General features: G+C 31.5%; 6 protein-coding genes and 1 long non-coding RNA gene across 9 annotated transcripts; 2 read left to right on the forward strand and 5 right to left on the reverse strand.

Annotated features, from left to right (window-relative positions):
* The first annotated feature begins 6,879 nt into the window (after positions 1–6,879).
* On the forward strand, positions 6,880–9,213 carry LOC133702873 (uncharacterized). Its single transcript, XR_009843797.1, has 2 exons — positions 6,880–7,327; positions 8,904–9,213. It is a non-coding gene; the product is annotated as an uncharacterized LOC133702873 (long non-coding RNA).
* A 3,515-nt stretch (positions 9,214–12,728) lies between these two features.
* LOC133702708 (dynamin-related protein 5A) lies at positions 12,729–23,720 on the reverse strand. Its single transcript, XM_062127037.1, has 8 exons — positions 23,252–23,720; positions 22,484–22,675; positions 22,189–22,395; positions 21,391–21,819; positions 20,808–21,035; positions 20,525–20,720; positions 19,357–20,053; positions 12,729–13,108 (listed from the first exon to the last, which is right to left on the reverse strand). Exons 1-8 carry the CDS (start codon positions 23,579–23,581, stop codon positions 12,922–12,924), a joined length of 2,466 nt encoding a protein of 821 aa, XP_061983021.1. The 5' UTR covers positions 23,582–23,720; the 3' UTR covers positions 12,729–12,921.
* A 14,182-nt stretch (positions 23,721–37,902) lies between these two features.
* Positions 37,903–45,430, reverse strand: LOC133703486 (probable ubiquitin-conjugating enzyme E2 25). Its single transcript, XM_062128042.1, has 8 exons — positions 45,135–45,430; positions 44,930–45,032; positions 42,950–43,084; positions 41,930–42,856; positions 41,775–41,838; positions 39,300–39,439; positions 38,906–39,217; positions 37,903–38,396 (listed from the first exon to the last, which is right to left on the reverse strand). The coding sequence occupies exons 1-8, from the start codon at positions 45,167–45,169 to the stop codon at positions 38,127–38,129; spliced, it is 1,986 nt and encodes a 661-aa protein (XP_061984026.1). The 5' UTR covers positions 45,170–45,430; the 3' UTR covers positions 37,903–38,126.
* A 10,474-nt stretch (positions 45,431–55,904) lies between these two features.
* LOC133703121 (metallothionein-like protein type 3) lies at positions 55,905–56,867 on the forward strand. The gene is made up of 3 exons (XM_062127550.1): positions 55,905–56,064; positions 56,339–56,386; positions 56,560–56,867. The coding sequence occupies exons 1-3, from the start codon at positions 56,015–56,017 to the stop codon at positions 56,660–56,662; spliced, it is 201 nt and encodes a 66-aa protein (XP_061983534.1). The 5' UTR covers positions 55,905–56,014; the 3' UTR covers positions 56,663–56,867.
* A 2,474-nt stretch (positions 56,868–59,341) lies between these two features.
* Positions 59,342–61,524, reverse strand: LOC133703023 (cytochrome c oxidase copper chaperone 1-like). The gene is made up of 3 exons (XM_062127409.1): positions 61,419–61,524; positions 60,370–60,459; positions 59,342–59,865 (listed from the first exon to the last, which is right to left on the reverse strand). Exons 2-3 carry the CDS (start codon positions 60,456–60,458, stop codon positions 59,631–59,633), a joined length of 324 nt encoding a protein of 107 aa, XP_061983393.1. The 5' UTR covers position 60,459; positions 61,419–61,524; the 3' UTR covers positions 59,342–59,630.
* A 363-nt stretch (positions 61,525–61,887) lies between these two features.
* On the reverse strand, positions 61,888–62,796 carry LOC133703022 (uncharacterized). Its single transcript, XM_062127408.1, has one exon. It carries the CDS (start codon positions 62,657–62,659, stop codon positions 62,297–62,299), a length of 363 nt encoding a protein of 120 aa, XP_061983392.1. The 5' UTR covers positions 62,660–62,796; the 3' UTR covers positions 61,888–62,296.
* A 1,727-nt stretch (positions 62,797–64,523) lies between these two features.
* LOC133703866 (probable hexosyltransferase MUCI70) lies at positions 64,524–70,831 on the reverse strand. 3 transcript variants are annotated; one of them, XM_062128578.1, is made up of 10 exons: positions 69,864–70,831; positions 69,450–69,533; positions 68,941–69,117; positions 68,245–68,458; positions 67,959–68,068; positions 67,677–67,876; positions 67,147–67,250; positions 66,023–66,210; positions 65,729–65,928; positions 64,524–64,938 (listed from the first exon to the last, which is right to left on the reverse strand). In XM_062128578.1, exons 1-10 carry the CDS (start codon positions 70,096–70,098, stop codon positions 64,744–64,746), a joined length of 1,707 nt encoding a protein of 568 aa, XP_061984562.1. In that variant the 5' UTR covers positions 70,099–70,831; the 3' UTR covers positions 64,524–64,743. The 3 variants fall into 3 exon arrangements, with proteins under 3 accessions (XP_061984562.1, XP_061984563.1, XP_061984564.1); XM_062128579.1 differs by lacking the exon at positions 69,450–69,533 and having other exon boundaries at positions 69,864–70,830; XM_062128580.1 differs by lacking the exons at positions 68,941–69,117; positions 69,450–69,533 and having other exon boundaries at positions 69,864–70,830.
* Positions 70,832–72,089: the final 1,258 nt, after the last annotated feature.

Below are 72,089 nucleotides of genomic sequence, written 5' to 3' on the forward strand. Positions count from 1 at the left end.
AATAGATAGTACTAGGAGTGGGCCGCCGGGCTGGATTATCTTTTTTTATTTAAATGCGGCAAGCACGTTTTTTTTTTTAAAAAAAAATATATAACTCAAGTGTCAAGAGGAAAAAAAAATACTGTAGTTTAAATTTCATCTAATTAAATATTTAAGATAATATGATAGATATGTAATCTGAATAATATGAGAGAGTCAACATGTGTTAACTTATTAAATATTTAGTATAAGTCATGAGATCAAGATGATCAGATACAAAAAAAATAGAAAAAAACCACAAAGCTAATGTTTTTATTTTAAAAAAACTAATATCAAACAATAAAATTAAAAAGAAAATAAGTTAAAAAAATCAGCTTGTATTAACTTTTCAAACCTGTGACTCGAGTCATTAAATTAGAAGAATCATACATGGAAAAACAACGAAGTCCAGTCCTTCAACAAATCAAACATTGAAGGATGGAATTAGATAAAAAAAAATCAATTTTACAAAAGGATCCAAAACAAAAAAATAATAATTAATAATGAGGATAAAAATCAAAATAAAAAATAAATTAGAGAGCAACTATAAATTTTTTATTGAATGGTGAAATTGAAAAAAAACTTTAATAAAAAGATAAAAAAATCAAATGAGGACCAATCATAAAAAATAATATACTATGAATTTGGATTGAAGAAAAAAATTAAAAACCAATAAAAATGGTACAAAAGAGTCGAGAAAAGAAATTAAAAATATAAAAATAAGAACCAAATTAAAAAATATATATCATAAATTAAAATCAAAGAATAAAATTAAAAATAAATCAATTTTTTTATAAAAAAAAACTAACTAAAGAATTTGGTTGTCATTAGTTGGTCAACTATAATCAACGAACAAGAATGTAAGAACAAAGTACCCCATTAGGCCTATATACATGTGTCATCAAGCATCCCTTGAATTAACATTAAATTAATTTCCATGGTATGCTTTATACGTGTTTCATGTCCCCTAGTTCACCGTAGAGCATTGTCGAACTATTAATTTATTAGTTTTCCTCAATATATATATATATATATATATATATATATATAAGTTTATTATTAAATAAAAAAACTAAAAGGCCTTAGTTTTTACTATACATATACATAAATTATTATGGGTTGAAATAGTAAAATGATTATTTTATATTTTTCTAATAAAATTATTTAAATAGTTATTGAGAGCAAATTAATATTTTCAATAAAATTTATTTGTCTTTATTATAATGATCGGAGACATATAAGTTCTTTCAAATTTTAGATGCACATTGAAATAATTTAAACATCTTTTTTTAGAAAAAGTTTAACTTGGATCGAGGGACTTTTCAACCTTTTACTATTTTTATAATATAATGGTTAAACTGTCATTAAAAGAAAAAATAAATAAAATTTATGTTCACATATATTTTTATTTTTTTATCATGGTTTTTTAAGTTATCATTAATTTAAATTAGGGACAATTCAATTTCTTAACAAATATAAACATAACTAACAAATAAAAGTGATGCACGCGCCAATGAGTGGTAGGAACCCATGCTATTTTGGCAGCATATGTAGTGACTCCTAGTTATCAAACACAACCTTCCATGATAGAGTTTGAAGCATCGGGACATCCTCTTTCTAGTGGTCAACCTGGTGTAAACAACGAAGCAACCATTGGTTTCCAGTGGATTTTTTCCCTTTCATCTCTTTTTTTCTCTCTCTTTGCGTAGGATTTCACACTAGCCCTTTTAAAAATAAATCATACCCTCTTAGTTTGTATTTGTATCAGTTTTGGTCTTCGTTCTCTTTATTACTATTTGTTTTGTTTTTAATATTTTTTTTAATTTAATTTTATCCCACAATATTTTATTTCATTTAATTTTTGCATCCAATTTAGCCCTCATTTTTTTATTGCTATTGTTGTTATTATTATTATTTTCTTGATTTTTTTTAAATTTCATCCCTTAACATTTTATTTCATTTAACTTTTGTATCCAATTTGGTCTTTATTCTTTCTATTGTTATTTGTTTTTATCATCTTATTGATTTATTTATTTTTCAATTTAGTCTTTCATTATTTTCTTTCATTTAATTTTTGTACTAGATTTGATCATTATTATTTTTATTGTTATTTATTTTATTTTTTAATTTTGGATGATTAGAAATCTTGTTTCGTGATTTTTCCTTCTTTGTCTTCTATGAGGTAATTCTGTTCTCATGGCTCAGGTTACGAGTTTCGAAGATTAGCCCAATTTAACTTTGATTTTTTTTTCAAATTGTTTTTTTATTTTAATTTCATCTTTCGACATTAGGTTATTGGGCTTTGAACTTTGTGATTTTTTCTCCTTTTTTTATAAAGGGTTAACTCGATCTCATATTCTGGGTCACAAGTTAGTCAAGTTGACATGATTTTTTTTAAAATTAATTTTTTTCATTTTCCTCTTTTATCATTTAGTTTGCTTGAGAGTTGACCTTTATAGTTTTAATTCATATGATAATTGTGTAATTTAATATATTCAAATATTATTAAAAAAATATTGTTGATGCATCAGCACGTACAGGGTTGTCCAATGGTCAATCTTTGTCTACGCAATGATGTTTGAATCATCTTTGCATCACCTCTACGTGAGGCGACATGTGTAGCTAAAGGCTGTCCAATTTGACAATGACAACCTTTTTTATTTTTTTCTCTATCATCTTTGATTTTCACACTTGTGCCATCAAAATCTCATAGCAACCCTTCAATTTTTAATCCCATTGGACTTTCTTCCTGTTTTTTAATTATTATTTATTTTATTTAAAATTATTTATAAAATTAGAATTCCTTTTCAATTTCATCCCCTTTTAATTTTTTTTATATTTCAAATTTAGTCTTCATTTTTTTTTATTGCTAGTTGTTCTGTTTAAGATAATTTTTAAGTTTGAATTTTTTTTATAATTTCATCCTCATTAGTTTTTTTTCTATCAAATTCAATCCCTATTCTTTTTATCCCTATTTGTTTTTACTTTAGCAATTTTTTTTAGATTTTTTTTTGGTTTCTTACTTCAACATTAAATTGGTTTGGAATTAAACTTCTTGATTAAACCTGGGTCTAGGACTTTACAAGTTGAAAATTTTAAAGATTAACTCAAGTTTAGGAGGTTCACCCAAAAACAATTTAATTGATATTTTTTTAATTTCATCATTCAACTTTAAATTGATTTTAAATTATTATTTTCTTCAATTTTTGCATTCAACATTGAGTAGTTTTATAGTTCAACTTCATAATTTTATTCATTTCGCTTTTGTTAATATTGTTTTACCTTTTTATTGGCACAAATAATTATTTCACTAAATAAAACATTTACTCTAAGTAACAAAGTTATTAAACATAACTAAGTACATGGCCCGAGTTGTGAGGTCTAATATTTTAATTTTATTTATCTCTTGATCAAATATAGATTTAATTAATTAGATATGTCTATAAGCATTTCAGTTTATGATTGAGAATTTCTCTATATCCAATAACACGTTGGAAAGGCCTATATATTTATTTTTTATTAAAAAAGTTATTTGGCCTTCATTGAAGTGCGGGTTAAATAAATAATACAAGCTATCATGCATACTTTAACGAAGTCTTTTTGGTGATCATTTGATTTTTCATAGGTTTTTTGTTCAACAGTAATGACTATCTACTTATAAATAAATTAAAATTCAATATATATCTCAGATAATATTAAGAGTGTTGATGTATTAAAAAATTAATAAATTCTTCTATATGCTAAATCTAGAAAATTTATGATACTACAACAAAATTAACTTTAAATGATATTTTCTAAAACAAATACTACAATAAATGCTATAATAGATATAAATTATAATGATTTTTCATAACTATCATTATTATATATTCTTAGTTGCATTTTCTTAATTTTAATGATAATTGTAGTATATCTTTATCCACATTAAAAAAATTCGGACATATGATAAATTCATTGTACACCTAAACACATATTAGTATTCATTATAATAGCACAATTATCATTTTTTTCCTTTCAACAAAAAGTCAATGAATATATTATTGGGGTAAAATGGTCTTGTCCTAAGGATCTATTAGTTATTATGAGATTGATTAGAGATAGTTCAATAATTATATCTTTTAAATGCATAATGTGATAACAATATTACCCTAAAAAGCAAATTCTTTGAAAATATTGAATGGGGACAATGCGATCTTTTTACTATTTAAGAACACAATAAAAAAACTATATTTCCCTTAAAAAATTGTTAAACTTATATCTAAGTGCTTTTTTGTATTTCAAATTATTCTTTTTTTATAATAAACAAGTTGATGGAGGAGCAATTTAATCTTTTAATTAAGATAGATATTATTAGAAAAAAAAAGTTGTTGACATGTACGGTGAAGTCGTACCTCCAAGCATTACCTTTTGGGACTGCACATGTAGCTCAAAAGGTGTGAGTGTCTCTTATCTGTTGGGGCTTGCTTTATATTCGTCAGCTATTTTTTTTAAAAGGAATGGTATATATTTATTAAAATATCAAAATAACCCTCGATCAATATGATTGTAAAAAAAAAAACATAATAAAAAGACAAAAAATCTATTAATGTTAGTTTAGTTATTTTGTGATTTAAAGAGTAATTAAGTTATTTTGCTGTGTTTAGAATAATAAAAAAAAACTAAAAAGTCCATGAAGGCCAATTTTATATATATAGTTTTTAATGGTAAATAAGTTATTTTCTTGTGTATAATAAGCGGAAAGGCCAATTTGTTTCTAATTAATTTGATAATGATTATTAAACCATGATAAAAAAAAACCAAATTAACTCCAAGAAAAATTAATAGATTTTATTTGAAAAAGACAATCATCATTTCATTATTTCAATATCTTGAGCTATAATGTTTTACCTATCTTTTTTTATCCTAATATACCTTAGATATTAAAAAAAAAAACACACACACACGTGTTTTTGACTCAGGTGAGTTTTTTAAACAAAGTGACCGCCGCCGATTTTAGTAGTGCTTGGTCGGAATCGATTTGTGTCATCAGTTTGGGAGAAATATTCAATTCTGGGTAATTTAAGAGAGGGAGCGCGTACGGGGAGTATAATTTTTATTTATTTATTATTACTATTAATTAATTAATTTTTTTTTTATCAAGGACGCTTCTATCCAAAATTATTGTTTCCGCTGCCAACACTTTTACCAATCACTTTGTTACATAATTCAATTTGTTTTTTTTTTAATACATAATATTTACACAAATATCTAACATCTTGTTTATAAATATAGTAAAAAGTGAATAAGATATTAGATTTTCCAGTTACAAAAAAAAAAAATCAAACCTGACCAAATCAAACCAATTTTCAATTTGGTTGGAATTTTGGACCGAGCCCAAATCAGATCGGAAACACTCCGGCGATTGTTAATATCAAAAATAAATATAAACTAATTTGTAAAAATATTGTTCGGTTGCAATCAAATAAAATTCTATAATGTATTTGAAAATTTTGCAACAAGAAAATTCGGTTGGAATTCTCTCTACAAATAACAATCTTTATAGTAGTGTTTAAGGTTAAACAAATGTGGCAAAACATGCGCAATAAAGATGATTTCTTATAATGTCATTGCAGCATGTAATTGCATTGACATCTTACTCAAAATGCTAGCATAGTTATTGAGTAATTACAGAATTTTATTTCAGCGGTAAATATTATTTTTTAAAATATTTTTTATTAGAAAATATTTATATATAAAAAACTATATTACTTTCTTTGGAAAACTACAAAGATAATGACAGGGGGGTTGGGAATATTTTGTAATAGAAAAAACATAAAGAGAACAAAGCAGAAATTTCGAGGAGGGTGAGCCTTTTGGTTTGATCCAAATTGTAAAGCACGACATGATTGAAGAGCCTGTCTTTGTGTGCTCCGTTCATGCCTTCGATTTTTTGAAGGAAAACGAAAGAGAGTCTTAAGTCAATGCTGTAGGTCCTAACCTTCCTTTTGTTGCTCTCGACAACAGTGATAAAAATGATCCTTTAATTAACCACATAGTATAGTAATTGTCTGGAATTAAAAGTTTAGGATTAAAAGATTTGTTTTTTTTTAATTTTAAATTTGAGTTCTAAAATTACTAATATTAATAATCACTGTAGCTTTACCTGGTCGTTAATTTCAGAATATATAAAGATTAGTTGATATATACATAAATTAACTCAGACATCCCACATGAATAAAAAAAATACAGATCACTAGAAGAGCGAGGTAGTGTTTTTTATATCGTTGGTACAAAATGCTCATTAGTGCAAATTAAAGACGCACTCAATCCGTAATCGAGTCCAAAAAGAAAAATATTCCAATAGCATTACCTATATTAATTACAAGATATTGAAATAATTGAAGAAAATATCAAAATTCTAACACCATAAAATGCTCATAAATTAGTTTACTGCATGGAAGAGTGGGAATCTTTTGAATCTTCTAACAATAATTTCTTGGCAATATTTTTGTTGGAAAAGTGGGCCTATAATCCTTCAACTTTTGAATCGTGCTGTTCTTTTTTCTTTTTTTTCCACTACATCATTATATAATTTAACAAAGTTGATTTTTTCAAGCAACAATTTCTTTTAAGTTTTCTATATTGAGTTGACGTGGAGAAATCCAAGAAATCAACAACTTTTTATTTTAATAAGAAAATTAGCTTTTCATTTTATATTTTAATTATCAATTAGAAAAAAAAATTAACAAATTAGCTTTTTATATTTTAAATGTAAACAATATCTTTTTTTTTATCAATTAGAAACATTAAGGGCTAGTGTGTGTGTTTATCAAGGTTGTGAATTAAATTTTGTTCTAGCCAAAATAATCGGTATATCTCGTAACATATATATAAAAAATCATAATAAAGTGAAGAAAATTATGTCCCGCATTGAATCTCAGCTCTTTCTAGATTTCTTAGTTAATTTCTGACTGAAATGTTCCAGTTTCATTTAATCTATTTAGGGTTTAGAATCTTTGAAAGCATTCAACTTGAACTCCTAAATCAATCAAACAAAAAAAACCCAGGTATAAAAAGGCTTCTTTCTTCCCTGATCCCTAACTTCTCAACCCCACGTACAATCACCCTTTTCCTGACTAATTAATTCCACAACAAACAGCCAAAGTGGAACATATCGCTAAACTTGATGCTCACATGGCTGGCAAGATATCTCTCGCCTCTCCTGCCCACTTGTTCAGCTACAGCAGCAGCCCATTTGGTCTTCTGTTTCTCCGGGTCTGAAATCTAGGCCACCTAGGAATCGACAGAGTCTAGTGATTCCAACGATGATGTAAGTTTTCATGTTGTTGTTTATGGATGTTTCTATTTATGAATTTTAAGTGGGTTTTATGAAAACAGTGAAACTCATGACTGTTTTGTTACGTCGGGGGGTAATCACATCGACTTGTTTGATATATACGAATCATTGTATATCTTGTTTTGTCATGCTTTGTATTTTCTAGGGACGAATCTCTTCATATTCATTCCCACTTGTGCTTGTACTTCGCCAAACTTTGGTTGAAAATTGAATTGATTACCGTCTTCTTCGGTTTGGACTTTGTACGTGTTCCTCATGGAATAATAGTGGGTGATGATTTGGTTTAAGGATGTGGTTTTCAAAATTGCTGAAACATGGTTTTTTTTTTTTATTATTATTATGTTTTGGTTTTGTGTTTCTGTTTTATGTGTGGGAGTGAATGAGAATGGAACATGCGAGAGTTATGTGTTTTTTTTTAATTAAAATGGGTGTCCGGACCAGCTTGTGTGTACCTCAACTAATCTCGCTGGACCTGAAGTTAACGACCATATAAATCTCCAGTGGTTCTGAGATTTATGGAACTCAAATTAGTGACCTCCAGGGCCTGACTAGTTGAGTTACACCCCTCATAATTAGAGCCATGTTGTTTTTGATGGATATAAGAAGTGTTTGGAATCGCAGTTGCAACCATGTTTTTTAAAAATTTAATTTTTTTATTTAAATTTAATTTTTTTATGTTTTTGTATTGTTTTGATATACCGGTGTCAAAAATAAATTTTTTAAAATAAAAAATATTATTTTAATATATTTCAAAGAGAAAAACATACTTTAAACCGTAATCGCTAATACAATTTTAAATACCTTCTTAGCATGTATGTGGCATGTTATGAGAGAACTACAACAATTATTAAATTTTTAATGAATATTGAATAAGAAAGAAACTATATATATAAATATAAAAAAAAACACACAAGCACCCCGACTATCAAAGAAGTATTAATAATTGTTTGTGATACTTTTTACCACACCGCGGGGACACGACACTCCACTCTGCAAAAAACTACAACAATGCACTTGTGTGTGTTTATTGCTGCTATACATTATTCATCGGAGGAGACTAGCATTTCCCAAGAATCTGCATTGGTGATTGCTTAGAGTGATCCAGAGGAGATCTGGACACACCTTATAGGACAAAACTGCGAGTTAATGATTGCATTTGTTAATGTCAAGATGCCAATGAAGGCGAAAACTGCATTGTTGTGAAGAAAATGACGTCCATGTATTATATCTATAGCTGCTGACAAGTTACTGTATTATCTTATTGCTTTTTTATTTGGAACGACATGGAGCGCTGCCCATGCCCTCCGACTCGAAACAGCAAAAAGTTTCCTGCCCAGGAATCTGCTATTCACCATAGCCAAACCATGACTCGAGCTTTATACTTTGGAGCCCAAAACGGTGGGTTGATGTGGAAAGGAAGAACACTGCTATCTGCTAGCAGTGGTAAAGTAATGAAGAAAAGATATTTCTGCTATATAACCTTGGTGTAACAGTTGGCTATGATTAGGGTTGATGCTGTGATCTTACCTTGTTTTGTTGCTAATAATAGGGACAGTGGGAATGGAGATGGAGGAGGGTAGGGGGACCACCATCAACAAGCAAGGTTCATGAATATTTCCAGAGACAGTGCTGACACTGTGTAGCAGCTGTCGCTCTTTATTTAATGTTCCTTTGTGTTTGTTTTCATGTATATCATATCACCTCAGGAAACGCATCCATGGAACTCTCTTTGAATTCTTTTACAGAGGATAGTACTGTGTAATTCACCTGTGATACGCCATGGGTGGAATCAAATTCCTTGTTTTACAACACAAATATAGAATATGAAAGCATCGTTAACATGTTCCGTGAATTGAGAATTTGATGTTTATTTAATTAAAGAAAAGTAAAGAATCATGTGCGTCGTCGTGTATAAATGTTGAAAAGAGAGATTAATATAAATAAAATATTAAGTCATAAAGTTGGATAAATACAAGTTAGATAGATACACCGAGAGGGAGCCCTTCAAGAAAGTCTTACTTAATCACGTGACAGTAATTTGTTTTTATATGTTAAATTTGATTGAAATATTAAAATAATTCTCTATTATAACACTACGGTTCCATTTGAGGACGCGGCTGTGGCTGTGGCTGTGGCTGTGTTTTTTAAAAATTTAAAATTATTTGTTTTTGTTAAAATTTAATATGGTTTGTATGATTTGAATTGTTTTGATGTGCTGATGTCAAAAATAATTTTTTAAAAATAAAAAAACATCGTTAACATGCATTTTGGCACGAAAAATTATTTGAAAAACACCCACAACCATACTGCCAAACACGCTCTCATCATTAAACAATTTTACTGGTAAAATAATCCCGTCGATGTGAGGCATGATTACCCTTTTCTCATTACTTTTTCTCCACTAAAAAATATATTTTTTCTAAGTTGTTTATTTAATAGAAATTAAAAGCAATAAGAAAAATATAATATTTTTTTAACAAACATTTCTATAATTAAAACAATTTAATATTAGTAACGCGTTCTGTTTTTTTACTATAATATTCTTTTTTTGACACCTTAACATAATTAAACAGAACTATAAAAGGCTAAAAAATAAAATTTACTAATTTTAAAAAAAATGCTATGATTTTAATCTAAAACAAAGTAAAAATTAAATGGTATTTAATAAAAAAATACAAATAAATATTAATTAATTAATTTAAATAGATCTTATTAAAATAAAAAGAAAAAAAACAAAGTCAAAAAGATATTAGACACTTAGGCATAGGTGCATCCACATGACTGGCGTATTCTTTGAAAAAAAAAACTATAGGTGCATCTAGCCTTCCTTTTTATGGAGAAAAGGGTGGATGATCCTTTAAAAAACAAAAACAGACTACATGTAGTTTATTTTTCTAAATTTTGACTAACCGACAAGTGGTTGAAATATTATACAGAGGGTGTTTTAATTAAGAAAAAGAAGAAGCTATTTTTCTACTTATTCTCAATTAATAGATCAATTTTTCATCTTGAAAAACCCCAAATCAGTCAATAAAAACACTACTAAATCGAAAACAATTATTTCTCAACCCCGATCTATGTTTTTTTAGTAAGAAGAAAGGTAAAAAATATCACAATAGAACTTATCTCATCAAATAGAATCTATTAACATAAAAATCAATATTTTTAGTTAATAAAATATGACCAATCAACAACTTTCTTTCTGTCATTATTTTTCACCAACTTTTTCTTTCTCTCTTCTCAAATTTAGAAATGAAACATGAATAAAATAAATTTTTGAATTAAAACATAAAATACTCAACAAATAAGGATGAAAAAGGAAAAAAAAAGCATGGGGGACCAAAATACCTAAAAGCTCATCTCATGCTTAGTAAAAGAAAAGAAAATGAGGCTGAATTTTAATTTCATTGTGAAATTCTATCCCAAAGTTTCAATCAATCATTTTGAATTAATATAATTAAATTTTATTTTGTTAAATTAAGAACTAACTCAATGTTTATTTTTTTGACATCACGATAACCATATATCAAATTAATCAAAAAAATTATCAAGCCAAATTCTAAATTAATTTAATGTCAAATTAAAAAAAAAAGTTATGTGACTCAAAAAAAAATTAAAGTACCAAAAAAAGAAAAACATTAAGTGTTACCAATATTACACTGAATTGTCTCACAGTCCACAAGCTCCTTTAGTTTTTCTTTTTCTTTTTAATATAATCTACTATTTTTGAACTCTACTTCGCTATAACAAAATGGTGACATTTTGTTATTTTTTACAAATTTTACCAAACAAAATGCTATTATAGATTTGAGTGGCATAATTAAACATCATTAATTCTGTTAATTTCAACTTTTAGATAAAGCTCTTGGCAATCTTATTAGAATGAGTTATCAAATATTATAGGGATATGAATTCCATATTTAGAAAATACTAGAAAATTATAAACCTTGATTCTAGCCTAATTATCGTCAGTATCTAATTAATACCTAGTTATAACCTATAAATGTTATTCCTTAATTTGTATAAAAAAAATATGTCTTTACATGTAATAACAAAATATAGCTTCTATCATCCTGAGGGGTGTAGCTTAACTAGTGAGATCCTATATTTTCTTTCTAGAGATCATTAATTCGAGTTTCACAAATTTCAGGGCCACTAAAAACTTATATGGTCATTAACTTAAGAGCTTATGGTTATCTTTAACAACTAACCGATCCAAGAAATTAAATAAATTAAAACATCGCACATACTATCTTGATGAAATAATGTACCTATTATTGTTTCCTCCTTGGTATGTTCTTTAGGCTCCTCGGTAGCAAATTATCTAAGAACTACGTCAAATAATTTATCCCAAAAGTTTATGGATTAGATTGAAGCATGAAGTTACTGTTTTTTATTTTAATTATTTTTCTAGTTAATTTTGCATTTTAATTATTTATTTCTTGCTTAACCTTATTCTAGCTTGAATAGCTTAAATAGCAGTATATAATTAAGACCTAGACACTACTATATAACCTATAAATAATATTCCTTTGTATTAATAAAATGTCTTTACATATAAAATTAAGGATATATGTAAAATAAAATGTGTTTGGTAGTTGGGAGTGTGGTAGTTGTTTTTTAAAGTATTTTTGATTTAGAAATGCATTAAAATAATATATATTTTTATTTTTTAAAATAATTTATAATCTAGAAATATGAAAAAAAATCAATTTTTTATAAAATATTATTTATAACACAATTCCAAAAACTCTTCTTATTCTCAATTTTAACATTTTTATTTGCTCAGCACAACCACCACCTAATTGTGAAGATATTATTAGTTTAACTCTTGTTTATTAAAACTAAATTCTTATCTAATCATATTTCAAGAAAACCATTTACTTTCAAATTAATATATCCATGAACAATAATTTTAAAATTTCTTACGAGCTTCTCTAGAATTTAAACTAAGCTACTGTGTTAAAGGATGGAATCTGCAGCTTTACTAGTTTCATAAATTGACACGCTAATGAATTGGACCTCTGTTCTTTCTCTGTACATGTTAGCAATATATCACCACGAAAAAGAGAAGGGATTCAAAAACTAGTCCACAAGAGTCAAGGTTTGGAAACAAGGACAGAGTTGTAATGGGATTCAAAAACCAAGGACTAAAAAATAATTCAATCTTACCTATTTGACCAATCAAATTAAATTTAGCATCATTAAATCATAAGTAGTGTAACTCAACTGATCAAATTCTAAGTTTGCTCCATAAAAATCACTAGTTCAAGTATCACAAATCTCAGAGTCACTGAAAATTTATATAGTTGTTAATTTGAAGACCCGTAAAATTAATCGAGACACTTACAAGCTAGTCCAGATACCACATTAATTAAAAAAAAAATCAGCATCATTAACCGCCACAAGGATCCAACCTCCCAAGCTTTACAGGAATAAATGGTTTTCGGATAGCCAAAAGAAAATTCAAGAGCGAAGCTTAAGAAATAATCCATTATGTAATGAAAATTCATGTGGTTCACTAGATGTGAAACCTTAGGCAGTACCATCGAAGAACAAGGGCTGCATTAAAGTGACCTAGCAAGACTTTTGAACTCGTTCAAGCAAGATTGGAGTATCATCTGGCGTTTCTGAAGAGATTGGCGTTCATTCTGTAGCACATCAATAGCACCAGGAGCAACAAACATGTCCATGAATTTCTCGTCATTTACAGCAAACAAATCCAATCCAAGCGCCACAACAAGCCGATCCCGACTGTATCAAGTAGACACAAAATGAAGAAAAATAAAATATATTACTGTGGTCATCATCTAAGGCAAAGCCAATGACAGAACTGCAGAAAAATATATTACTGTGGTCATCATCTAAGGCAAAGCCAATGACAGAACTGCAGAGCACAAAAAAATCACCATGTCACTTAGTGGAAACAATAACATAGTTATTACAGCTTTTCTTCAGATTGCTAATCATCTGGGATCAATAAGAAATCACTGGTCAAATGAACAAAGTTTCCTAATTCTTAGCAGATGCTTTATCGCAAACCTGCCTAGCAAATCTCACTTGTAGGGTTTTTCATGTTTCTATCACTCTTTGCTTGCTTGAGTTATCGACAAGTGACTGTGGTAGCTTTTTTGAACTGCCAGTTATTGGCAAGCATTGAAAGAGGGACATTAAAAACCAAAATCCTGGGCTAGGGGTGGCTCAAAGCCTGATTGCTTGAGTGAAGTTTAGAACCAGTGGACATCAACAACTATACATCAACGAAGTTGAGAATCAGATACGGCAATGAAACCACAATAATTGAGCTTGGGAAAAACTAAAAGGAAAAGGATACAATTACACGCACTCATGACACGAAGTCATAAAACTCAAGTGTCAAATTATATTTTGGTCATTAAAGTTTATGGTTGTATGATTAAGTCCTAAACCAACAATTACTGAAAATAATCTTTATTTTCTATCGTTGTTTCCCCTGCTGATAGGACCTATTTTTTTTTTTCTTTCATTTTGAACAATTACTAACCTGCCTGCTGAAAATTAAAATTTAAACTATTTTCAAATAAAGTTATACATAAAAGGAATATTTTAAATAAAATAAAATAAACTTCAATATTCTAATGGAGAACGCGTTACAACTATACTTATGGACTAGACAGACAAGGCTAGGCCTAGAAAAAAGTCCACGAAGAAACCCATGTTGATATGAAGCCTCAAGTTGTTTTCCTATTATTATTTTTCTAATCAATTTTGGATTTAATTATTTGTTTCCTACTTAGCTCAACACTTTTAACTTAATTAGAATTAATTAGTTAAGAATTCTAAAGCTAGATGGATTCTAAAAATTATGTAAGTTTTAATCAGGTATTATTTTCTATAAAAGATTTCAGGTCTAGAACTAATTTAAACAAAGATGTCAATTTATTTTAAGACAATTGAGACTATTCAAACTTCTAATAAAATATCAGAGTTTTCTCCAAATTTTTCTACGGTTTAGGTCTCTAACCTTAAGGTTTGAGAATCATAACTTTTATTCATACTATACATCGTGTCAATTAGTATTAGAGCATGTTAGTCTCATTGATGGACGGAAACGGTAGCAACCCACTCCATGATATAGGAGTGGAGGCCCTCAAGGGCATTGTGAGGGCTAAGAGTAGAAACTAGATTGTTTTGTGTTAGCTTAGGAACGAAGTATGGATTGTTTGGAGGAAAACATGACAGATCTAACTCGGTTAATACGTAACGCAAATAGAGATCATGAAAAGAAAAAGAAATTGCTTGGAGACTTATCTCGAGTCAGGCCTAACCCTAGACCTATTCATAAAGATCTACCTAGACAACTAGTTGTTTATGTGAAAGGTGTTGGTAGAGATAAATTTGATGGAGGTCATTGAGCCTTAGCATTTCAAGACAAACCACCACAACAAAAACATGATTTTCACATCAAAGTAGAAATCTTGACATTCAATTAAGATTTGACATAGAAAAATTTCTTAATTGGGTTGCTAAATGTAATAGGGTTAATGAGTACTCAAGTTTCTCGGTAGAAAAGATTATGAAACTAGTCACATCTAATCTAATGAGTGGAGTTTCTTCATGGTAAAAATGTCTAACAGATACACGGTTAAAAGAAATGAGACAACCTATTACATCATAGATGTACATAAAGCAATTGTTGTATGAGAGATTTCTTTTTATTTATGAGTAGTATTTGTTTCAGTGATACCAAGATTGTTCACAAGGTAATAAATTTGTTAATGAGCATACCACTAAATTTCAAAGGTTAGCATAACATGATAAGCTTCGAGAGACAAATAATCAACAAGTTCCAAGGTTTCTGAGAGGGTTAAAGCTGGTAATACGAGATAAGATTGGGATTGTAGGTGTTGTTCACGCTTTTTATTGCAAGGAATATGGCATTGAAGGCTAAGATGCTAATGAAAGAGATGGCTAATAATAGTAACAAATTTAACAGGTTTGAACCTTTTAGGATGTTGTATAATGAGACAAGCAAATTCGGTCCTCCTAATAAGGGAAAACTCATACAACCATTAAAGCTAACTCCAGTGAGGCCAAATACTATTATTAGACCTGACAAGGCTTCGAGAAAAAAAGTTACAATGAACAAACCAAATAACCCTTATGCCAGGCTAATGATAGCCAAATGCTTTAACTGTGAAGAACTAAGATACCATTCCAATGATTGTAGGAGACAAAAATCGATCAATCTAATCGAAAGGTAGCATGAGCGAGAACACTTTGATGAAAAAGGAGAGCTATGTAAACCCAATAGGGATGACAAAAAAGATTTGTATAAGTATGATGATGATGAAAGACAGACCTATGTAATTAAAAAAATGTTGATAACAGCAAAAGTTGCTGAGAATTCATAGCAAAACAAGTTCTTTCATACTCATTGCACCATAAATAAAATACGATAATTAGACTTAATTATTAATAATGGAAGCTGTGAAAATATTATTGGTAAACATACCACTGATAAATTGAAATCACCACTAAAACCTCATCTTACAACTTACAAAATTAGGTGTATTAAGTTAGTAAAAAAGATAAGGGTAATACTTTTTTTCATTGGAAAGTATAAGGATGAGATGTATTGCAATGTGGTAAATATTGGTGTATATAGTTTGATTTTCGGTAGGCTTTGGCAATAAGTTATGAATGCTAAACACCTGGGTAGAGATAATTTGTACAATATTAGAAAGAAATAATCCAAACCTAAAGCTTTTAAAGTAAAGGGAAAGGGTTTTCTTACAATAATTAGTTCAGAACTTGAGATGCAAGCAAAGGTACGAGAGGCAAATGCATGCATTGGTTGGTTGTGAAGGCATTGGATGAACAAGTAAAAATGAAAATGGTAAACATTCATGAAGTAATTAAGCCTTTACTTGTTGAGTTTGAGGAGATTCTACTTGATGGATTGCCACCAATGAAAATTATTTAGCATCAGATTGATTTAGCTATCCTTCCAAATCTACCATATTATTGAATGAGTCCCAAAGATGAGAGTCTAAATCCTTGTGCAATTCCAGCAATATGAACTTCAAATAAGGATGGTAGGTGGCATACATGTATGGACAGTCGCACCATCAACAAAATAACTATGGGATACAAGTTTTTGATTTCTTGGTTAGATAACATGCTTGATCAATATTTACAAAAAGAAGTGGTTATCATTATATTCAAATTCGACCAAGTGAGGAGTGGAAAACAACTTTTAAAACAAAAAAGGGATTGTATGAATGGCTGGTTAAGCATTTTGCGCTGTCTAACGATCTAAATACCTTCATAAGGGTGATGAATCTAGTTCTAAGTTCTTTTATATTTGAGGTTGATCACATGGGGCACTTGAAAAAGGTGTTTGAGGTGTTGTTGAAAAAAAAGTCGTACATGAACATGAAAAAAATATAATTTTATGAATGATAAGCTACTATTTTTAGACTTTATTGTTAGTGCAAATGACATACATGTCAATGAGGATAAAGTTCTGGCTATTAAAGATTGGCCAGCTCTTAAAACAGTTAGTGAAAAATGTATTTTCCATGGGTTGGCTACTTTTTATTAGAGATTCGTATGAAATTTCAACAATATTGTTGCACCCATTACAAAATGCATGAAGAAAAGGAAGTTTGATTAAGGAGAAGAGACAAAAAAGCTTTGTTTTAATCAAAGAAAAATTAAACAATGATATGGTTTTAATACTTCCAAATTTTGACAAATTATTTGAGGTAGAATGTGATACTTGTAGTGTCGAGATTAGTGCTCCTACCCCAGGAAAAGAGATTTGTTGTATTTTTTTAGTGAGAAGTTGAGTAATGCTAACTTGTAGTTCACATACGATAAAAATTTCTACTGTTTTTTAAACTCTTCATAAGTGTGACTATTATCTGATCGATAAGGAGTGTGTTATTTTATAATCATGAGATAATCAAAGAAGAATTAATAATAACATGCATGCTCGATGGGTCACATAAATACAGTTGTTCCCAATTAAAATTATATACAAGGCTAGGATTCATAACAGAGCTATTGATTATCTTATAAGGTGAGACTTTAACTACTTAAAAGAGTTGTATAAACATGATGTAGATTTCAGTGACGTGTGGAAGAAGTGTCATAATATGTTTGTTGATGATTTTCACATTTATTATGGATTTCTTTTGAAGAGAAATCAACTTTATATTCCTCGGTTTTCATTACGATAAAAGATTATTTGGGATTTGCATGAAGGAAGTTTGATTGGTCACTTAAGGCAATAAAAGACTATTGGTGTTGTTATTGACAGGTATTTTTTACCTCACTTAAAACAGGATATTGATAAGTTTGTGCAAAAATGTTATATTTGTCAAACTATCAAGGGGCAAGCACAAAATACAAGTCTATAAATGCCTTTACCTATTCTTGAAAATATTTAGAAATACTTGTCTATAAACTTTCTACTTGGTTTGCCTCGTACACAAAAGGGAATGGATTATATATTTGTTGTAGTTGACAAGTTCTCAAAGATAATGCATCTTAATCCTTGCAAAAAGATGAATGATGCATCTATGCATTTGTTATTTTCGAGATGTAGTTTGTTAACATAAGGTGAAGCATGTGATATAAAGCCTTAAGTTGTTGTTTTCTAATTGTTTTTTTTCTAGTTAATTTTGAATTTTAATTATTTATTTTTTATTTAGTTTAAAACTTGTAATTTCATTAATATTTTATAAGTTAGGAATCCTATTGTTAGATGGATTCTATTAATTAGATAAGTTTTAATTAAGAATTCTTTTCTATAAAGAATATTAGTTCTAGAACTAATATAAATAGAAATATCTAGTTTATTTTAAGGAAATCTGGACTATTTATACTTTTAATAAAATACCAAAGTTTTCTTTAAATTTCTCTATATTTTCAAGCTTCAGAATTTATCTTTTATCCATGTTATACACTTGTCACATCCACATTTCATCAATTAAAAAAACAAACACCACATAATGAGTAAATGTTATTTCCTGTTAATTTTCTATAATAATTTTTTGTATTTTGAAAAAGTTGCATGATAATTTTTTTAATTTCTATTATATATATAAAAAAAATATTGTATAAATGAATAACTATATTGCTTATATTTAGAATCAAACTACAAAATTTGTAATAGAATAGATTATATTTTGTTAGATTGGAAATAGAAGTATTAGAAAGGCTATGAGAAAATCGATTTAATACCAACTAAATGATTGTGTTTTTTATATAAACAAAAACCGTTGTAAATGAGAAAATAATAGTGAAAAAAGTAGACTCATTTTAAAAAAAATGCGAGACAGATTTAAAATTTTGAAGTGAATTAAAGTTTTTCAATATTTTTGGTAGGGCCAAGTTAGTATAATTACTATAAATAAAAATCAATTATAACCAACTTTAGTATTATATTTCTAATCACGTGGTAAAGCATGGTTATATTCATGATCTTGACATTAGTGTCTTGACATATGTATATAAATGCTAGACTATTACAGGAAAAAAAAAAAGGAACCTTAATTTATGAACTAAGTTGTCAAAATTGTTAGTGTAGCGACTGGTTTGTATTCCAGCATCAAACCCCTCGGCTGAAGTGAAATTATGAATGAAGACAAAATGTGCTAAGGTCGAAAATAAGACAAAAATCCGACTGTTAAGATTCTACTGTGCTGTGAGACTATGTTACTCTATGTGTGCCACTGTATCATGGACCAAAACTAAAATGGTCAAGGGAACAGATTCATGTTTTGTCTTTACTTTTCCTGTACATGAAAATCGGGGTCAAGAGAACGGTACAATGCTACGAGGGAAGCAGTATCCTACTTGAATAGATATCACAATATTCATCCATCCCTTACAGGTAACACATAGAATGCTTCTGAAGCAGATAGATTGATGCAAACCATTACCAAAACATACCCATCTAATATATGCTCATGCACAAGCAAATTAGTTTTAGAAAGACAAAATAAACTCACCATGGAGTTAGGAATCCAGAGTTCAAAGTTGATGTCACGCTTCGTTCCACAAGAACCTCACGTATCCGCGCAAAATGCTGTGCAGCAGATGAGCAGATTTCCAAGTATGCTGACCCTGATCTCGAACCACTATCACCATTTCCAAATAAAAGACTGCCACCGTTTTGAACTCTTAAATTTTCAGAGTTCTTGGTATGACCGATCATTCTTGAAATTCTCTTTCTTGGTCCAATTTCATTGCAGTTCACATTCTCCTTCCTTACACCAGCGTATACCACATCACATGGCTGGTCTGGAGATGGGGTCTCAGGCACAGTCATTTGGCTCTCTTTAAGAGCTTCTCTAGCTTCTGCAACTTTTCCTGGAGTAGTTTGCTGTACAATTTTTTCCGGAGGTATATTCTCCTGGTCTCTCGTAGTTTCATCACGTGATGGTGCCCCACAATCTGATAACTCAAGGTAAAATGGACCAGCAGAAACTTGATTGAACTTAAAACAAGATGTTGTGCTCAAACCAAAGCCTCCTTGAAAGTCATTCTCATAACAGACCTGAGAATATGGGCTTGTAACTGAATCGAGGTGATGCCGAACTAATTGTTTGCACTGTTTGGCAAGATCCTTTATGAACCTACTATAAGCATGCCTTAATGCAGCATGAAACCCAACATACCCGTCCATATTTCCATTTTTCTTACCATCTGCACAATTGAAGTAATAATATTTTGCATATCAATTTCAAGAATTAAGCTTAACGAAATTGCAAATTACACGTTGTGCTCAGATTCCCGGAAAAAAATGAGTTTCCAGCCAGCCACCCCCCCCCCCCAACAAATAAGTTGATGGTGCTGTTATTTTCTCAGGATTTGAACTATATGATAAGAGAACAACCACTGAAAGGTTTGGTACAGGATGTCATGCATTATGAAGTTCTAAAAATGTACACCCCAATCACAAAATGTATGAACTTTGTGGGTAAAAGAAAGGCTCCTGACTACAATGACTTAATATGAAAGAAGCCGTGGATTCTATTTTTTGTTATTTACTATTAGAATCCAGTAAATCCATATGCCCCTTTTATAACAAGAAGAACCTCAATTCATCCCCTAAATTATTCTGAAAATGGAGAAAATATGGACCAAAAGTTATACTAGACTTAAAAGGCTTCTTACATTCTGAGTCGCGGATGTGATTTCTTTCTAAAGCAAGGTCAAAGAGATTCCCAAGAACAAAGGCAAGCCGATCACAGGCTGTGTCAAGTAGAGGAGCAAGCCAAGACCGGGAAGCAGCGCGGGCGATCTCAGCAGCAGCTTCTGTCACACCTCTACCCCCGCCACGACCAGCATGGGCGAGTAATATATTTGCCACCTATTTCAAGAAAGCTAAATGCTTTAGCATTCACTGTTTGCTAATTTCAAATGTTCTAAACCTTTGTTTCTCTTAAAAAATTAATACCTTCTCCCTAGATACTGGAGGACATTCAATGGAATATGCAGCACACCGGAACTCATGCATTACTCTTTCAAAAGCAGCTCCTCCATACAGTCTAAGAGTAGCATTGGGAGGTTTTATATCTACAGTAACACCTGGCCAAATCCCAATACCACTCTCTGCCTGCTCCTCTACTGTTGTTTTCCCCCACTGCTCGGGGGCAGGATCGGCTGCTCCATCAATCAAAGCTCCCTTCACCAATACCAATAGCCAGAGAAACTTTATAACTTAATCACTGTGAAAGCTGCATGATCTCTCGCTCAATGATAGGTAAAAACTCAAGAACTATATGCTATCTTCCAGAAGAGGGACTGTTTATTGCTATGCTAGACATAATTCTTAGTTAAAGAAACAGGGGAGACAAACGATATCTGTCTGTAAGTGTTCAGGTACAATTTAAAAATCCAGAAATAAATCTTGAATATTGATCAACGTGAAGCACATTTGCAATTAACCAACACATTATGCAAAAACACATTATCTACCCTAAACAAGAAATTCAAGGAATATTGGATGGTCCAAAAGAATGAGCAAATTAATCACTTACCACATGATTGCTAATAGAAGCTGCATGCAACATTGCAGATCTCCGCAGATAAGCAACATCAGAAGTAGCCAATATTTTCGAGTCCATTCTATCCAGCTCAGCATTAACTTCACAACAGCGTTGCTCAAGGAGAGCTAGGGTTGCTGGAGCAGCTTCTTTGTATCTCTTTTGAAGTTCAGACTCCAAATAGTCCCTCAGACTGCTGAAACCAATATAGGGCCGAAACTTCTCTTCATCAAATCCTCCCTTGACCCCATCACGTAAATGATGTAGAATTTCTGAATCCACTTGAGATATTTGCCTGCGGAACTCATCATTTGTTATGGTGTTTTTATCCTTTGGCAGAGCCACAAAGAAAGGACGAGTGTTCTCCCCTAGGTAACCACTTGCACTTAGATAACGATCCACTTCCCAACGGTCACTAAACTCCTGCATTGATAGAAAGTGCCATGAATAAAAATCAGGCACAACAAGTTCAGAGTAGAAGTCGAGTTACTGAAACATTTTTGCACAGCAGGAAACATGGCTTCTCTCTTGCTATTTTCTCAACAACAGAATGATCCTCATCTTCAGTCACACAGTTAAAAGCAGAGATCATCACCTAATGCATCTCTAACACATGTTTTTTGCCATTCCATTAGCTACTTGTATTATAAAAATAACTGGATACGATGTCAACAGAATAATATGGGGTTTTGTGATTCATATTCCACTCTGTATAGTACGTGTATTGATTTCTCTCATTTACCATCACCCTTTAACCTCATCAATTCTTTTCCACAAACAAATTAATCATACCTTGAGCCTATTGTCAAATTTTGAAACAACGATTACTGTCCTTCTGAAGTTTGGATCAATGTCCTTAATTGCATCCAACCATAAGGATGAACACCATTCCACACTACTCTGTTGAAGGAACAAAAGAATACGATGGGGAGGACTGGCCAATGACTTCACCATTGAAAGAATTTCATCAGGCGTGTTCTCTGGTTCTCCTTTCCTTGCCTGAAATAAAAATTTCACACCAATAAGAAACAATTACATAACCAAAAACTCGTGAACTTTCAATTCACCTTGAAGCTAAACAACCAACCTTAAGGACAAAGCCAGGGGTATCAATGATGGTGAGATTAGGACAATGTGCATATTCAGCTCTCATCACAATTGGCTTAGAAGAAACTGCAGTTTTAGTCCTTTTCAAAAGCAACTCTGTACGGGATTTTATAATGTCCGCAATTGTCGTTGAAGACACAACAGAGCTTCCATATTCGTCAGAATCCTCTTCCTGATTTCAATGGACAAGTTTCAGTATCTTCAAACACGACAATAATGCTTTAGCATTTCAAAAATTTATCAAAATAAGATAAAGTAACTTCTACTGAACAAAATGTGGCTAATGCATAAATGTTTGATTACATAAACTGAAGACCTTACCCTGTTAAATCCAATAATAACCACAGAATTCCAATTTCAATTGGCGTTTTTTTCTTTTTTCTTAATTGAATTCATATACACAATTTTCATCACATTGTCACTAACCAATTTTCCATTTCTCTATCCCATTCCATGTTTGTCAGCAACAAATAAAAATAATTCAAAATCCCAAGTGCGGACACCCAACAATACTCTAATTTCCAAAAATAAAATAACAAAAACCCTAAATTCAAAACAGATATTGGAAGCCCTTATTCACTCAAAATAGCATTCAATACATAGTATATAATTCACATGAGAAAATTTAAATAAAAAAATTACCCACATAAGAAATTAAAAAAAAAAAAAAAGCCTTCGAGACCAGAAAAAATGGAACCCACGTAAGAAGTAAGAAAGGCAATAGAAACCCAGTTTGAATAAAAGATACCTGAAATCGACAACGGGGTTCAAGAGCGGAAGGGTCATGAACCATCTGAAGAATGAGGGGTCTGCGAGTACCCATTTCGACTTCACGGATATTGAATCTGAATCCAAGAAGTGCTTCAAGAAGCGAGCTTTTGCCATCAGATTGACCACCGAGTGCTACAATTTCAGGGATGGGTAGTTTCTCGCCGAAAGCAACTGCTGCTGCTTGCAAACGATTATACGCTTCGAATCGAGAGTTAGAGGGGTTATTTTGGTGTTTTCTTGAAAGGGAAGACGAATTCTTTGATGGAGTTTTTGTAGGTGTGGTTAAGTGCGCGTTTGTTGTTGCCATTGTTGTGTGTGTCACAGCGTTCTCTCTCTCTCTGTGTCTGCGTGTCTGAGAGAGAGAGAGAGAGAGAGAGGTCTTTTGAATTTGAAATATTTGGGTGGAGCGCAGAGAGAGACGTTGAGAGGGGGATATATAATTTGAGGTTTTCGTGGGCTTCCTTCCTAACGAACAAATGAGGTAATAGGCCTACTATTATTCTATTAATCCTATTTGATGGGTAGTTATATATATATATATATATATATATATCACGTTTAGTTCTCTTATTAGTAAAGGGAATTTATTTTCAATCTTCATTTTCAATGAAAATTTTAAAAAGTGTGTTCGATTTTAAAAAAAATAGAGAATATTTATTTTATTGAAAAATAGAAAATATATGAAGATCATCAATATTTAAAAAAAACAAACTATATTTTATATTTATATTAATCATCTTATTTCTTTGTACTTGTCATAATATAAATATAAAGTATTAGTTTTAATGTATTTATATTTAATTATCATGTAAATAAACCATGCTTACTAACTCTAAAAAAATAAATATTTTATATTATTAGTAATGAAAAATATTTATGGAATTAATCAAATATGAAAATGCATATGAAACAAGATGATTTTAATTTTTTATATTGATAAAGTGATTTTATATAAAATAAATATATTTTATTATTCTTATTTAAGTTTACTTGAATAACATTGGAAAACTTGTGAAGAAAAACTATGAGAAATATTAAAAATATATATATGTTTTTCAAACTAGTACAATTTAAATTTTAAAAAAATTAGTTTTTCAATTTTTTAGATAGATAAATATAAGGGTGATCATTTTCAGTTCGGTTCGGTTTTATCAAAAAAAAGTAACCGAACCAAAACTAAAAAAAAAACTGAAACCAGTTCAAACCGACCGGTTTTGGTTCGGTTCGGTTTTTTAGGATAAAAACCGGTTCAAACCGGTTTGGCTCAGTTTTTCAGTTTGGCTCGGTTGTTTCTGGTTTTGGCTTGATTTTTCCGGTTTTGACTCGGTTTGGCTTGGTATTTTTCTAGTTTAGCTCAGTTTTTCCAGTTTTTTTTGTTTGGGTTTGGTTCGGTTTTTTTGGTTTCAGGCTTATAAAACCGAAACCGAACCGAACCGGCTGATTTTTTTAAAATTTTAATCGATTTAGTCAGTTTTTTTTACGGTTCAGTTTTTTCAGTTATTTTTTTTCCAGTTTCTCTGTTTAATTAATTTTTCGGGTTTTTTTCTCACCCCCTAGATGAAACATTATACTTGAATACTAACTTCTAATTTTACTTTTTTAAAATTGAAATATTACTTTTTTTTTGGTTTTTTAAAAAGTTACTTTCTCTTCCAGCCTCACGTTATCAAAAAGTTGATTCTAAAATAAGAGATTTCCAAGGATTAAAACTTATTAAATTAACATAAAATATATGAAACCTAGAAAATTATCATTTTTTTTCACTTAAAATTTCTGAAGATATTTAAAGTAAACTGGTTCCTTATCTTTTATTATCATCATAGAATAAAATATATTAATATGTTATTAAGTTTATTAATACATAATACATAACTTTATTGTGCAGGTCACAAAGTGAGTTTGTTTACTTCCTTAGTTCTAATTTTAGGTAAGCATCCATTTAAACTTATTTTTTAAAACACAAGATCGATGTAAAACCATGTTTTTAAGATCTCGTATGGCATTATGGTAATGAATATTTTATTTAAAAATATATTAAAATAATATTTTTATTTTTTAAATTTTATTTTAATATCATCACATTAAAATAATTTGAAAATATATACTAAAAAATAACTTGAAATAAAAAAATAAAAATATATTTTTAAAAAAAAAACATTTTTAAAATAAAAAATAATCAGACTATAAATTACGAGATGAAATTTTAATTTTAATTAACACTGATTAAAAAAAAATCCTCTATTTAGGTAAGAAAAAACGATACTAATAAATTGAAGAACCATAGTAGGGACTTATATTATATGGCTAAAAAGGCCATTCAAATTCTCGTTTTTACTACTATTCCATGGCCTTTAATTTAACTAAAGGTTTTTTTTTAAAAAAAAAAGCATAATATATTGGGAGGATAGGAAAAACATTTTCTTAGAAAATGAATTATTTTTTAATATTTATCTTTTTTTAACTAATGTTTGATTTACATGGAAAAATGAATGTAGGAAATGAAAAATTGAAATAAATAATTAAATGTGATGCCCCATTAACATCCCTATTTTATTTTATATAAGAATATGACAAAGAAACATTTGATTTTTTTCTTTAGTTATTGATTATATTTTTTTTTGCCAATTCTAACTATAGATCAATTTTTTTTAATATGTAAAAATAATGTAAAGGCTTAAAAAATTATTAATCATTAATAAACATTTTATGTATATTAGACTACAACTTTTAAAATACCAAATGACATGTATTTTTGTAAAATATTTAAACAACAATATATTGGATTGACCTAGAGCAACCTTGATTAAACCGCTAAATACACAACCTCGATCATAAAAAAATAATAACCCCTCATAGAAAGAAAAATTAAAAAAAAATAAAACTCAATTCTCAAATAACCTACTATAGAAAGACAAAATTAAAAAAAATCATTAATTAAAAATGATAAAAAAAAAAATAACATGAGCAAACTCGGGTCAGTCTTGCAACCAATGACTTGAGCCGTGAGAGTAGGATAATCTCGTAGAAAATAAATTAAAAAACAATTATGAATTTAAATTCTCAAACCAACCGAATATTGAAGGATAAAATTGTAAGAAATCTAATTTTTAGAAAATAATGAAAAAAAGGGGAGTCAGGTCAAACTAGATAACTCACTAAACTCGTGATCCAGGTCTTGAGACTAAGATAACCCCATAGAAATGAAAGAGAAATAAAATTATAAAGCACAATCCCCAATCAACTTAGTGTTAAAGGATAAAATTTTAAAAAATTTTTTAAAAAGAACCTAAAAAAATACATGCCAATTTGGGCTAACTTTACAAACTCATGGCCCGGGTAATGAGTTTAAGATTACCTTATAAAAGGAAAATTAAAAAATTAAAAAATTCAATTCTCAATCAACCTAATGTAAAATGATGAAATTGAAAAAAAATCAACTAAAAAAAATCTAATACAAAACAAATAGCAATTAAAATAATAAGAACTAAATTTGTTAGAAAAAAGAAAGGCAATATACCTTGGCAAATTTGCATTAAAAAAAAAAAGAGAGGAGAGAGCAAAGAGAGGAGAGAAGGAAAAAAAAAAAGGACACCCACGTGCCACTCATATGTACACGTCGCACCACCAACAAGGGCTTTTTGAGATAAGGCGACATTCTACCATTGTACAACACCACACACGCCACTTGAGTATGACAACATTTTTCATACGCTGGCATATGCAATGTATGAGCCAATTTTTTTTACACTCCCATTTACCCCAATTCCTGTAATTATTTTTTGTTTCAAATTTGGTCTTTAAAACCTTAATTGTTTAAGATCAATAAATTTCAACTTAATTTTAGAATGTTTCCTCGACATCATGGTATCTTCTTATCTAGGCAACCAAAAAATATTGTTGAATGGATCAAATTGAAGAGAAAAGGAATTGAGTGACAAAAAAAAATAGGGTTGATTTTATCCCTGCTCGTGCAATATTCATGTTCTGATTCTTTCAAGAAAAAGAGGTTGAATATTTATTTGTTGTTCAATTTAGGTCCCCATAACTTCAATTATTTTAAATCAATATAATTTCATTTAATTTTTACAAATTAAACATTAACCAAACGCCCCCCCTCGGCATCTCAAGAACCCTGCCCGAAGCCAATCAAAGCAAAATATCAAGTTCAATCCCAATTAAAACCCAATATAAAAGGATGACATTTAAGATTAAAAAAACTTGTTAGTTGAACAAACTCCAACTCTGATAATTGTTTTTTCCTTCAATTAAGTTGACTTTTGAAATCCAAAGACCTATTTAAAGAATGGAGAAATCAAAGGTTTGTTTTAAATGTGGTTAGGGATCTAATTGAGACATTTTAATTATTTAGCTTTACACATGGGTCACATTAAGAAATCAAAACTTCATAGGCATTATTTATATATAAAAAAAAGTGTTGGAATTCGAGGATCAAATTGATCTTTGACCACATCAAATGTTTTGACCCATTAGTACACAAACCATTTGTTCTTTCATCTTCTTCTTTGAAGACACTTTCAATTTCTAGGTACTAAGTTTTTCTCTTCTTTTAGCTAAATCTCATCTTACCATCATCATTTTTACCAATTTTGGTATCATTTAGACTAGATTTAGATGTTGTCCTTGTCATTTTTAGGATCATTTGTAAAACAGGTCTCACAATTAGCATTATACCATTTCCTCCCTTAAACATCGTTCTTGTTATGAGCTTACCACTTTTAAGACTACTGTGATAGTTTGTAGTTTGGTTCAATGCAACATCTAGTTTGTGTCCAGCTAATGTATATTTTTTAATGTCTCTCTCCATTTTATTTGTTTTTCTTTAAAGGTTTTAGTTTGCATGTTTGTAATAATACCTACTGTGATATGGACTGTTTATGAGGCCTATTATAATGTGACATTGCTTGTGTATATGATTCTTAAAATGTCAATGATACTATGATATGAAAATCACACGTTTCTAGAAATTTCAAAGATATCATTATTGTGGTTGGAAGAATGATATTGATAAAGTTTTGGACCATTTGGTTGTTCTAATTATGGTTTTGGTTTTATTTACCTTGTGTATGCTTCTAAAAATGAAATCTTTAAGTTAGGCATATGCTAGTTCTATTCCAAGTAAATGAACCTATAATGGCCACTGCTTGGATAAGACTGGGGCATACTATTTTTATTTACTCAATAAATATTACAAATGAATCTTAAGTACTATATGATAAATGAATCTTAACAAGGCATTATTCATAGACTCCTTATGGGATTTGTGTTGGGTTCAATGAGCCCAATATAAGCCCACCTAATTACTCACTAATATAACTTGATAAACTATTGATATTCACAAATCATAATCTAAAGTAAATAAGCATAAAAATATAAATTCACCAAAAAATAAGAGTGATAAAAATAATTAGGATCTTATAATAAACAATCATAAAACCTACATTGAGTTTAAATCATCACAGTAGACCTATACAGATAGACCATAAATACGATCGATAGGCATAATAGACTATTAGGAATATAAAACAATTAGCAATGCAAATTACCTCGGGTAAATGCTTTAGGATGATAATATCTTCTCTTTAGCATAACCAGCCTCTTAACTTGGGACTTTACAAACTAGTTAAGGTTTTCTAATGATCATAATACAAGGTAGTGACACATATTTCCATCTTTATCCCAAACATAAACAAGCTTTTATTTTTTATGAGCTCGCTACAATTTCGTGTGTGACATGTTTAATAAGCTTGGCTAGTTTAATAATATGAATTAAAAAAATACAATGATAATAAATAAACCGGGAAAAAGATGACAACAAAAAAAAAATAAAAAAAACAACCAGAGCCCATCCAGGTTAACCTATCAAATATCTGACTTGTTCATGACACTAGGGTAATCCTGTTTAAAGCAAATTAAATAAAATTATGAAGCTTAATTATCAAACAACTCAAGTTTAAATGGAAAAACTGAAAAAATCCTTAAATGATATCAAATTAATAATAATTATTTTTTTTAATTTTAAATTAATTTTACTTTTAGATGAAAATATTGGATGAGAAAATAAAAAACTTAAATGGTTTTGAAAAACTAAACCAGACGAAAGAAAAAGGTTTCAGAACCACTAATTTTTCGTTCAAACCAAAGCCAAATTGAGAAGATCAATGCTAAATGGAGAAGTAGAATTAGAAGATTGTTGTTTAGCTAGCCACTATACACGCATTATGCCATTTTGAATATATTTTTTCTTAATATGAATTAATTAGAGCAAAATACAAAAGCTCAACACAGGACGCGTTCCTTTAACTAATGAAGAGGTCTCCTAACGCCGAGTCAACAACAGCAAGATGGCTTTCCGGACAACGATATAGTGCCGAAGAGGCCGTCCATGGGAGTTCCCATGTTTCATGCACATGGTTGCGCCATTTTGCACTGCCTAATGAATGCAAAATAGCCTTCAGCACTGAAATAAAATTGCCCATGCATAGCAAGACAAGAAAAGCCTCCCCTCCGACGAAACATATCTACACCACCACATCATTTTATCCATCATTTATTTTCCAAGAGATTTTCACATGGATCCAAAGACACATGATGGCTTAGAATCTTGTTTCGTCCTCGGCGAAGCTGTCCTAGTTGTTTGATAACTTCGGACAACCTAGGCCAATACTTGAATGCCTGCAACAAGTCGATAGAAATAGTTGTATATTCCGATGCTAGCTAGCTAGCTGGTGGTAGATGTAATAGTTCCAAGTCAATTTTCTCCGACAAATATTGGTTCAGATTCATTTAACCAGATCACACTTGCATTATGAAATATTGGGACTTGACATTCTTGGAGGTAAATTAATATCAATTAATGCAACCAGGAAATTAACTGAAATCAAATTAGTTTCTCTTTGCCAAGTTGCATCCAGCAGCCTCGAATTACACGTCTTTGAAGCACTCCCGTGACAGGTTTATAGATTCATTAAGACAATCCAGTCGCAGTTTTATACTTCATCTCCTTAAATTTATTTTTGTACAAGCAAGAGATGAATATATTAATTCAACTTTGATATAAATAGACTTTCTGAGAGAAACTGCTTTTTGTGCTTTGTTTTATGAATTGAAGAATGCACAGAACCTTCAAGGATTCACTTTTTATGTTATCATTTCAAGGTTGAATTAAAGAGAAAGCTGTACGCAGAAGAATTCTCATCATGAATGCTTTTAGTCTACATGCAAAGTCGACGTGCCTAAATTCGATCGAGAAAAATCTCAGCCCCAAGACGTGAAAATTTGTTTTACGACACCGGCCCGATGGTTTAAAAGAAGAAGAAGAAGCAGCATGTAACTACTTCAATTTCTTCATCGATCAATCACACACTGCCCTGTTTGCTGCCCTTCTAGGTAAAGTATTGCAGCAACATGCCATTCTAGAAGAAGACTGTAGCAATTCTCATATGGTACAACTCAAAAGGAAAGAAAGAAAAAAAGAAAGAAGAAGCAGCAGCAGTGGACTATCAGTTCTCGCGGCGCATGTGATTTGATCTGGAAACACAAAACAAGAGAATATTCGTAGGGTTATGGAGTCAACGCGTTATGTAATGATCACGGTTGGAGATCGATGAAAACTTGAGCTCATTAGAGGAACGAGGCATGTCAACCGTATTAATAATTTTATAGTTTAGATATTAAGATTTGTTTATGGAACCGACGAATCATATAATATGGCACACCTACATCCTTCATTAATCTCATTGCTGTGATCACGAGTTGAGAAGCGTGTTTCAGTGGTGGCTCAACGCATTTGCTGCCGGAAAAGAAGATCACTCACACGTTCACAGGCGACCTACCTAGCCTTCGTGGTCAGGCAATTAGCACCATCATATGATTAGTAAGTAGTCCCGACCAAATAATATAAATTAAACAATTATATGTAATTTACATTAGTAGTTTTTATTATATGTTTTCAAGCTTGAAACTTGTACTTTTTATTACTTTGTAATTAATTTTGTTAATTCAAATATAATAATGAAATTTAAATTTATAATTTTTTGATTATCAAAACTATAAAACTATAATTTTATTAATTTTTTGATAATTTTTTTATTATCAAAACTATAATATAATATCATATCAAAAAATTATCTCAATCAAAAATTATATATAAAGTAAAAAATAAAATTTCAAGATATAATTTATATTATTTTCTTAAAAAATAACTCTCCAAGCTATCAATAATGTATCCTAATTTTTGCATGGTTTAAAAAGGGATTGGAGGTTATTTTTCCCTGATTGAATTGAATAGTAATTAACATATTTTTTATTGCAAGACTCGAGCTAGCTTTAACAACTCCACGGCATAAATAGTCACAATTTCCAATGCCAAACAAATTGTAATGGGACAATTAAGTTATAAGATAGATACCCTACGGATCTAGGGTCTCCTTAAATTTGGACAGGTATTCAAATTTCGAAGTTAGAATTTAGAGGCATGGCCAGGCTTTCATGACTCGAATTAGTCAAATTATATTTATTTGACTAAGCCGAGAATCTAGAGTTTCATTAAGAATGCTTTATCATTATATACTAGTTAGTGTAAGAACTTTACCAGCCTGGACAAGACTCCGAGGCAGCAATTTCCTTGTATTAATTATGGAATATTTTTATCACAAGCTTGCAGTTTAAATACCCTTCAGCTCCCTTGCTCTTGAAGACACATTCCCACCTTTTTTTAGAGAATGGCCAGTTCTCTACTCAAACTTGCAACCATTCTCTCCCTGGTCGTTTCCATCCTCCTAGCCTTGCACACTCAAATAACCCTATCGGTCGATATAGAAGATGAAGATGAAGAGTATGTTCTCGACACCCCACCAGTCAATTTCAGATCAAGAAGCCGGTTCTTGGCCACTGTCATAAAGAAAGGTGCACGATGTAACGCTGAGCGAAATAGCAAATGTAATGGCGTTTCGGCCAACAAAGGCACGGGCCTGCTTTACTGTTGCAAGAAACATTGCCGCAATGTTCTTGGAGACGAGAACAACTGTGGACAATGTGGTAAAAAGTGCAAGTTTGGAGAGTCTTGCTGCAATGGAAAATGTACAAACGTCATTTACAACGCCAGTAATTGTGGAAAATGCAACAATAAGTGTTCCCCGGGGGTTAAATGTCAATATGGAACATGTGGGTATGCTTAAAATACAAGGTTTTTGAGGCATCATAGTTGGATTTAATAAAATGTGGCTGTTTTTGTTACTATTAGGGACTAGCTTATATTATTTGGGCAGTATATTTGTTATTTCTTATTCTCACAAAGGAAATAGAGAGGGTGTTTTGTACTTAATTGAGTATACAGAATCTTGTGTCACCAATAAAGATAGCCTGTATGGAGATGGAGGTGATTCTCATTCTTGTCTACTCATAGAAACTTATCGTTGTTCAGACCCCAGGGAAGGAGAATGTTTGATAACAATATGACACTTTCATTTGCCGTTGTTTTCCTTAATTTTGTTTTTGTTTTTTCTTCTGCTTGCCCTCAGTAGGCAAGCTATGTGAAGATGCAGAAGGTTTTCATGTTTAAGTTTGTATGAAAAAGGAGGACAGGGACAAGCAACTTCAATCCCGAAGTCTCAACTGATATGTTACTTCACTTGTCTGGTATCACATGCTTAGTTCCATGCAAAGCTCAAGCTAGTTGCCTCGATCATCAAGAAACCCTGGAACCGAGCAGGAGGTAATGTATTCATCCTGGAGCTAGATGTTACGAACGTTCATTGTGTATTTGTAATTTGAAGCAAATGAGAAGAAAGACGTCCATCTGCTAGACTGCATATTGTTATAAGATTATCCACAACAACTAACAGAACAAAATCTAGCCTGCTGACTTAATTAATAGCACTACCCAAAGACTTCGAAGCTACGAATCAATATATTGCAATTGATGCATTTGATTACAGCTTGCTAATGTTAGCCACATAGCAGGGAAGCAGAGAACAAAACTGCAGCAGACATCACTGTCCCAGAAAAAAATAGCACAGAATAGGACTGGACCCTTGCAAACCCAAACCAAACTAGATTTTGACAATTAAGTGGAAAAAAAAAAAAATAGAGCACCCAAACGAAAAGCCAAGGGGCACCACAAAAACAGTTGTATCCCATAGTGACAAAGGGCATGTGTCCAGCCTGAAACGGAAGCAGTAAACCAACCCTGCCAAGCACACAGGCCACAGGAAAGCAGAGATCATAGATAGAATGACAATTCTTTGTCTCAGGTACCGGAAATAAATATCAATAATGCAAACCTCACCAAAATATTTGGTAAAATTAATTAACACAACTCAATGAGTATAATAGCAAATGATTATACATCAACTTCATCACATATTCGCAATTCTATCCTACTTGGGCATGTATCCACAGCCAGAACAGCAAAGCAACATTTTAGACATATCTCAGACAGTGAATCTCACCTCTCAATTTTATACCCTGAAGGTTATTCCTTGAACATTGTGCTTTTTCATTGTCACAGTCCACTTCTGCCTCAGCTCTTGATCCTCTCTCTATGTTTCTATGTTTCTATTGTGATAATATCCTAAATTCCAAGATATGTAACTAAAAATTTATTTAGTATTTGAGATAGTAGTTAATTAATATATTCAAGTGTTTGGATTCTCCTTCTTAATCTAAGGAACTCTAGGTTAATAATAAATCTTGAATACTTGCAAAAACATTTCTAATCGGGAGGACTTACCCTCCGATGATAAAGTCTGGTAGGTCCCTTAAGAGACCTAGTATACACCTATAAGTATAGGAAAATCATTACCTTAATATGAACAATTATTCTAGATTGAGAGGCATGACGGTTTATCACGTCTTTTATACTTATATTGTAAAGGATCATCCAGGATCAGGCATATAGCCTTAGTACTTAGTGATGTCCAAGGTCTTTGGATCTGGCATGTTTGTCAAACTCATGTTTCCTTGAACTTGGCTGGCTACCAACTTTGCCAAACCTATATTACTTTAAGCTTGGCTAACTGTCAAGTTCAAGTTCTTTGGGTTTGATATATTTGTGAGACCCACATTACCTTTGGACTTGGCTAATTGTCAAGTCCGAGTCCTTTAGGTCTGGCATGTTTTGCAGACCCACATTACCTTGGACTTGGCTAACTGCTAAGTTCTTTGGGTTTGGCATGTTTTCAAAACTCATGTTATCTTGGGTTTGCCTAACTTCCAAGTCTAAATTCTTTAGATATGACATGTTTTCCAGACTCATGTTATCTTGGGTTTGCCTGACTTCCAAGTCTAAGTTCTTTGGGTCTGAAATGTTTTCCAAATTCTCATTATCTTAAGCTTGGCTGACTGTCAAGCCTAAGTTCTTTGGATCTAACATGTTTGTTAGACCCAAGTTTTATCAGACTTGGCTGAATACAAAATTCAAGTTCTTTAGGTCTGCCATGTTCATTAAACTCATGTTACATTGGGCTTAATTGATTGCCAAACCCAAATACATTGGGTTTGGTATGTTTTCCGAACTTATTTTATTTAAAAAGATTGTCAGACTCACGTTATATTGAGCTTGACTAACTGCCAAGTTTCAAGTTTTTTAGGTCTGGCATGTTTTTCAGACAACGTTATCTTGGGCTTAGCTAACTACCAAGTCTAAGTTCTTTGGGTCTAGGATGTTTGTCAAACTCACGTTGTCTTAAGCTTGACTGACTACGAAGCTCAAGTTTTTTGGATCTGGCATGTTTGTCAAACCCAAGTTTTTTTGGACTTGGCTAACTACCAAATCCAAGTTCTTTGGATTTGATATGTTCGTTAGACTCACGTCACCTTGAGCTTGGTTGACTGCCAAACCCAAATACACCGGGTTTGACATGTTTTTCAGACACATTTTATTTAAGAAGATTTTTTATAAATAAAAATCTTAACCAAAAATTAACTCATCAATTGTCCCTCTACGCATTTAATGTGTGATCTTGCATTAAAGGATTAAGAGATTTTGAGGGAGACAAGCAGTTAATATAGACATCTTGTTTTTTTTTGAGAAAAGGCGATAAGACTTTGTAAATCTAAAAAGGTTTCTAAAGAGAAAAACAAGGGTTTTGAGGAAGACCACCCGACAATGCCCAATAAATATTGTAGGCTATTGACCTTCCTAGAGTTATAGATGAGATGTCATCTGTCTTACATCTCTATCTTCCTTTTTTCTTGTACTTTGCTTAAACCTTTTTTTTTTAGGATCTCGGTATTTTCAATATTTTACAAGAAGAGAGTAGTTTAACATTAAAGAAGAATTCATTGACTAGGTAAACTAGATCTTTTTTCCTTGTGTTTTTATAAAACCTTCGCCATTTTTTTCTTCCTTCTACTATCATGACCTTTAGAAAAGGAAAAGAAAATATATCCCCTGAAGATGATTTCAGTTTTAGGCCTGAAACTGAAGCCATTCGTTAATGATCTTCGGCCATAAAAATTAGCCCTAGATCTGAGAGGGATGGTGCCCAACCTTCTTCTTCTGCTGCTGGAAGAAAGGACGAGAATGTTCCCCAGGAGGTTTCTAACCTGAAGGGACAACTAATACTACCCAAGACTCCTATGGATGATATATAGAGTTCAGTCACTTATGACCAAGTATCCCTGACCAATGCTAGTCAGTCAGGAGATTATATTGTGGACATTCATGAAGTTGGTGATCATGTCTCTCAAGTCACCAACAAATATGGTGGGAGTAATATTATCATTATAGCTCTTATATGTCTATATAAGTTTGGATATTTGTTTCCTTTACAAGAATTTGTAAGAGATGTTTTGAGATACTATATCCTAGTCCTGCTCAAATTCATCCCAATGAATGTATTATTCTATCCTCATTTGAAGATTTATTGAGTATTTTTAATAAGGAGTCATCGATCAGGGTATTTAGACAGTATTATACATTGATTAGTAGCATTCAAGGGGGGCTTTCAATCCCTTAGTTTTTTACTTTCGTCAATTGGCAAAATGGACCAATGAAAAACTATGAGGGGAAAGCTTCTCATTCAAAAAAGTGGAGTGGACAATGGGTAATAGTGAGGTATATTGGCTTAGCCATACCTCATGATGGATATAGCCCAATTTGGGGTTGTAAGCCTGTACCTATTATTGGAGAACACCCCTACTGGGTGTGAATGAAAAACCATTCATTGGCCCAGAAAATGAGAGAGTTTGCACCAGATTGGATAATCTTCATACTTAATATGACATCAATTATATGGTCAAAGGGTTATAAAGCGTTTCAGGTAATTTTGCTTTCATATTATTTTTGTCAATACCTTGCATTCCCTGAATGTTTCTTTATATAGGGTTTTTAATGGGACAACTAGATTTGAATTCAGTAGGTCCACCCCGTCTATACCTAGTCATGTACATGTCTACAACATCTCCTAATGGCAACTCGTCTTCTAAAGAAAATTAATCATTATAGCAAAGACAAAGAGTTAGGTTTTCTGTTCAAATGAACATTGAGGAGGTTCCTGCAGTCCAAGTCCAAGCTGAGAATGTTCCTAAAAACATCCTTGTAAGTTGTAACTGATTTTCCTACTGATAAGATATAGTCAAAATTTAACCACTTGAAAGTTTTCTTTCTTCTAAAATCTTTTAGCACCCTCTTCTTTTTCAAGATCTATGGATTGAGATGTAAGAAAATAAGTTTGGTATCGAAATGAAAAATCCAAAAACAGAAAGGGACCAGACATTAAAAAAAATAAAAATCTAAGGTCTAAAATGTAGTTTTATAATTGAACAGTAGACATGGGGAAAAGGCTTGTAATTTATTTCTACCTGTCAATTAACCCTAGAACAAATGTGATAACATGCAATTTGAAAAGAATAGAAAACTCTATGAAAACAAAACTTTTAAGGACCAAGTTGAATGAAAATAAAAGTTTGATTACCAAACTGGAACTAATCTAAAAATTAAGGGATCTCAACGGAAAATTGCCTGGTGAAACAGTGTAGTGAATTATGAAATACAACTAGTCTCTTCTAATAATAATAAAAAAAAATTGATTTGAAATATCATCAATATTTGATTTGTTGTGCAAATCAGCATAAAATAAATGCAAGTCCACCAACACGGTTCAACAAATTAGCTAATCCATAATGTACTTTTGTCAAACAAAGGTTACAATTTACCGCTAATATAGAAAACACACTCATTAATGTAGCAAGCATATCCTCGAGGCAAATGTGAAATCTTGTTTCGTCTCCAACGAAAGGGAGAACAGATCCTTAGGCAGGGGACGGGTACTATCACTGAGCTACATGTCTTGTGATAAGCACTCCCCCAAAACCAGCATCTCCTTCAAGATTACCAAGAGCTAAAAACAGCCAGCAAGCATTTCAATCTTTGAAAGAATTGTTAAGTTCTTCAACATATTTCCAATTTCAGAAGGTGGCCAAAAGAACTCGACCAGAGACTACAAGCAATCATTAATCACTCAAAACAATATCCTAATTCCACAAGTTGTAAAATGAATATTGAAAGCTGTCCCTATGGTTATGGATCTATGAACAAGACTTCGAAATCAATTGTAGCCAAGTACCTAGCATTTCAACCTGACTGCAGATTGCCAACACCATCTCTACAATGTAACTGAATAATTAGATAAAACTTTATGAACTTGTCCTTGTCTAGATCCATGTACAATTCGGAAAAATAAAAATAAGCATCCTATAGGAATAGCCATCTAACTTCTTGATATGAATCAGAAAACCTATATTGCATGTCAGGTATGTAAAGACGCTTCCGTCGAGTTTCAAAATTGATTTCTCATCAATAACTCATTTATATTGCAGTCATGGGCCTATTAATCGATCAGTATCCCACCGTTTTCTGATGTTTGGAGATTTTCAGTGTCCTGAACTCCGATTTGTGAGAACTGCTTCACCAGCATATCAACATAGGCAGGCAAGGAGTCCTTAAAACTCTTTGAGCAGCTCTTATCCCCCTCGTCAACATCCTGAACCCCACCTTTGACCAGACACCCCACCTGAGCACCATCCATATACGCCTTACATGCCACGAGAATATCATTAGCATGCTTGTTGAAATGGCCCAGCACAAAGTCCTCAAAATGCTGCAACCAACGATGATTTGAATGGATTAGTTTTTAAATCTAAAGGTAAGCAAGTGTTTCACCAGCTGAGAATTCATATGCACAGTTTGATGAAATAAATGACAGGCCTAATCTGGATGAGAATCACAGAAGTTGCAGTAAGATAATCACAGAAGCATCATCACAAAATCATAACAGTATGTTTCTTGATGTAAGGTCATCCATTGATAGTGTTTTTTTTTATACTTTCAAACAAAGCACACCGGGTCCAGGCACAAGAAACAATTAGCATTCAGACTCTTCTAGTTATTCATGGTTCGTACCCATTCCTAAGCTTCCAATGTTTCTCATACATATTTTAAACGTTCTAAAAACTACTCCAATTAACAGTTTAGTGGTGGATCTAAGGTGAAAATTACCCATACTTTCAATCATTTATGCTTCTCCCGAGATCATTATCCAAATAACTCAGGAGACAATTTAAACCAGCAAGAATCCCTGATGAAAATAAGCAGTTACAAGAAATTCACCTTAGGCGGCCTCCTCATTGTGTAAACCATTGTTTTGAGTGATAAGAAAAAAGTACTCTCACTGTACTCCTGAGATCGTTTTTCACCATTAGCTGAACCACTCAGCAGTTCATATCCAGGCTCATTAAAAAAGGGCTTCTGGTTCAATATCAATGCTTGTATAGATACTAGAACTTGTAGCACAGTAGAGACTCCAGGCTGCCACTTCTCATTCTTGTTACCCTGCCAGGTTCCAAGAAGACTGAGGCATACCTTCCCACAATTATATAAGTTTGGGTTGAGTCGAAGACCACCAGAATGGTAGTAGACAAGCTAGCACAGACAAATTGAAAATTATGAGATGGTTGAACAACAGAAGATGCAAAAGTAATCCACACAAAACCTTGATCACTACCGGTGGTACTTTCGGGTAGCCAGCGGGGAAAAAAACATCAAAGAAAAAGAGACCATCGTGGTAGGGAGTACCCTCTGCTCCAATAATTACAGCCCTCAATAGGTCCATCCTTGTTTCATAAACCCTAACAAATATAGAATCTGTTGACATAATAGGAGTAGGGCAAACACAATGTGAGAAATGAATTATCCAGACCTTGGGAGAGAGAAGCAATTCAGAAAGGATTAAATGGACCTTTTTTCCTTTTCACAAGAAATATGTTTTACTGAATAAGGTGAAGTGTTTTAACTGGACAAGAAAATCTCAACAAAGTCAAACTAATTGCATTTTTTCCATCATTGGTTACATGTTGAAGATCGCCATCACATTGGAAGAAAAAGCATATGCAAGAGGGAGGGAGTATTTATTGAAGTTCTCAAAAAAAGAAAGAAAGAAAGATAAAGTCATTTATGCAATAATTAAAGTTTTCTCAATAAAAAAAAATCATTAATCACTAATAATAACAAAATCTTATCAATGCTAAATATCCATGGAAATTACTATGAGAGGTATTAAAACATGAAAATATCCTTACTAAATTCTCTTCTTATATAACTCTTATGTATCTTGAATTGCACTCAATATTCTTCATCATACAACACTCATCAATTTTTTTATCAATATCAAAATTTTCAACAATCTCTTTTTCAAAAAGAGTATAACTAATTGATTTAATTTCTTGATTATACCAATCATTGGCATAATTTTGAAATAGTGACACTTTTTACAATTCAGGGTGATATCAAGTTCAAAATACTCCAATTGTTATCTCAAGTACAACTTTTCTTGCTCTGTAAAATCCATAGATAAATTTTATATGCAAGCTCACAATATAATTTGACACTCGCAAACAAAGATTACAACATGATACATATAGGATGATATATTTAAGATCAGTGTTGTCAAGAGGCGCTCACCTAGGCACTCTAGGTGAGGTAAGGTGAGACCTAGGACTTTTTATTTTTCCAGGAGGGACGATTTAACTAGGCGCTCGCTTGGAGTGCAAGCACCAAGCACTGAAGGGAGCCCCTGGTCAAAATATATGTTGTTTTTCCCCTTTCTTTAATTGAGATGTGTCTTGACCTATTTGTCCATGTTCTTTCTATTCACCACAAAAATAATTTAAGGGTATAGTTATAAAAATAAAGATTAGAGTTTAAAAGGAAAAAAGGATCATCAAAATAGAGCTGGAGGCACATTTGGCAGCCACGCTTTTCTAAAAAATCAGGTGCATCTTTTTGTTTGTTTATTCTTCATTTATTTTCTTTCTTCTTCACTTATACAGTCTCTCTCCATCTTATTTCTTCTTTACATGTCTTCTGCCGAAATGTTTACTTCATTTTTTTAATAAAAAATATTTTCTCAAATCTCAAGTTTATCACTCATCAAACTTCACAATTGATTTATTTTTTCTTGTGGTTTTATTGTTTCTAAAACTTCAGTTTCAAACTTCACAATTTATTTATTTTTTCTTGTTGTGTTTACTGTTTCTAAAACCTAAGTTTTGTTTTTTTTTTAATCAACTTAGTTTATTCCAAACTTTAACATTTTAAATTTAACTATGTTAATCTACTTGCTCTTTTAAATTATCTTGTTTTGTTTTCAACAGTGAATAGTATAACTTTTTATGAATATGTTAAAATATTTTGAGTTTCACTTTAATTTTCTAACCTTAATTTTTAAGATATATATTTGTGATTTATATATTATAATATTATATATTTTATTTGAATTTATAGCATAGAACCTTGTTTAATTTAGGCATGCGCCTAGCATTTCAACCATCTGACAGTCTTGATGCCTTAGGGTGCCTTTCGCTTTTGACAACACTGATTAGGATTTTATTTTGAGGGGTGGTCATTATAATATAATACATTTATATAGTAGGAAGAAAAATCTCAAGGGGGGCTACCCCCTACAGGCCCCATGGCTCCACCATTGTTCAAAACTTCAAAGGAAACAAAATCTCACTAAAAACTTTTACTTGTTCTACTTTTATTCATCACTAGATGCAAGAGGAGAATTCTTTTCATGGTTGAAAAAATTTATCCTCCATGTGCTAATCTCCTTTTTGAAAAGTTATGGCCTGTTAAAATTATAAAGTTTATCACAATAGCAAAGGGGGGGAACAACTAGATGCTGAAAAGCATTAGTGAAATTTAGGATGAGATAAAAAAAACTGTTTGTGTGACATTTAATGGTAGTATACACAGAAATATTGGTAGTCTTTCAACTCAATTGTTTTGTCATTGTATAATTTATCGGTACTTCACTCTTCAGTAGCCCCCTAGTGAATCTGAACAGGTAATAATATGAACACCACAAAGGGAGCGCAGTGGGGGGAAGGAGGTTCACTAGAAGAAGAGGAGGAGGAGAGTACCCATGTCAAGCTTCTGGTAGTGATTAGAGATCAGAATCAGAAAGTATAAAGCTTACCTGGCAAATCATTCTCCAGGATTCTCCACTCTTCCTGAATTCTCTTTGCCCATGTCTTTGGTGGCTGCCAGAAGGAGGATGCTAGCATTATGCAAACAAATCATTAACAGAGAATAATAAAAAGAAATATAACCTGTGTCTTCTAAAGTAACCACCTGCTTCATCAAAGAACCTTTGGAAGTATAGTGATGGTCTGAATGATCTTCAACTGTATCAAATCGTTTGAATAGTTGAAACTTTCTGAGGATATCATCTTTATTTACATTTTTCAGAGTTCCAGCAGCCTTTTCTTCAGGAGGGATATGTAAAGCATCGATTGGATCATAAAAATTTGAATGACTTGTATGGTTATCAAATGAATTGTTGAATTTCGACATAAACGTAGACATGGAAGGGCCAATAATAGGAAAATGATGCAATCCTCCCACAAATGAAGGGGGGGTTGGATAAAATTCAGGAGCAAGACTGGTATGTCCCAAATGTGCTGGCCCGACTCCATGAGGGAGGATAACATCGCCTAGGTGCTTTGCATAGCCATAATCACTTGAACTATTTGAAGTGGCTGGCTTTTTTTTACTTTGGAAAGGTGGAAAATTCAAGGCACTCCTCCCATGTTGTGAAATGCTTTTTTCTTTCTTACTTTGGGCAGCCTGGGGAAATGACCAAGGAGAGGACAGGTTCACTCCAGAAGCATGACTCACAGAATCCATCGGGTTATGAAAACTTGAACCACTCCCTGAACTCAGCTTCTTGCTTGCATGGGCAGGCTTCAATGACCATGAACCCCCACCATTAGATTGCATTTGATTGCTTGTATTGAAAGAATTAGTCCCATTAGCACTTTTCTTTGCATTATTATCAGAATTTGGCAGCCAAGGAATGGGCGCCTCCACTCCAGGAGGAATATCCACATTGTCAAAATGGGATTGCAAATATGAATACTCATCAAACTCCATGAAGTCTTCAGAATAAAAATCCATACATGCACCATCATCATACAATGAGTCAGAATCAAGACCATCCACGTTAATCACATTATTTGCTCCAGGGGATGAACTGAAAAGATGATCGGAAAGGCCATCCTAGAAAAAAAGGGAAAAATACCAATAAGAAGAAACAGAAGAAACACCATATATTAGTGCTAACAAATGTACATTGTATGAACTAATACATACCTTAGCTTGACTGAAACCATCAGAATTCTCTCTTATAGATTTCCCTTTATTCTTTATGTCAAATTTCTTGTCAAGAATCATCACATCAACAGGATCTTCTTCCTTGTCAACATCAATTATTTCATGAAGAATAACCTACAAAATAATATTTCTTTTACAATTACATCGCATAGACTGGTGGAAGTGAAAGGAAAGGGAAGGAAATTAAAGAAGGGAAATTTTATGTCTTTTCTTTGAGAGTTAAGATGAGAAAAGGAAAATTTCCTCAATATTATCCTCGAAAGGTAGAAAGAACTTAAATATTGATGAAAATGCAATGGGAAAAAACATAATTTATTGATTTCACTTCTTCTCTTTTCCACTCATGCAACACAACAAGAGAAATTTATTTAATGAAGTTTGTTTCACTGCTTTTCTATTCCCCTCATTTTTTTCCGCATTATTTCACTTGTTTTCCTTTGCAGATATAGATATCCTACATGGTGTTAGAATATCTGTTATAGCTCAATTTATTAAGTTCAACTAGTAGGTCTCTCCTTTCTCTTTTTTCTTTAGTAGTGAGTAAAGTAGTCTTTCTTAGTTTGAAATCAGGGTATTACAAGATCTAGGACAGAATTTTTAGTATTTCCTTGATTTTGGGCCGCTGTAAGATGTCCTATGCCCAAGTACACTAAGACAAGGACTACTGAAGACATGCCTTAATTCCCAATACTGCAGCTATAGCAGGGGCTTTGGAAAACTTATACCAGATGGCTAAGAACTCCTCCTTTAGGCACTCTTTCTCCTTCAATTCAAGAAGGGGGAAAGGTAACCTCCACAAGGTTGTATTTTTTGGAAAACCAGGTTTTTACTACAATAAAACAGGGAATCATGACATGACCCATCTTTCAACATACCCATCTTTCGACGTAGAATGTGAAATTGTTTCGATGTTAGTAATAAGTCAAACTTATATTTGTGCATTCTAAATCCTATCAAGCCTCGAACACTTTCATAATTTGCACTCTTTACTAATATGATTCCCAACCTAGTTTCATCAATCAATCCCACCCTATCAGTAACCACTTTAACTCCAAAATCATCACTTTAACAAAAACTGCTGCACTTGAGATGGCTGCTTAACCATCCCGAGCCCTGACACACCTGGAATAGGTGGTCAAATACAACACAAAACATTGAGGAAAAAAAATATTCCAAACAATAAAAAGCAAAGCAACCTGCAAAGTTACAAATGTAAGCTTACAATGTGTTAAATCATTCCTTCTCTCCAAAGATAGCTTACTGTTAGCATTATTATCTCATCCAAACACGGTCATCCTCCCTAATGCATGCTCAAAAGCAGCACCTGTCAGCCAAGCTCACCAAAATCTAAGCCCCTTTTTTCCCCTTCATGAAATGTACTTCAAAAAACTTTGAAAAGAGCTCATATTTGATTCAGATAACTTATACCTATTCACTCTCTAATTGATTCCACGTGAAAACATAAACAACAGGTAGGGGAAATAAAACCAATTGTAGCATTAACAGATATTACAAACACTTTGTAATACAAAAATCTGAAATTGACCCAACTCAAATCCTAGAAAGAAGAGCTTAAACTCGATGTAAAGAAAACCCACATAAACAATGGCATTGTCTTTGATCTACTTCACCCCTTACTCTCAATACTTCAAAAAAAATGATTGTAAGCCAAACAGAACTCTATCAATCCTATGTACTAATCCACAATCAAGTACTTTCAACTCTACACACACTGAAACTGAAGTTAACAATAAAACACAGAGACAATGACGAAGCCAATTCAATTACTCAAAAAAAAAAAACAACAAAAAGACACCAAGTTTGACAATCACAGAGACATTAGATACCCAGGAAAAAGAATGAAACAATAAAAGAAAGCAAGATAAATTCATGATCAAAATAAATGGAGAACAGAAGAGCTCGAAATTGAATAAAGACAGCAACTTTTTAAAAAAGAACCTGTTTGTTTTTAGGTTGCTTGGTGCTGCTACAGCGAGAAACAATCGGCGTTGGAGGGGGTGGGATTTCGATCACGTCAGGGTCCATGAACACTCTCTTTTTCCTGTTCGGTTAGTGAGAAAGTGTGAGGAGAAAAAACGAAAAGAAAACGAAATTCCAATTCAAAAAAAAAGGGGCAGAATCTTGAGAGAAAGAGAGAAGAGACTTGGAATTCAGAGGGAAGTGTGGCGGCGGCTTCATTGATGAAGACGATCGGGAAGCGGAACAATTAAGAAAGATGGATGGAACACGGCGAGGCTTGCGTTGGCTTGGCGATCAGAAAGAGAGAAGTGGTTCTGTTTTTTTATGGTGTTTTTGAGACTTTCGCTCCTAGCAACTGGGTACATACATAGTTCCATGCCACATTGAGAGAGGGAGAGAGACGGCAAACTCTCCTAGCAATTTCTGCTTTATATTTTGAGTTTTTAATTGTACCTTTTCTTCTTTTTTGGGATTATCTCCCCCTATTTGATTATATATCTATATATCCCTTGTCTTTGGCTAGAATCGCTTGGATGCCACCTTGCGTTTTGGTGCTTGTTTTTTGTTGTAGTGCTTTGGAAAAGGCAAAATATCAACTACAAACTACACATCATCTCTCTCTCTCGGTGTCTTCTTCAAGAGTTTGTCTAAAGGTACGCCGTTGCTTGCATCGGTCTGCAACCCGTGACAGCCGTCTCTTCCATTTAAGTTGCGTGGCAATATCTACAAGAGCTTGTGGAACGAATTTAGATGAAACAGGCTGTAGAGCAGCAAAACCCAGCCAAAACGTTGTCGTAGGGAAAGCTCTCGGAAAAAACAATGGTCTGCTTAGAAGGAACGTTGACCTGCTTCATCTCCTGTCAACCGTTGGATTACCTGCACCATTGCACCGATGGAGTTCTTGGGATTTGTCGTGACACTAATCTAAAGACTTCCACGTGTACTCGTGGAAAGTCTATTGTGGGACCTACTTCTGCATGTACACGTCATGTCCTGGTGCATGAAACACGCTTATTGGAAAACAAACAAGATCGGGACAAAAAAGTACGGTAGATAAATCACCTTCAGTTCCTCCCTCGACTATTTTGATTTTATTAATTTAGCTCCTCATCAATTTAATATTTTAATATAGCCCTTGCATTTTATGATTTTATGTAATGTGTACCTTCCATGAAGTCCGTTCTAGGTGTAACTAAACCTATTTTCAACCAACTCCCAAAAACAATCATAGTAACTAGTATTATTATACTATTAATTATTTTTTATAATCCATTTTGAAAAAAAAATAACACAAAAAAAGAAAGAAAATAAAATTAAGTACTCACATATTTTTAATTAAAAGTTTTCTAACTTCGTTATATTTTTTTTTTCAAAATAAATCTCTGAAAATAAATAATAAAATGTAACTAATTATTTTGGAAGCATTATAGATTTTTCTGCACTTCAAAAATATTTAATAGAGATTAGGTGGAATCTTAACCGTGTTTTAAGTTGCAAATGTAACATATATTATAATATTTTCAAATTATTTATTCGCATTGTTATCCTTTTATCCAAAACTACAAGTAATGTAATGTTCAATATTTATCCATAAATATAAATAATATAATTTTCATTAGAAGTAAATTATTGTATTTACCTTTTCACAACTACATGTCATGGAGCCCGCACGGTTACGTGTCAACATTTGGTCATGTTAGAAGCCTTCTAGATGTGATATCGGTCAACATTTGTTATCCAATCTTGATGTATTGATTTGTTTACTATCATACTAGTATATTTGTTATGTAATTCTCAAATATATTGACTTGTTGACTTCCATGTTAGTACAGTATATACTAGAAGAGGTGCCTTGTTTTCCTCGAAAAATATTCAGGTACGGCTAATATATTTTAAAAAAATAATAATAATAAGTCAGATTATAATTTTCATTGGATAAAAAAGCTGGATATATATATATATATATATATATATAAAAAATAAGGAAGGAACATGGTGGTACTTTCAATGACACGATAAAAGAGTAGTTTTGACAGCCGAAAAGTGTCGTATGTGCCGCTCAAAATGCGAGGACGCCTCTTACACACTAGCGCATCATTCCACACGCTAGCAACTTTTTAGATTTTAATATTATTTAATTTATATTAAAAGACCATAATTGTGACTTATTACTGAACTTTTTTTTTCCTTTTAGTTAATTTTTTTAATTTCATCATTTAATATTGAATTGACTAATTAGATTTCATAATTAATTTTGGTTTGCGTTCTATGAAGTTATTCATGTAAAAATCTGCTTATAATCCAACCTGACCTAAAATAAAAGGAAGATATCTTTATTTTTAATTCAGGAATAAAAATGAGTTGGAATAAAAAATAAAATAAATAAATAAATGTATGAGAGGGATGGAATTGAACAAAAGAAAAGTAGTAAGGCATCAATTAATTGAGAAGAAAAGGACATGGGCAAATTGGGAAAACATTAAACTAAATGGGGTCAATGTGAAAAATTAAAAATTTTGGCTATAAATGCCTAATTTTCTTCTCTTAGCTAGAAGTTTTGAAGCTAAAAGAAAAGGGGGAGAATTTTTAATATTTCTTTCAAATTCTTGTGAGATTCACTCAAAAATGATAGAAATTAAGTGTAATTAAGGAAGTTAAGATATGTTTAGGGATCAGAATGGATGATTAAAGGATTATAGAGTTATTTTAAAAAGAAAAAAATATATCAAAAGCTAGGGTTTAGGAAGAAGGAGAAGAGAACTTAGGGTTTTCTTGCTTTCCTTGAAACATTTTTCTAGTGAGGTAATGGACCTATTCTTTGTAATTAATTGTTTTAATTTCATGATTTGACGAAGAAATGCAATTATTTATATTATGTAAAATTACGGATTTGTGTTGTGGATCATGTAGTGATGCAATTTTATGGCTTGTTGATGATTATAAGCATGTGAAAAGATTGAGTAATTAGTTAATTTTAAAAAATAGAATAAACAAACCCTTTTTCTTTAGTGCTCACTTTCGGTTAAGAGGATAAAATGGAAAAGAAATTAGAAAAATAACATAATTGATTAAAATTATGTTGAATATCATATGTATAAATGTAAATAGAGAGAAAGAATAAGAAATACACATATGCACGCATGCGCGCGCACACATAAAAGAGGATCCTTCCATACCCTCTTTATTGGTTGCGGCCGAGACTATCAAAAAGGGAAGGGTTGAGCTTTGGCCTTGACAATGAGTGAAACATGTTTATTTAGGAATAATTGACGTGTTCTAAGATGATGGTGATGATGATGATAATAATAATAATAATAATAATAATAATAATAATAATAATAATAATAACAACGACAACTACGACGACGTGAAGAATAAAGAAAAGAGATTTTATTGAAGAATCAAGAAAAGAGATTTTATCCCCTCACGAATAAGGAATTCGGCTAAGCACGTGGTAGAACATTGAGTAGGTCAAATTAAAAAAATACATGAATCATATTAAGTTGTGTTAATTTTAAATTGGAAATTTTATATGAGAGATAAAATTGATTCTTATGGTGGAATGAATGGGTGTGTTAAAAAATTATTTACTAGTTAATGAAAATAATGTCTTGTTGAATGTGTATGTCGAAAGATTATTTTTTGGTTAAAAGAAATAATGTCATGTTAAATGAACGAGTCAAAAATTATTTCCTAACCAATAAAAATAATATACTCACTAGTGGATGAGTTGAAAAGTTTATTTCCTGATTAATGGAAATGATATTTAGTTAAGAATTGACATAAACATTAACATATTGATGATGCAATGAATGCATTATTGAACATGAATTAAATGGTTCTTATTTTGTTTGTTTACTGTAAATTATAAATCTTAATCTTACTTTGTGTATGTGTGTGTGTGGGCGCGTGCGCGCGTAAATATATTGTTGCGTGCCTCACTCCTTTAAGCTAGGAAGTAGATACATAGATACAAGTCTTTTGTTAAATTATTATATATTTGGAGGAATTAATATTTTGTTATTATATAACCTTTTATATTTAAGAATTTAACTGTTTAAATTATTTTTTGTAGATGATGTAATTAAAGATATTGTCTTTATTAAGTAGTATATAGTTTTGTTTAATACCAAATTAAATATATCTATTTTCTTATTAAAAAAAATTGATGCTTGTTATGAACTAATTTGTTTTAAAATTTTGTTCTATGGGATATTATAATGCTAGCTCTACAAAAAAAAAACAATTAAAAATAGGAAGTTGATATCATGATTGAGTTGTGAAGTTCAATATGATGAGATGAAAATTGTGATTGTTATTTGCATGTTAACAAATTATTTGAGTCGATAACTTGGTATTAAAAATACAAAGAAGGCTCTACTTAAATTTTATTATAAAAAAAATTGCATCGAATAAAATCGACAAATGCATATACACATACATATATACATACATATCTTTTTGGGTTGTTACAATCCTAATTTTATTGATTGATTAACTCGGATAGTTTTTTATGTTATTTTTTATATTATTATTTATTATTTATTTTATTCTTTAATATTAGGTTAGTTTAGAATTAAATTTTAGAATTTATTTTTTTAGCTATCCTAATATTATGATTTAAGTTAATCTGAATTAATTGAACTCATTTTAATTTATAAATACATGATTTTCTTAAACAAAAATTATATTGCTAAAACGCGTAAAAAAGTTGTCCTGTTTTTGTCTTTTGTTAGAAGGATGTATATTTAACAAATTATCCTGTATGAAGATTGTACATGCTAGTATTTTAGTAATTTAATCACTCCAAGAAAGGTTTCCATCATGAGCCTGGATCCACTAAACAAAACCACGCATCAGAAGTGAAAAAAAAAAAAAGAAAAAAATTATTAAATTTATTAAATCAAGAAAATTAAAAAAAAAAAATTGAAAAGCCGAACTGTAAAAAAATTCAATTAAACCGATAAGAATTTTAAAAAAACCGACAGGTTCGGTTTTGGTTTTATAAGCCTGAAATTGAAAAAACCAAACTGAACTCAAATAAAAAAAATTGAACCAAACTAGTTTGAACCGATTTTTATTATAAAAAATTAAATCAAAATTAATTGGTTTGAACCAATTTTAGTTTTTCTAAAAAATTTAATTTAATTATTTTTTTATAAAAACTGAAACGAAGCGAAAACAATCACTTTTATTACTTTTTAACCAACAAAATTGAAACGGCCAACAAAATGATATTCCGGGAACATAAGTGAGTTTCAAACTATGTTTTAATTAAAATTATTTTGTAATATTTTTAAATCATTTTAATATATTAATATCTAAAAAATTTTAAAAACTTAAAATATATTATTTTAATACTTTACCCTACACAAAACAACATTATTATATTCTCAGTCATCCTCTCAAAAGTATGAATCAGACGTGGAATCGGTCCTTTGAGGGGCCAAAAGTATTTGACTTTTTAAACTCCTTTTTCTTTTCTTTTTTTCTCTTTTGAAAAACTAGTCATCTATCCACAATCTTGCGTGGAGATTTCTAATATAAAATTTTTAGTTTTTAGTTATTTTTAAGTGCAAGATATTTTTATAATTTATAATCACATGTGTTTAAAAGAAATTATTAACAAATCTCGTATTCATAGGAATGTTTAACCTAAATCTTGTATAATTTTTATAGCGCTTTATTTGTTTTTAATTGGTATCATTATTTATTTATTTTTTATTCATTGAAATTGAATTTAAAAAATTTCTATCATGAAACTAAAACTAAAAGATAATAAATTTTTTTTAAAAAAACTATATAATATACTATATTTACTCGATGCACATCAAATTTAAAATTGTAATTATTTTTTAAATGAATACTATTGCATCATTTAATTTCATGATTTTATTAAGAAAAGGGGTTTTTTATTGAGAAATAATACATAAGTGAACTCCTATACTATTATAAACTTTTGAAAAACTTGAAGGACCTTGAAAAAATATTTAATATGAATAGTAAACAAAAACTTCTGGTATGAGCTTTATAGTGGTTTAAAAAGAATTTAAAATATATTAAAGCCAAGAAATTGTTATTCAAAGTATTTAGTTGAATTTTTTTTTCTTGTATTTTCTCTTTTTTCTAAGTCATCAGAATTTAGAGTTGTAAAATTAATGAAATCAATCGATTTGGGTTTGAATCTTTCAGTTGAATACAATTCCTCGCAATTGTCTATAGAAAATATAGTTAGATTATGACGTTTAGGCTTGAGCTCAGAGCTCAGAGCTCATTAGTAGGTTTGATCTGAGAAAAAAACATTATTTCTTTTCCCCTTCGAACATCACATAAAGGAAAGAATTCATGTAGATGTAATTATTATTTTTTCCCGATAAGAAGAGGTATTTTTAGACTAATTTGTTTATCCACTATGTTAAGTCTTTTTTCAAGGTTAATTTTAAGGACTCGCCTCTCATATTATCCTAATAATATATAGAGAAATTTAATTAATTTTCTTAATTTGAATCTAGAAAACCAAAAAATAGAATATATCTTTTTAAACCATCTAGCAGGTGGTCTAATGGTAAGAATTTAGAATTAAAAAGTTTGTTCATCTTGTAGCCTCAAGTTCGAGCCCTGATGTTACTAATATGATGATCATTAGAGATTTACATAGTCGTTAACTTCAGGGTCTGTAAGATTAGTCGAGATAAGCGTAAACTATCCCGGACATCCATGATAATTAAAAAAATATATCTTTTTAATTACCAAACCAGATTTTAATGTTAGCTAAATTGTTATTACTATATATATTTGTTTTCACTTCCAATTGCTTTTCGTTGGCCTATACACTTAATATTTTAAAATTATTTGATAATACGGTTGCTTTTGTTTTTTATTCAATCACATAAAAAAATCATTTTTTTAATCTAATAGTGTATGCTTTTTGTATTGGGTCCGAAACATAATTGCATTTAAAACCCCAATCTTGTAGAAACTAAAATAACATATTTTTTATTTATTGAGACGTGCTTTTTATTTATATTTATTTTGTATACAAAAATTCATCTTATAATAATTTTAATTAAATATATATTTTTAAAAAACTACAGCTAAAATTTTTTATTGCTCATAAATGGATCCTATAAAAAATACAATATAGATATTTTCAGAAATATGATTTTTTAAAATTTTTATTCTTATGTCTATTTCTCTTCTACACATGACTCCTTGGCAATCATTTTCCTTTATAATATTGTATTCGTAGTTAATTTTTATCTATGATGGAGATTAGCACAGGAGAACATTCCAGACAAATGGAGCGCTAAGTTGCTATGTCCAAGGGGAAGGCAGTGACTGCCGTAACAAATTTGCTGAGAAAAGGTGTCGTTCGTTATATAATTTATTATGAATTTAGAAATCAATTTATTTTATATTTATTATATTTATTTTTGATTTGCCAGGCAGGGGAATAATTCATGTCCTTTCTTCTTCTTCTTTTTTTTTTTCGAGTTACTCAACTTTTCTTTTTTAATTTGATCATTTTACATTGTTTTTATTTGAGATTAGATTTAATGGTTAGTTTTAAATTTCTATTTACGAGGATATTGTATTATTAAGGAAAAATTTTAGTGCTCAATTAATGCTCAATTTAAAAAATAAAATAAATTTTTGTTCATGTAAAACAATTAGGCCTTAAAGGATTAGAATTGAAATTAATTGTATGTTAGGGATTGCGGTAGTTTTTGCTTTTAGATGCTTTTTAAAATTATTTTTCACTTGAAAATATATCAAAATAAATAAAGAATTAATTTTTTATATCAATGCTTCAAAATAATTGAAAAGCACTAAAAATATTAATTTAATATTTTTTCAAGGTAAAATCTTTTTTTAAATACACACAAACACAAACACAATGTCAAACATGCACTAAAACAAATGGAATTCATTGACACTAAGATCGGTTATTTTTAATATTGAAATGTAGTCAATCGACAACTTTCTCTCTTTTTCGTTTTTTTTCCGAACAAGTTTTTCTCTTCTCTCTTAGGCACAGTAATCGAGAAAATGAACAAAATAAATTTTTGAATCAAAATTAAAATTTTAAAAAAATGAAGGGTCTGAATTAGAGGAAAAAGAAAAATAGGTGAACTGAAAAGTATTTTTTTTATGAATTTAAGATTGGCCATGTATATGTTTTCTCTATATTTTATATTACAGTCCTTTTTCATTTTGTTTTTTCTTTCCACCACAATTTTAAATTTTATTTCATAAAATTTGGTCACAAAAGAGTTTAATTTAAGGACGAAAATAGAAATAAAAAAAGAGTGAGCGTTTCATATGAACGGTCCACATCCTTTTTTTAAAATATATTTATTAACTCTAGTTCATGGTTAACTTCATGCAATCACACGAAAATCTTGACATTGATACGTGTCGGACAGAAAGCGGAGAGGCAATGAAGAAGGCAAGCACGACTTCTTTTCCCACCTGTGGATAAAAAGATCGGACACATGCAGCCTCGAAAAAGTATAATAGTAATTGTTTTTTAAAATATTTTTTATTTAAAAATTTATTATAATATACTTTTATTTTTTAAAATTTATTTTTAATATTAGAATTTTAAAATATATAAAAAATTAATTTAAAATAAAAAAATTGAATTTTTTTTAAATATTTTTAAAACACAAAAATAAACAATATATATATATATAACAGTATTATCCTAAAATAGCATGCAGAAACACTTAAATCAAAATATATTGTTTTAATTGAAAAAGAAAGGAAATAGGTTTTATATTGAAAAGTAGTGTTTGATATTCATAAAATAAATTTTTATAATGATAATTTTATTTTTATTTATAGATCGACTGAATATATATATATATATATATATAGGAAAAAAAATCGAAATTTTCACGTTCATGACATATATTCAAGAGAAATCGTATCACACCAATGTAACAAGGGCAAACGAACTAACTATCCTCTTCAGCCATAACTTTTTGTTGTTTTTAACATTAATAATCCGATAAATATTTACATTAAAATGTTTTCCAGTGATGGTGCACGTTTTTTTTTTAAAAAATAATAATAATAACTGTTCCAAAATATATTTTCAAGTTTTGTGATATTAACAGCTAGACTTGGAGTAGAAGTGATCATTTTAGGTTCGGTTTTTATAAAAAAAAAATAACTAAACTGAAATTTATTTTTTAAAAAAAAACCAAAACCGAACAAAAACCAGTTTGTCTCGGTTTTTTCGGTTCGGTTTGGTTTTTTGGGTTTCAAGCTTATAAAACCGAACTGGTCAGGTTTTTCAAAATTTTAATCAGTTTTTTTTCATGATTTGATTTTTTCAGTTATTTTTTTCTGATTTTCTTAGTTTAATCAGTTTTTCAGTCTTTTTCTCGCTCCTTGCTCAGGATATCTAAATTCTCTCTTCTTCACCCATAATTTTTTTTCCCCTCCATTTAAACCAAATTTAGGTATGGACACACCCCATTATATTTTCAAGTTCTGGGACATTATAAAGTGGTGCAACTCACCGTACATGTACAAAAAGTTTTTTATGCTTTATTGATAAATTCTCTATAAGTCCAAAAAATTTGACGACACAATGCAAATATCATTGTATTTTCTGCAAAATAGGTTAAATTCTCCACCAATAATAGAGCAGCAAGCACTACAAGCCGCGATGACTAGTAATGTTTTCACCAATTAATTATTATATAATTTTTCAATTTCTAAAATGAGCTAATACAAATAAAGTTTATAAATATTATGAATCACTGAGCAAAACAGAAGGGATCTAAGACTCAATAATTTGTAGTGTTCTTCAATTCGTTCTTACCTGTAATATTTTCTATTTTCTCTCGTGTACTTATTGATTTATTGTATTAAATGTTAATTTGCAATATTATTCTAAAATAAATAAATAATACTTTAGTTTTATTTCTTTGATTAGGATTTGTTTATATATTTAAACATTTTATTCAAATGATGGGAAATACCTTTTATTTTTCATATTGTTACATTTTTTCTTCACTTAATTGATTTTTCAGTGTACATCAACTTGTTTTTGATGGAACAACCAATTCATTTTACAATGAATAAAGGTGTCCTGAAAAAGTTGATACTATTTTAAAATATATTTCATTTAGAAATGAGATTTATTTATTTTTCAAAATAGTTTTTACTTAAAAATATATCAAAATAATATTTTTTTATTTTTTAAAAATTATTTTTGATATTAGCGCATTAAAATAATTTAAAAAAATCAAAAAAATATTAATTTAAAGCAAAGAGAAAAAAATAAAAAAATTATTTTTTTTTTAAACACAAAAACAAATAGAATCATGCAAATTACTCTACGTAAGATAAAAATTAATTTTCGTGATACAATTAGACATTTAAAATAATTCACTTTTTGAAGAGTTATTTTTCATGAACTTAATTACATTTTAACAAACAAACAGTTCAAAAACTATCTCAAGCCTCGATAGTACATGTTAGAAAACAAATTTCATGCCATATAAATAATCCCAACAAGCGATTCCAAGTTCTTACAACAACACGAAGTTCAAATCCCTCCATTGCAAACCAAAAAGAAAAAAAAACGAAGCAAATTAAAACGAAGAAATTAATTGTCAAATGGACCTGTATTGAGCCTAGAACCAATGCTAGCTAGAATGATTTTTAAGTGTGGGGCTAACATGTTTTGTCAAGAATGACAGAAGATCCATATCTCTTTCATATCTAGATCAGTCTCTTGGAAAAAGAGAAGCGAAGTTGACATGAGAGGAGGAGAGATGGCCAGCCCTTACTTCCATTATCACGATTCCTTCGGACGGTTCCTCGAGAGGCGTGTGCTCCTTTCATGCCTTAAGCGGGTCCCAAAAGCCCCACAGTCGACCATGAGCCATGCTGATCTTCTCTTCAACCATTATTGGTGCACTTCTCCTCCGTCTATAAATAGCGCAGGCAGGGCTCGGAGACATAGCAATTCATACAAGCTAAGCAAAGAACAACTTCGTATCCCAAGTCTTTTAGTTCATCCATTTGCTTCATCAATCAATCACCATGTCTAGCACCTGCGACAACTGCGACTGCGCTGACAAGACCCGGTGTGTGTAAGTGTTCGTCTTTTGCAAACTTGATTAAGCAGCTCTTGCTTGTTTATGGTACTTTATTTATTTTGTGATTGTCCTAGCTACTTGGACTATAGTTGGTTCACATTCTTGCATGGCTTTCGTGCATATGTTTGTGAAGATTGTCATCTTTCACTAATCTATCAATTAATGGTCTTTTACTCTGTTCATCGAGTCTTGATGCCCATGGTCCCTATATAACTCTGTATATATAGTGCTCCTCTCTCACGCCACGCAATTTGTGATTATTTGGCAGCAAGAAGGGAAGCAGCTACACTGCTGACATCGTTGAGACTGAGAAGAGGTACGTTTTGCAATTCAAAATATCTGCACAAAAGATGAACACAGAAATAACTCTTTGCCCTGAAGAGCTCGTAGTCTAATTAGCATGTTTAAAACTTAAGAATACTCACTAATAACAAAGATGGCTAAAATGGGGATACGATACTGATGTATGGAGGTCTATTTTTTTTGCAGCCATGTCTCCACTGGAGTCATGGAGGTTCCAGCAACCGAGAACGATGGCAAGTGCAAGTGCGGCGCTAACTGCACTTGCACTACCTGCACATGCGGTCATTAAGCACGTAAACCGTCATGTGTGTGGCGTAGGGATCGAGTCGACTAATAATGTAATCTGTGTCCTTCTGCTATAGTACTTGTGGAAGGAAAAAAAAAAGGTGACAGTGATCAGTGTCTTATGTTTGTGTCTTCTTCTTCTTCAATGTTATGTAAGGGCCATGTCTATGGCCTTATGTGTGGTTTAATGGAATATTATTGATATAGTACTCTGCCTCTTCACAACTAAATCAGGTAATTAAGGTTACTGTCTGAAGTCGTTTAGATCAACTTTGTTGCGTCCCATCCTGATACGTTGCTTTTCAGCCATTGGATCCCCTTACGATAATTGGTAAACTTAAACAAAGATCAGTCAGTGCCAATAACCATCATGAGACAAGCTCAGAACAACATCTAGCATCATTTATTATGGAATATAAAGAAATAAACATACATAAATTGAAGACTTCAATAGCAATTAAGGAAAACGCACATCAGAGAAAGAACTTAACCTTAGTCTACTTGTCAAACCACATGTAAAGACAAGAATAGAGCATCGACAAAGAGATTAGGCGCGCGCGCACAATATTATCAAGGTCTCATCCATGCATTTTGGCTATTTTCAATTGTTTAGTGCAGGTGAAAGAACAAGAATGATTGAACAGATGAAATGGTCAAGATCGAAGTTGCTTGTCTTTTCTAACTTTATTCCTCACATTTTTCATATGAAATTCCAAAAACATGTGTTCTTTGCTCCAAATTATATTGTTAGATTATCAAGTCAAGCATATGTAACAGTCCCCAGTGATGAAGCCCTCAGAACGAGCTACAGGACTGATAATTTTAAATCATTTACCATGCAATTCATTCAGTTCCGTTCCTTCTTTGCCAACTAATGTGTAGGCCAACTAGTGTTCTAAGTTCAAAGATTATTCTGCATATTGATTAGGTTCACAGAGAACCTCACAAGTATCAAATTCTTTCTTAAATTGGTAGATGGACCGGAAAGTTGAGAATACACAACAAGTTGTTTGTTTAGTAACAGAAGAAAAGAACCTTAGAGAATGTATTGTTTGTGTTTATAGATCTTGAAGAAGATGACCACTTAGAAGAGGATGAAGATTCACATTACTTGCCTTGGGGTTTAAGGTTGTCTATCCATGCAAAGGTAGTGATTAATATGCTGGACTACTTTGAGATACAGTTCTAGAGTAATAATGGGCCACTGTAAAAGCTGTCTATGTTCTAGGTTTTGTGGACTATTATTGATGGGTCTAAAGCAACAATGGGCCACTGCAAAAGCTCTTAAGTTCTAGGTTTCGTGGATTATATTATAGTGACAATAATAAGATTTAAATAAATATTTAGATGAAACCTAATAAAAAAAATATGTTTTTGTGATACGAGATAATAAATAATAAGAATTAAAGTAAAAAAATTAAAAAAAAAAAGGCTAAGAAATGAAAGCAAAAAAGAGAAGAATAAAGATATACAAAATCTGCAAATTTTTCATTAATTATCAAAATTATTTAATATTTAAAAAAGTAGAATATAAATATTAAAACTCTAAAATAAGCGTTTGAACTTATGAACCACTAAATAAAATACCAACAATAATTAAATTAAATCCAACAAATAAAATAAAATTAATAAATATTAACTAAAAATTCATATAAATTAAACTTAAAAACACAAATTAAAGCTCAATTTATCAATAATTTGTTCATTGTCTATGATCATATATATATATATATATATATATATATATATATATATATATATATATATATATATATATATATATAATGTTTTCGGTTCGTACCCCTATCACTTTGTCCGTGTGATTAGTGATGAGCAAACCAGATTGGACCCGAGAGAATACACCTAGAACTGAACAATTGGTTTCGGGATGTCTGAATAGTCTAAGATTGAGTCCAAAGTGAATCACAACAAACCTCCTACTCAAGAGTGTTATTTTATTAGGCTATATGGATATTACGGGTCCAATTTGGAGATGTGTATGAGTTTATTAGGTCAACGAGGCTTCAAGAGGGCTTATAAGATGATACAGAAAAGGAAGAAAAAAAGGGAGAATCCGTCTCTGAACTGAATGATAATTGGTATAGGAAGCAATGAACGAAAAGTAATTTCAAAAGATGAACTCGGAAAAGGATATAAAGAACGTTAAACATGGAGAATCTGTTCTCGATATCAACAAAGAAGATAGAACTAGCCTGGCATGCAGAGATTAGCAGTTGCAAAAGATGATCTGAGACTCAACAGGAGAGATTATCTTGATGCATTGTCGAACTTTGACATTCTAATCAACATTGTTGCCCACGAAGTTATCCTCTCTGACTTGCTTCTGAGCCATTACATCTCCTCTCGAAGAGCTCACTTCAGGGGAGACGTGATGGCTCAGAAGAAACAGCGAGGATAATTCAGATTGTGATAAAGTTGATTAGAACATCTAACCTGGGCAATGCATCTCAGATAATAACCTTTCCCAGATCTTTTCAGCTCATCTTTGGCAACTGCTACCTGTAAGGATAACTATGGACAAGTGAGGATAAGCTCGCATCAGCTCAATGTGAAAGTCTATAACTATCATCAGAAGTTCAGAGCAATATCTAACATCATAATGGAATTTAAAGAAGGAAACGTGAATGGGAGAGTCGATGGCATGTGAGGAATGCCTTACACATAAAGAGGAACAACTTTTCTCTTCCTGTAAAATCACAGGTACAAACACGAATCAAATAACAGACAAGGAGAAGAGACAAACACAATATCAACCCCATCCAAGTATTCTAGTCATTTCCAATTGTCATTCTGTAAGGAAAAGAAATCATCATTCAAGAAACTAGAAATGCTTGCAAAGTTGAAAAGGTCAAGAAAAGCTGTGTTTTCTAGCTTTATTCCTCACATTTGGTATGTGTAATTCTATATTCCAAAATGGTATTGATTTATGAACTAAACCGTGTCTACCAAACTCAAATGTTAAAGCCCTCAGCACGAAGGCACTGTCGATGAGCATCGATCCATTTTGCACAAGCAGCTTCACCATGCTCCACAATGCATTCATCCCTTAGTTTCTTAGTTTCAGGGCAAGCACAGCAGATCTTCTTCTTTGGCTTTGATTCTTGACCAGATGTTGTAATTAGTGACACCTGGCTTACAGCTGAGGAAGGGGAAGCATTTTGCAAAGGTAGCCCACTCATCACAAATCTGCAGAAAACACAAGTACTGTAAAGAAGGAAAGAGGGCATAGAGAAAGGAATGAAAAAAATCAATTTGAAGTAGAGCATCAGCTTCTGGGAGAGAGGGAAGGCAGAGTGAAATTGGTGTGTGTGGCGGGGGGGGAGGGGGTCGAAAATATCTGTTCAGATGGAGGGCAAATACTTCAAACATTATCAATTTTCTCTCTTTTTGCCAGTTAATGTCTTTGCTGCCTGGGTTCTTTGTTCCGTATATTGTCTGATGAATCAACTCACTAAAACAATTCAGATTTTTTGTTCATGTGCTCTATTGCATGGCTGGTCTCCAACATATGAGATTTACTCGTATCATAATTTGTTTTCCTGTATAAAAATCACTAATCATCCCTCTAATGCAGCTCGTAGCACATGTGATTCAGAATGATATCTGACTCCATCAAAGACTTTGAATCATTGCCCATACCATAAAGTTGCTTGCTAAGCCAGAAATTTAAACTCGATTAAGTATACGTACACTGCATGGTAAATCAACAAGATGAAAAGGCTATTTTTGCTCGTATTCCCATTTCCCCGCATAAAATTTGGCCACAAAACTCTCAGCATTCTATTCAGTCAAACTAATGAAACTAATTTAGAAACAGTCATGAGAAACAATGTACACAAAAGCTTAATAAAAATGAACTCATATGTCAAGTATTGGACCAAATGTCTTTTATTTCTTAATGTATCAGCACTTTAATTGACCAGTTCGTGGGAAAGAGACCGCCACTCTAAGAGATACCTCATTTCTTTATAAATCAAGGAAGCAACTTGACTCTACTAAGATTCTCAATTACACAGTTGAATAAAGCTGTATAACATGAATGTTTTGTAACGAATGGAACACAGACAGACACAGATACTAAATAGCCCAAAAGTTGAATGAAATCACTTCCCTTGCAACTGTATCTGTTCGTGAACTTTTCATTACTATATTTTCATGTTACATAGCAGTAGTCTGTGCAATTTACTACTGAATTGTCAACAAGGATATCATTCTCCAACCAGTCATGACTAGCTATCCACCACTTCCCAAATCAGTAACTTCAACTAACTTAATAAAAAGAAAGAAGATAATTCATTCGCCTCAAGTAAAAATCCAACCTTTTTCTCTTAAAATCCCTGCTTGATTATCCATTTAATTGCAGTGAATGATCCTGTCTGTTATGTTCTCAATTTCCTGACTTTGTAGAAAAATATAATATCTTCTTTGAAACTGAACCTACATGCTGGAATTTTAACAAAAAAAACCCCCCAGGAAACAAAAACCAATTTATGGCACTACAAATTTGCTATCTCGACTCAAAATCAACTACAAGAGAAACCCATTTGAGCTTTCCCTTTTACACAAAGTAATTAGAATTAAAGAAAAAAAAGAAAAATAAACAACAATTATGAAAAGTAAAAAAAAAATGCCCAAATAACGGGAAAAAAAAACAAAAAAAAGAAAACATCAAACCTCAAGAGACCATGACAGATGAACATACGGAAACACAGAGAGAACTAAAGAGAAAAATAAGTTACCGTTAGAATTACTGCAGACAGAAGTGAAAGATTAAGATGCTGGGGGCTTTGTAGGGTTGATGTTGTCGCGGAAAGCTAGAAAGTAGAAATTTCAAAGAGAAATAATGAGTGAACGGGTCCTTCACTAAACTAGATGCTGTGGGGGTCGTGGGCCAGGCCTTCGTGGCCCAATAACAGCCATGACTTTCTTTTCAAGTGAGAACAAAAATAATTTCATGTTGTTTTTCCATAGTAATTAAATTTAAAATTTGTTTTATTTTTATTTAAAAAAATAAAATGATAAATCGATTTTGTTTAGAAAAAAACAATAATAATTTTTATTTTTTTAAGTGTGTGATTACATTAGTGGTTATTTTTAAAGTATTTTTTATTTAAAAATATATTAAAATATTTTTTTATTTTTTAAAAATTATTTTTAATATAGTTTGATTTAAAAATATAAAAAAGTTAATTAAAAATACAAATAAAATAAAATAAAAAATTATTAAAAAGTTTTATTGACAGCAAAAACAAATTGAATAAGATTGATTTACAAATTACATTGAAGGTGGACAAGAAGCCAATATTGGAGCGCGCAAGTAACTTCTCGAGTTGAAGATTCTCAGTTGAAAACAACAGACAACCCCCAGATCCCATCTCCAACTTTTCTTGGAAACCAATCAAGAATTAAGAAAACAGTAATCAAGAATCTGATGCGTGCCTTGCCTCCATTTCTCTAAAGTTCCAGATTCAACCTGTAGCCAAGAAAAATGAAACCCCACTTGGTAGAACCCAGAAATGTAGCCAATACCAGCTCAAGTTTATTCAATGATGGACTATCTGACTGTTGTAGCTTCTTAATCATACTTCTCTCTCCATGAATAAACAAGAAAGAAAACCTATGAAAGAGCCAGAGCAATATCACCAGCAACTAGTCTAGGCAAATCATGAGCCAGATCTTCAAGCTTCTGCTCGAAGTAAACTCTCCAAAAGGCCACTGAAACATGAAACGAGGTACAACCTTTAGCAAAGAAAATTTGGAACTCTCTGTCCTTGACAAATGCTACCATAAACAAGAGGAACCCGATAGCTAATAAAAGCAACCCAGAAAAGGATTCGGAGGTTTGGATCAAGAGTTGGTCATGTGACGTCGAACCTTTAAGCTTTGTTGCTACTTCAATGCCATGACCAAACACAGTGACCTCATTTGTGAAAAACATCATTAAAGCTCCACAAGTTAGAGCTATCACAGAATGAAGCATGCATACTAGAAAGAACCCAGACGATCCCTTTTAATCAAGCACGAAAGAGCCCTCAAACCTATTATTTTAAATGTGTGATCTCGAAGAAAGAAAATTGAATCAATGATCAAGATTCAAAGCCCAGGATTTTAGTGCAAGCCAAGACACCAAAACCAAGATAAACCCATTAATCAAGATAATATTTATGGTTGTTTGTTTCATGTAAAGTTCAGTTTTTTCAAAATCAATTTTCCAAACTTTCTTCTCTATATTTTTCGTAAGAAAAGTTTTTTAATAAAAAATATTGGTAGTTTTTTATATTTTAGATGGAAAATATTTTTCAGAAGTTTGAAAAAATAAAAATTATTTTATTATTTATTGATTATATTAAATTTTATCTTTAATATTTTGAATGCTATATATTTTTTAATTATTATTATTTTCAATTTCATTTCTAAAAATATGAGATAATTTGATTTTTAAATCAATATTGATTTTATTGTTATTTGTTTTTTTTTAATTGAAATTTTTTTATCTATCAGATTTGATTTTTATTTTTTTAATTATATTTATTTTATTTAAAATAATGTATGAAATTATAATTTTTTTAATTTCATTATCTTTCAATTTTTTTATTTGTTAGATATGGTCTCCATTATTTTAATTATTATTTATTTTATTTGAAATAATTTATTAAATTAATTTTTTTTTAATTTCATCATTTTCTAACTTTTTTAACTTATTATATTTGATTCTCATTCTTTTAATAAACTAAAAAAAATATTAAAAAACCAAATATTAGACAACTCATTTTACATGACAATACAAAATATTATAAAATAATTTATTCTTTTAAAAATTTATTTTTTTAATATGAAATACTTTCCATCAAACAAGTCGAACTAAATCCCCCCATAAATAATAACAAGAAAACAAATCTTGACACACGAGGCTCGCAGCTCAGTGGTCTTGGCAGGCTTTGCCCTGCCTGTGCGTCCTGGGTTCGAATATTCGCGTGTACCCGCACTTGAGGGTCTAGCTGCTGTGGTCAATTCGTGTGACTTGTTCCGCCTCCGTCCCGGGTTCGACCTTCTATGTGTACGCCTGTCACCCCCGCGGTGTCTTACATGCTCCTGGGCTTGCAGGATATCCAGCGGGCCGTGGGGAATAGTCGTGGTGCGCGTAAGCTGGCCCGAACACCCCACGTAAATAAAAAAAAAAAAACAAATCTTGGATGAATATGTATCAAACAAGAAAAACAGATGTAACCCCCTATCTTAATCTTCAATATATTAAAATAATATTTTTTATTTTTAAAAAATTATTTTTAATATCAAAACAATATAAAACATATAAAAAATTAATTTAAAATAAAAAAATAAATCAATTTTTTTAAAAAAATATTTTAAAACGCATTACATCTTCTAATTTGCTTTGGCATGAAAGAAAAGCTCCGGAACAGATACTTGCTGATATGGCTTCCGAGACACGTGCCAAAGAGTGGTGTGTAAAAACAAGCTATGGCATAGGAAGGTACCCTCACTTTTGAAAAAAAGTATCCGTAGGGTTGAAGGTTGAAGTAAAATCTATCCTTCTTCTATTCACAGTTCCTGTAATACCTTCATGTGAGAATCTGATGGAGAAATATGAGATTCAACATCTATGAGACAAACAACAAGTGCTTCTTAACATCTTAGCGAAGAAGAGCAAGCCAAGGGGCACAGAATTATCGCCCCTACTCAAGGTGGCACTGCATTCGTGGAGGTGTAGAGGAGAAAAAGGAAATCTTCCGTTGCTTTTAATGGACAAAGCACAAAGCCTTGCATCTAATATGAAGGAGAATTCGAAGGCAGAGGTTTCTCAGGATACACAAGTGATGGATTCGTGAGCCAGGAAATGAAAATCTAGATGACATTAAATGATTGCAGCTTCCGAGGAGCTTATTTGATACCAAGTATTTACAGCAATGAAAGAATATGAGACATCAACAATTTCCAAACAAAATTTGAGTTGCTTCGTTCTGGGGCCATTCTAAATATTTCTAACCAAATCCATCATCCATCCCTTGCTGTATGATGGGGGAAAACCTAAGTATACCTCTCCTACTAAAAGGCTTGTTTCTCCCTAATACCTGCAGCGGCCTTGCGGTGTTGCCTTGAACCAGATCTCCTATCTCTTCCACGCCTAGAATTTTTACCTGAGCTCCTCCTGGATGAACTATCACGATGCAAAGGTGGGGGATGTCGAATAGCAGGAGCAACCGGGGGTGGCATTTGGTCCAATAGATCTTTGTGGTAAGCCTGCAAATCAAAAGAACAATGAAGTGCTGAGCATAAAAATAACCTTAAAACAGTCGCATTTTCTTATAAGAAACTAAAAGGTAAGATTTAGCATAGTAAGGCATAACTTAATTTTTAAATCGAAGTTCATTATCCATGTTAAAAGATTTTTTTTCTTTGATAGGCGTCCTGCACATCAAGATTTAATGAGATAGTTCCTGCTTTTAGCATCATTTGGCCAGAGCACCATTCTCCTTCACTAACTGCACTCCCAGGATGGATTTTAGCCTCAAATGCTACTTGTATGGAGAACATGATTAAATGAATCGAGTATTGCATTAAATGCCCAAAAACACTTGGATCAGAAAATAGAAAAAGGATCAAAGGCACCCATAGAGGTAAGTTTCTTGCACTGCAAAACAGTAGCTAGACAGCTTAGTCCAATACACTGTTGTCAGAGGATCCATTTAGTTGTAAGAAAATCACAGCACAATGATGCACCCAGCCCCTAGCTGTTTGGGCAACAGGGAAGCAAAAATAAGGGAATGACATTCATCTATCTTCAGAAAAAATAAACAAGACAAACAGGCAACATAGAGCAGACCAATAACAGATTCTCATACACCGGAAAAAAAAACATAAATTAATATAATAATACAATTAAAAAGCATTCAATTTTTTGAAAAAAATTATAGGAAAAGTTCACCTACACAGTTCATTTAGAGCAGACCAGTAGATAACAAATAGTTTAGTTTTAGATGCACTCGTTTCATCTCCTCTAACAATAGAAAGACAAAACATAAACATGTACCTGAATCACAAAATTACGCCTCTCACAATCCAGAAACATATTGATGCTCCAATCAACTTTAGCCATCATTTTATCCCTCACTGTGGAAAAGCTTAACTGATCCCTGGCAGTAAACCGATCAACTTCATTGAACCACAGGCAGGTAAACAGATTTGTGATGGGAATATGTTCCCTTATGATAACACAACCTTCAGGAACATCTGCAAAAGGTCAGTAGTTGAACAGAAAACATTAGAAATACAAATCTTCAAGAACATGAAGCACATGCATACACACACGGGATTATACACATACCACTGGTTATTGGAAGCTTAGCCTTGGAATATGGCGATAAACCCTCCTTTTTATAAAATTCAATCTGGTAATCAATGGAAGAATTGCCATACTTTCCTGCAGCTTTGTTAGCTTCAGCCTCTTCAAACACATCAAATCGACGATAGTGTCTTGAGATTGCAAAACTGGCATTTTGCTGCCACAAGAATCTGTACCAAAGGATAGCTCAGGTATAATTAAAACATATATAGATTATGCAATTATACCAAAATCAAATCTACCTATTTTCCTGCTTCTAGAGGCCAGAACTGCAATATACATGAAGATGTATGCGATAAATGCTTACACCAAAATAAACTGCCTTAACATGTCTCAATGAAAAAAAAAGGAACACATTGCCAAAACATGAACCACTGTAAACCAACAGAAAGAAAACATTTCCTTGTGATTTGATCTATTCGATGAGATAAAAACACAGTAAGTATACTGTTATTGTTCATCTATATTTCAATCAAAGCATGTAAAAAGAAACTGTTTTGGCTGCTTGGAATCAGGTTGAATCCACAGTGAGATTTATCAGTAGGACTACCTTTCAATAGATTTGCCAGCTCAACAAAAATCAAATCTACTAGTAAATTACATGGATTTAAAAACAGCTTACAGTATTTATGGACAAGCTGGAGTTTGAAAAATGAGGATCTTTGTTAACATCATAAAATAGGCTCTTCTTTTATTTGTATACCTTACATGGTAAAGCACAAAACAAAGTCTTTTCTTCACCTGAGTTCAATTGTTAGCATTGCCAAATCAGATGATAAAAAAAAAAATACCCATTTGTAATTATATTTGTCATACATTTTGCAGAATTAGAGAGAAACACATAAGTTGCCTCATGATGAGACAATGAAACTTGTGGTGGTTCAAAACTTTTCCAGTGATGCACATGTTGGAACCAGAACTTTGTACCATGACCCAGGTAACAGGAAGAAAAAAAAAGAGTTTCCATACATCTCAATTCAAAGATACCAGAAAAATTATATATATATATATATATATATATATAAAGCACTGAATTCACAAGCCATTTACATATCTGAATGACTTCCCTTCAGTGACCACTTAATTTATGCATAAGCAATATATACCTCTCAAGAACTTGATATGGATCCACGACAAGCTGGAGCTTTCCATCTATCCATATGGAATACCTAACATTAGGCAAGAGCCTATGCAATAAAAGTTTTGGAACCTGTCCATAGATGTAACACAATAATGGAATCCATCATTAATTGCAGAAAATATTTTATGTTTTCAGCAAATCGAAAATAAAATGACTTGAAGGACAAGGTACTATAGAATATCAAAGCACCCAACAAAAAAGAAAAAGAAAGAAAATGGAAAATCTATAAAATTAATTTATTAACAGAAATTTATTCAAGAACCCAGCCATTAGGATTGGCACCAAAATTGAAATTTCTTGCACTCGCCAAGAGAAAAGCAGAAATTTGTTAAAAATTGATAGCTTCATAAATGAGTTAACAAGAAGCAGCAGAACAAGAGGAAGAAAAAAATTAAGGAGAGAGTGTGATGCAATCCAGCCGAGGTTTGAAGCCCAAGTAAATGAAAGACAAATTTGAAAGAAGGGGGCAAAACATCCAAACAAATGCAAACAAACCTTTCCATTACGTCTTGCATCAGTGTAAGGAATGTTACGGACAACAATAATCCTCCACAGTCCAATCCTCATATTGCTATCTAGGGCGCTAGAATTCTTCAAATACATTTCTGTCTCTTTATCAATAAACATATAGAAAGGAACATTTTTCCTAGCTGCTTCACTAATGTTCTGTGGCTGTTGTATTATGTCATAGTTCCCTGGGAAAGTGCAATGATGAGGAAAGTAGAAAATATGCATAAAACAAGAAACCTTTGCAGAGTGTCTAGTGCACAACAGTACCAAATATGGCTGACGCAACAATGACCTCATGGGAATCTTCCAGTTTCATCAGGTCAGCTTCATCAATATCAAAACCAGTCTGGAAACCAGGTCTATATCCTTTAACAAATCTGATAGCAGAAAACAGCCAGCAGAAAAATTAGATATGTTGATATGAAATAAATGATTCATATTTGTTACAAGACATCATAGAATATAGGAGGACAAAGATCATGAGATTCATTCAAGACAATGTCTTCAATGCTTATGATTTTACAGAAAGATGGTAAGTGAGAAGGACTCCTACCCACAGTGAACTGTCATTGATTCACGTATATCAAAAGAATCATTCCTCTGCTTTAGAGAAGGATATCCACCAAAGTCCGAACCTCCATGTGATTCAGTTTTTACTGGGTTTTCATCAACAACATATGTCAAGTTGTGCAGTACTGGTGATGCGGATGAGGAGCATGGCATGCTAGCTCTAGCTTGCTCAGCAGAAATGTAACATACTGGACACGCTGCATAACAAACAAGCAACAACAAAATAAATACCACAGCAACAGGAAATATATTAGATGTGAGCATTTTTCGATTCAACTAAAAGTACAGATTTCTGTATAATTTATAAGAGATATTAAGGGTTATTTTACATCAATTTGAAATTGAACATACTAGTATGTCCTCTGCAGTGAACAGCAAACAATAATGAGCAAGGTAACAACATTAACTGCAAAAACATGCCATTTTTTCCTGTTACAGAATGTGATGGGCACATTCTTAGTGCAAGAAAAATTATATACCAGAATTTAGCACATTCAGGATCAAAGTCATTTTTTACTTCCAAATGCGTGCACAGATCAGAAGCAATTCAAATTTATGGTCCATTTCAATATATCAATGACAGGATGATGGTAAAAACAAGAAAATAAAGAACACTTCAACTAAAATAACTCAAAACCAGAAAATAAGGAACACTTCAACCAAAAAACTCAAAACTTACGGCGTGGTCCAATCCGTCGTCCACCAGAAGGAGGGGGAGGAGGGAGAGAAAACTTGTCGCATGGATGGCCCAATGTACTATTAACTCTATAATGGCAAACAGTGGAACGATGGCTTACTATAGCGATGTTGTCAAAATGTATACTACCCGTTGGTCTAACAGTTGGACTTGTGGTTTCTGGTGCACACAAAACATCAGTTATTGCCTCAACCAAATCTAAAAACAAATAGCAGTAAAAATCCCAAGTGTTTCAGGACTTTGACTTCATTGCTCAAATGCAGAAAATAACTAAATAACAGAATCTTTCAATCTGATCAATGTTTATAATCAATTGATTATCTCTTATTTTTACGTCAAGACGATGACTTTGTCTTTGTATGCTTTCCTCTCAAGATTGAAAATAGAGACAAAAAAAAACAAGAAGAAGAAGAGATATTATTTGGCTGTCAGCTTTCCTATAAATGGTTTAGCATAGAATGAGAACTAATAGCAACAAGGTCATTAGTCGCTTAAGGTTGCACCTATATGGGAACAGAATTCGTGCAGTACCTCCTCTTTATTTCTTGTTTCTTTCTTTTTTTTCCCTTTCTTTTCTGCGTGGCACAGCTGCTCTCAAGCCATGAACAATGAATAAACATTCCAATTCAAACAACAGGAAGAATAAAAAGATGCTTATAAAGTTAAACATTCCAATTGAGAACTATTACAATTTATCTTTTCTAGTGAGTACAGTATAGGCAACTGGAACTAATATATAAGTGCCTAATTACTCCGTCATTCCCTAGTAATTATAAATATTTCATCCTCTTGTGATTAACTTAATAGAATCAGTACCAAAACATACGTACAGCTTGAACAAACAATTACCTAAATCACTAAAACATTTTACTATATAGGAAAAAGATACATGTTTGGAACCATACCTTTGGTGACTGTAAAGGAACCCCAGATGAAAACTAGGAGAGCAAGTGAAACCAAGAGCAACATTGCAAATCTTCTACGTCCCAAACACCGGGTAATACCCAGGAGAACCCGTTCCTTCTCCCTTGAACTAACTGGCAGCATTTTCGAAGATGGTTTTCGTGCATTATTTGATGATTTTCCATCACACAGCAACGATCCATAGCTCCCCCTTTGACCTAATGACCCTCCATTCATTGTACCTCTAGACCCACAATAATCCCACTTTTCATGTCTCCTTTTCTCCTACAAAACTCATTCTCTCTCAGTAACCAAAACCGACTACTCCTGATTTGTAATACCCAAAACTCCACTTCTCCTCTCTTTCCTCTTATCTTTTATGCAAAGACAAATCAAAAACCCCACACACGCACACAAAGAAAAAGAAAAAAACTCTTTGTTTCCTCAAAATCAGGGTCTAAAACTTAACCCACCAAGCTACAGCTAAAAACAAAACCCAGTTTAAAAATTTTAAAGAAAATATCAAATACCCTGAAATCGCAAATGCAATGATAACCTATTAATTGACCTTTTTTTCTAGGGATAAAAGGGAATTCTATTCTTCCAATCAATGGAATTGCATGAGAAATTGATTCACAATAGTATTCTGATACCAAACTAAAGAAAACAAAACCTCAACCTTAACCTTAACAAAAAGGGCAACCTACATTAGCCAACAAATAACGACAACAACAATAGAAACAAAAAAAAAAGAAAAAGAAAAAGGAGAGACTTTAAACACCCCGAGAAGAGAGTTTTAGAGATGGGTTTGCCTCCGAAAATTAGATTTGAAACTCAAATTAAATTCCTTTTGAGCTTATCTTAATTGGGTTTTTGTTGTTGATCTTTCCGTTTTTACAGTTGTGTCTGTGCGCGCATCTTCTTCTTGTTTAGTCGCGGCTGGAGATGTGTTTTAGATCGATGATAATTTTAAAAATTATTTGTTTGTTTTTCTTTGTTTAAATCTGATTTTCATATTAGATTATTGTAAAATTTTGGTTTAAAAAAATTATAATTTATAATTTTAAAAAAATTTATTTGTATTAAACTGTATTTATAAAAACTACCATACTAAAAAATACTTAGTTGATTTGATACTGTTCCTTTACATAAGTTATTCATGGAAGAGTCAATATTAACAAAATCTCCTACAATATTACATTCCCTACAATTATAATTATAATATTACACAATTATATAATACAGTAAATTATATTATACATTAAATTAAATAAATATTGTTAGTGTTGATATTATTATTGTTGTTGTTACTTATTAATTATTAGAAGTGAAAACTCTTAAAAATTAAAAACATGATCATAAAAGATATCTAAAATATTTAAATTTTATTCATTCATGTCTCTACCGATCATAAATCATTACAACATTTAATATAGAAAAACTAAAAAAATCCTATTAATATTGGATAGTAAAATAAAAATAAAAAAGATATTCCCTTCAAATAAAAAAATTATAAAAGCCTAATAATACTAAATAGAAAAATAAAAATAGAAGAAAATAAAATTAACTAAGAAAAATATTTATTTTTCTAAAAACAAACTCATGCATCAGCCTCTCAAAATTAAGGAACTCGTCCTCAAGTGCAAACCTCGATCAACAACAACCATCCATAAATATCCTTTGTGTGTGGGTCATCCATCAAGATCCCTAACACCTTTATGCAAGGCGCTCCATCACGGATTCCCAACACAATATTTTTGTTCAGGTCATCTCATCGTAAATCCTACCACTAAGTTTTTCAATAACAATAACTAATGCAAATAAAAGTAACACATTTGTCTCTACATGGATGGCTGAAAGTTCTTCATCCCTGCATGATAAAGCCTCAACGATTGCTTCCGTTATGGATGATGGTTCGTCTCTGCATGGATGAGATACTTCTTTGTTTTTTTGCTTGGATGGTTGGTAGTTGCGATGCTCTTGCTGCATGGAAGAGATTGACTTGTAGTTATAATTTGTTGTGGCCGTTTCCTGGATTTTTATTTTCTTTGGTTGCGGTTTGTTTGTTTTCAGGTGTTTTTTTAGATGGTTACAAGGGGCTTGTCCCTTCGTTTGATCTATCTGTATATATTTTCTTTGTATTCGCTGTTTTTCAGCATTGTTACTTTTGATCTATAATATATTCTTACATTTGATCAAAAAAAAAGTAACACATTTGTTCATAGACA

The sequence above is a fragment of the Populus nigra genome, chromosome 9 (genome assembly GCF_951802175.1).
Source record: "Populus nigra chromosome 9, ddPopNigr1.1, whole genome shotgun sequence".
Lineage (NCBI taxonomy): Eukaryota > Viridiplantae > Streptophyta > Magnoliopsida > Malpighiales > Salicaceae > Populus > Populus nigra.

Coding starts and splice junctions, on each gene's coding strand:
- LOC133702708 (XM_062127037.1), bottom strand. CDS start 23,581: ATGGCAACAACAAACGCGCACTTAACCACACCTACAAAAACTCCATCA. Junction 20,721..20,807: donor CTCCAGTATCTAGGGAGAAG/GTATTAATTTTT, acceptor TTCTTGAAATAG/GTGGCAAATATATTACTCGC. Junction 20,054..20,524: donor TCACATCCGCGACTCAGAAT/GTAAGAAGCCTT, acceptor TCAATTGTGCAG/ATGGTAAGAAAAATGGAAAT.
- LOC133703486 (XM_062128042.1), bottom strand. CDS start 45,169: ATGAAGCCGCCGCCACACTTCCCTCTGAATTCCAA. Junction 42,857..42,949: donor ATGGTTTCAGTCAAGCTAAG/GTATGTATTAGT, acceptor CTTTTTTTCTAG/GATGGCCTTTCCGATCATCT. Junction 41,839..41,929: donor AAGGTTCTTTGATGAAGCAG/GTGGTTACTTTA, acceptor TCCTTCTGGCAG/CCACCAAAGACATGGGCAAA.
- LOC133703121 (XM_062127550.1), top strand. CDS start 56,015: ATGTCTAGCACCTGCGACAACTGCGACTGCGCTGACAAGACCCGGTGT. Junction 56,065..56,338: donor GCTGACAAGACCCGGTGTGT/GTAAGTGTTCGT, acceptor ATTATTTGGCAG/CAAGAAGGGAAGCAGCTACA. Junction 56,387..56,559: donor ATCGTTGAGACTGAGAAGAG/GTACGTTTTGCA, acceptor TTTTTTTTGCAG/CCATGTCTCCACTGGAGTCA.
- LOC133703023 (XM_062127409.1), bottom strand. CDS start 60,458: ATGCTGAGAGTTTTGTGGCCAAATTTTATGCGGGGAAATGGGAATACG. Junction 59,866..60,369: donor TTGTTGATTTACCATGCAGT/GTACGTATACTT, acceptor TGTTTTCTGCAG/ATTTGTGATGAGTGGGCTAC.
- LOC133703022 (XM_062127408.1), bottom strand. CDS start 62,659: ATGCTTCATTCTGTGATAGCTCTAACTTGTGGAGCTTTAATGATGTTT.
- LOC133703866 (XM_062128578.1), bottom strand. CDS start 70,098: ATGAATGGAGGGTCATTAGGTCAAAGGGGGAGCTATGGATCGTTGCTG. Junction 67,251..67,676: donor ATGCAAGACGTAATGGAAAG/GTTTGTTTGCAT, acceptor ATCTATGGACAG/GTTCCAAAACTTTTATTGCA. Junction 64,939..65,728: donor GGCGTAATTTTGTGATTCAG/GTACATGTTTAT, acceptor TTTGATTTGCAG/GCTTACCACAAAGATCTATT.